The sequence below is a fragment of the Oncorhynchus clarkii genome, chromosome 23 (assembly GCF_045791955.1).
Source record: "Oncorhynchus clarkii lewisi isolate Uvic-CL-2024 chromosome 23, UVic_Ocla_1.0, whole genome shotgun sequence".
NCBI classification, from domain to species: Eukaryota; Metazoa; Chordata; class Actinopteri; order Salmoniformes; family Salmonidae; genus Oncorhynchus; species Oncorhynchus clarkii.
The window spans coordinates 5,417,269-5,478,216 of record NC_092169.1 but is presented as its reverse complement, the minus strand read 5'-3'; the positions used below and the strand labels follow the sequence as shown (position 1 = coordinate 5,478,216).

At 42.9% G+C, this 60,948-nt stretch overlaps 2 protein-coding genes across 2 annotated transcripts; one reads left to right on the top strand and one right to left on the bottom strand.

Annotated features, from left to right (window-relative positions):
• Positions 1-3,463: 3,463 nt before the first annotated feature.
• On the bottom strand, positions 3,464-35,688 carry LOC139381345 (suppressor of cytokine signaling 5-like). Its single transcript, XM_071124800.1, has 2 exons — positions 35,397-35,688; positions 3,464-10,328 (listed from the first exon to the last, which is right to left on the bottom strand). The coding sequence occupies exon 2, from the start codon at positions 10,310-10,312 to the stop codon at positions 8,609-8,611; it is 1,704 nt and encodes a 567-aa protein (XP_070980901.1). The 5' UTR covers positions 10,313-10,328; positions 35,397-35,688; the 3' UTR covers positions 3,464-8,608.
• Positions 35,689-48,172: 12,484 nt separating this feature from the next.
• Positions 48,173-51,141, top strand: LOC139381496 (GTP cyclohydrolase 1-like). Its single transcript, XM_071125093.1, has 6 exons — positions 48,173-48,571; positions 49,159-49,268; positions 49,516-49,571; positions 49,718-49,749; positions 49,875-49,959; positions 50,238-51,141. Exons 1-6 carry the CDS (start codon positions 48,271-48,273, stop codon positions 50,365-50,367), a joined length of 714 nt encoding a protein of 237 aa, XP_070981194.1. The 5' UTR covers positions 48,173-48,270; the 3' UTR covers positions 50,368-51,141.
• The last annotated feature ends 9,807 nt before the right edge of the window (positions 51,142-60,948 follow it).

Sequence of the window (60,948 nt, the reverse complement as noted above, 5' to 3'; positions counted from 1 at the left end):
TGAAATGTGAACATGATGACGTAATATACACTCTCAAAATCCTTCCTGACAGCAGTTTTTTTTTAAAAGAAGAAGAAAAAGAGAAAATGGAACGGCGATATTCGTCTGACCCAAGTTTGGTAAGCCTGTGGTGGTAGCACCAGATTTCAGAGGACTCTTGTGATTGGTCAGAATGAATAAGGCAGTCTGAGAACACAATGGTGCTTTAGAATGACAACCATTAGTCACCATCGCCATGGCACCCACATCCAGACAGCAACCAATGTGCACATACAGCATTAAAGTGACAGAGGATTGCAACCATTGTTACAGTACACTCCATTGCATAATAGGAAGAATGAAAAAGAATAAACTTTAGTCATACATCTTTTTTTTTCTTTTTTTAACCATTTGCATATAGCATTTTTACCCAGCTTTCCTAAAAAATAGGGGGTAAGATGAGACTAAAACTGCATTTTTCCTCTAAGAGCTGAAAGGTTGAGCCGTACCAGGGACATCCAGTACTAGATCCAAGCCAGGGGTCATGACATGGTCAAACAGGGACAGCTGGTGATATGACCTGCCTGTCTCAGATTTATAACAAGACCCAGTGGTTTCTTACCACAAACATTTTATAGTGCAGCTAATAGTGTCTTTCTACCACTGATATAGTTTTTCAAAATAGTAAATTCACGGCATCTTTTTTGAATGATATATATATTTATTTTTTTACATACAGAATATACATGTAAACACCTTTCTTTGTTTTCCCATTTCTGGGGCCACAGACAGGTGGTGCTGGCAAAATGTGGTCCTTCTTTAGACATCCCTGGTATTAGGCAAGTGTGTATTTCAATGTGTGTGTGTGTGTGTGTACATGAAAATTAGTGCATGTGTTCCAGACATTTTATGCACCACAGGTTAAAAAAAAATATCTTCAATTTATTCTTAATTATCCAAGGGTGTTTCTTCTACAGGCCATATGGCAAACACGCTAGTAGTGTAACGGTCACAGATATTTCCCATGGGGAAAACGGGGGTGGAGAATAGATCCTGGAACTAGCCTGACAGCGGGCCTGCCTGAGAATAAGTGGGGAAAGAACCATTGTTCATAGGTGTTCACCCCTCACAGCAGACTCCACATCCTCTCCACCGGAACCCTCTATGTGGCTCTGTCCACACACACACCTGTGAGTCTGCAGGTCAACAGAACAGAAATCTGCATGTCCTCCAACATTGCTTATAATGTATGAACACAAATGAAATACTCCAGGACCACCATCTTCTCCCAGCACACCCACACAACCTCACCACGAACGAATAAACACAAAACGCACACACAATTAAAGTGCCATTACTTCAACAAATCCGTAACCCCCCCCCATTAGCACAGCAGGAAACTGGGCATTCAAATGGTAGGTTGTTTGACTGAGGCGCTACTCTTTTAAATGCCAACTTTAGCCTGGCTCCCAAACAGGGCTGGGGGCTGCAGTAGCATGTGAAAGGGAAGCAGACTGCAACAGGCCCCAAGTCCCCTCCACATTATCCCAGCAGCATTAGCAGGGTGATGTTGAGGATGTGGTCTGAGAAAGAGAGGGGGGGGGGGAGAAAATTGTCTCCCTGACGAAGAGTCACACAGCACCCATTAGGAAACAATGGCCCTTTTAGCACCCGGTACATTTAGATCCCGGCGAGATACATTTAGCGCCCACGGGTGCCAGTAGGCTGTAGCATGGTAGGTGGTAAAGTGTAGGTGTGTGCGAGCGTACGTGGGCAGGACAGTGGGTTAACAGATAGCCCATACAATACATCAGGGTGATCGAGAGACGATGTGGACATAGAACATAAAAGTGCACATGCAAGTGACTTGTATGCCAACGTGTTTCTTTCAAACAGTCCCCCACAGCCCTTAAGTAATGGTCATAGATCTTACAAATGGGCCATAATAACATGCAATCTTCAAGCTTTCTGAAAAAGTGCGGGGTAAATGTTGCTGACTCACTGCAGTAAGTTGTCCGATTTTTTTTAGGAGACCAGGTTTAGAAGACGAGAGCGGGTAGGGATAGACACTGCTCAAAAAAATAAAGGGAACACTTAAACAACACAATGTAACTCCAAGTCAATCACACTTCTGTGAAATCAAACTGTCCACTTAGGAAGCAACACTGATTGACAATAAATTTCACATGCTGTTGTGCAAATGGAATAGACAACAGGTGGAAATTATAGGCAATTAGCAAGACACCCCCAATAAAGGAGTGGTTCTGCAGGTGGTGACCACAGACCACTTCTCAGTTCCTATGCTTCCTGGCTGATGTTTTGGTCACTTTTGAATGCTGGCGGTGCTTTCACTCTAGTGGCAGCATGAGACGGAGTCTACAACCCACAGAAGTGGCTCAGGTAGTGCAGCTCATCCAGGGTGGCACATTAATGCGAGCTGTGGCAAGAAGGTTTGATGTGTCTGTCAGCGTAGTGTCCAGAGCATGGAGGTGCTACCAGGAGACAGGCCAGTACATCAGGAGACGTGGAGGAGGCCGTAGGAGGGCAACAACCCAGCAGCAGGAGCGCTACCTCCGCCTTGCCAGGAGGAGCACTGCCAGAGCCCTGCAAAATGACCTCCAGCAGGCCACAAATGTGCATGTGTCTGCTCAAACAGTCAGAAACAGACTCCATGAGGGTGGTATGAGGGCCCGACATCCACAGGTGGGGGTTGTGCTTACAGCCCAACACCGTGCAGGACGTTTGGCATTTGCCAGAGAACACCAAGATTGGCAAATTCGCCACTGGCGCTCTGTGCTCTTCACAGATGAAAGCAGGTTCACACTGAGAACATGTGACAGAGTCTGAGACGCCGTGGAGAACGTTCTGCTGCCTGCAACATCCTCCAGCATGACCGGTTTGGCGGTGGGTCGGTCATGGTGTGGGGTGGCATTTCCTCCATGTGCTCGCCAGAGGTAGCCTGACTGCCATTAGGTACCGAGATGAGATCCTCATCATGTCTCGCTCCATCCACCAACGTCACGTTGCACCACAGACTGTCCAGGAGTTGGCGGATGCTTTAGTCCAGGTCTGGGAGGAGATCCCTCAGGAGACCATTCGCCACCTCATCAGGAGCATGCCCAGGCGTTGTAGGGAGGTCATACAGGCACGTGGAGGCCACGTTGGATCAGCCTGTAGTGTGGTTTTTCACTTTAATTTTGAGTGTGACTCCAAATCCAGACCTCCATGGGTTGATAAAAATTATCTATGGAAATCAAATGTGTGATTTTGTTGTCAGTACATTCAACTATGTAAAGAAAAAAGTATTCATTCAGATCTAGGATGTGTTTCCTTTATTTTTTTGAGCAGTGTGTGTGTGTGTGTATATATATATATATATATATATATATTTTTATATATATATATATATATATATATATACATACACACACACAGTGGGGCAAAAAAGTATTTAGTCAGCCACCAATTGTGCAAGTTTTCCCACTTAAAAAGATGATAGGCCTGTAATTTTCATCATAGGTACACTTCAACTATGACAGACAAAATGAGAAGAAAAAAAATCCAGAAAATCACATTGTAGTAGCAAATTATTATGGAAAATAAGTATTTGGTCACCTACAAACTAGCAAGATTTCTGGCTCTCACAGACCTTCTTTAAGAGGCTCCTCTGTCCTCCACTCGTTACCTGTATTAATGGCACCTGTTTGAACTTGTTATCAGTATAAAAGAGACCTGTCCACAACCTAAAACAGTCACACTCCAAACTCCACTATGGCCAAGACCAAAGAGCTGTCAAAGGACACGAGAAACAAAATTGTAGACCTGCACCAGGCTGTGAAGACTGAATCTGCAATAGGTAAGCAGCTTGGTTTGAAGAAATCAACTGTGGGAGCAATTATTAGGAAATGGAAGACATACAAGACCACTGATAATCTCCCTCGATCTGGGGCTCCACGCAAGATCTCACCCCGTGGGGTCAAAATGATCACAAGAACGGTGAGCAAAAATCCAAGAACCACACGGGGGGACCTAGTGAATGACCTGCAGAGAGCTGGGACCAAAGTAACAAAGCCTACCATCAGTAACACACTACGCCGCCAGGGACTCAAATCCTGCAGTGCCAGACATGTCCCCCTGCTTAAGCCAGTACATGTCCAGGCCCGTCTGAAGTTTGCTAGAGAGCATTTGGATGATCCAGAAGAAGATTGGGAGAATGTCATATGGTCAGATGAAACCAAAATATAACTTTTTGGTAGGACAAAAGGACAAAGAATGCTGAGTTGCATCCAAAGAACCCCATACCTACTGTGAAGCATGGGGATAGAAACATCATGCTTTGGGGCTGTTTTTCTGCAAAGGGACCAGGACGACTGATCCGTGTAAAGGAAAGAATGAATGGGGCCATGTATCGTGAGATTTTGAGTGAAAACCTCCTTCCATCAGCAAGGGCATTGAAGATGAAACGTGGCTGGGTCTTTCAGCATGACAATGATCCCAAACACACCGCCCGGGCAACGAAGGAGTGGCTTCGTAAGAAGCATTTCAAGGTCCTGGAGTGGCCTAGCCAGTCTCCAGATCTCAACCCCATAGAAAATCTTTGGAGGGAGTTGAAAGTCCGTGTTGCCCAGCAACAGCCCCAAAACATCACTGCTCTAGAGGAGATCTGCATGGAGGAATGGGCCAAAATGCCAGCAACAGTGTGTGAAAACCTTGTGAAGACGTTTGACCTCTGTTATATACCCTTTGTTGGAAATGACAAAGTATTGAGAAACTTTTGTTATTGAACAAATACTTATTTTCCACCATAATTTGCAAATAAATTCATTAAAAATCCTACAATGTGATTTTCTGGATTTTTGTTTCTCATTTTGTCTGTCATAGTTGAAGTGTACCTATGATGAAAATTACAGGCCTCTCTCATCTTTTTAAGTGGGAGAACTTGCACAATTGGTGGCTGACTAAATACTTTTTTGCCCCACTGTGTATATAAAAAAACATTGTTGATTTGATCATTATACTAATCGACCCTTAACAATTAAACACTTTCCTGCCCTTCTGCCTCCAAACCATAACACACACAACACATTACCTTTCATTAGTACACTGTTATTATAGAACAATGAGTTAGTCATTAAAAGCAGTTCCAAGACTGAGGTGTGAGGCGTTGGGGGCTCGTCTCTGTTTCTACCTGGTAACAGCGCATGTCCTGTAGACTTCAGCCAATCAGGCATTATCGGGATATGGGCAATTCCACGGTAACTGAATTATGCTGAGACTCACTTTAAAATGTATGCCAAACAAAAACCATTGATTTAACAAACCATACAACTCAATGCACAATGACTACTTTGAAGAATTGAACACAAGAAAAAAACTATATATATTTACTGGAAAAACTGCAGATAAAGTTAGGTAACATAGTTATGGTATAATCTCCCTCAGTTTTTATTCTGTTACCAAACTTAGCATCTGCGCAGTTCTTCCTACAAAACATTTTCTGTGGAAATTGTTAAAAGTAGTCCTTGTGCAGAGAGTTATATGGTTTACTAAACTTTGAAATCAAAGTTTTCGTTTCGTATAGATTTTAATAGTGAAAAATATTGAGTCTCATCTTAATTCTGTTACCATGGAATTGCTGTATCCATCCCAAGCTTTAATTGGCTGCCATTGAAACGTTTGTTAAGTTTTGAAATACAATTCTGTATTGTCATTTTAAAAAAGAGCCCTAGACAACAATACAGGTTGTGTGCATCACCGTTGAATAACAGTGCTTTGGTCACAGACACAGATGCTCATGAATAAACTAATCCTACGCATTCATTCCACATTTGATCATTCACGGTCCTTCCTCTCTGATAACCCTCCACACACACCTGATTTGTGTCGGGTAGTTAAAACAAACATCTTCCCTGCAAATCAGAGAGAAGGGATTTGAGAGTTGCCTTTCTGACCAGGATAAAAAGGATCACTGATATCGCAACGATAATTTGTTAAGAGCTATATTAGTATACATTGTCAGATAATATTTCCATAAACATGTAAGCTGTAGGCTTCCTAATTTTCATAGATTTGATAGACCCCGTGGCTATGCGCGCCTCTATAGGTGTACAGTTCTAAAGCTTGTTCAGTGTCCAAGTCCTCCGGGACCTGACGCTGCCTTGCCCCACACATCTAGTCACACCTATTAAACCCAATGAGTTTTATAAGTGAAGCCCGCTAATTATTCTAACAGATTGACAAAATGTTCTTGATTAAGTTCAATTGAAAAATATATATATATATATATTTTTTTTAATCAAAAAGTTTACCAATGAACATTAGAGAGCAAGCTCGGAGCTCACGCGTCATCCCCTGTTCTTCATCATTCATTTTTCCTCCTCGCCCTCATTTAAAGGGCTACATGAATGGGAAGTGCTGCTGGAGTATTCCATGCTCCAGGCTCAAGAGTTCAAAGTAGATTAAAAAAAAAGACCCTAAAACGTATGGATTCAAACAGGAGGCTCTAATGAAAGGCATATAGGTTACGCTTTGTTGTATTTGTCCTCCTGATGCCAGTTCTCACAATATGCTGGGTTATTATAGGACATGGCTAGCAGTGACAATGCGAAGCAGGCCCTTTCCTGGCCATTATGCCGCCCTAGATGAGACCAAAAAAAATTGCCGCCCTCCCTTACAATGTTGGCCCGCTACGGAATTTTATGAATGTCCATCCATGTGGTTGGCCTACCGTTTGTAAAACAGGCAGTTGCATTGGCATTATTAGTCCTGATTCCTGTGACTAATCATTTGGGCTATTTAAGCTCTGAATAAGCTACCCCAACATCATCAGGAGTTATCCTCAGCCTATTTACAAGGAGAATCCATGTGTTCACACAGCTGGAAATGCAGAAGTCTTTATTTTCCCGCTATGATGCAGCTTGTGAAAAAAAAAAATGGACGAATACAAACTTGAAAATCGCTGATTATCATGTTAATTTAGCCTAAGGGGTGAAACTCCCTGAACATTAGCTGTGAGTAGCTTGATTTTCCTTTCCAGATAGTCCATTTGACTTTGACTCGTCCCGTTTTTGTAAATGTTGTTTGTTAACACGTCGACGAGCGTTTTTAGGTCTGGCTATTTGATCGGAAAAACCTGCATAAAGTAAAGTGTCCGTCTCACGACATTGACATACATTTTATCTCCAGCATGGAGGCTACAGCAAACACCACTTTCTACGGTAGGCTACATGATTTATGTTGGATCATTTTTTGACTGAACATTGGTGGAGTACTGCACCGGTGAAGCGCGCTGGGCATGGACAATATTTTGCGCCCCCTGCCTTTGATAAACTGGGTAGGCCTACTGCTTATCACTGGGTGGCATCAGCGCATACCTAAATAGCCCATACGCCACTGGGTGAGAGAAATTGTCATTGTTTTTGGGTAGAATTATGTAAGAGTATGTTGTTTGAGTAACGTCTTGGTCAGTTTAGTTAGGTCAAGCTGGGTGTACACTACACGATTTTGGCCACAATTTAGCTGTCCCAGACAGGTTTTTGAGACTGAAGACAAAATCCCCATGCCGTTGCCTACTTGGGCCGCCGACATGTAGTATCCAAATCTAAATACATTTTATACTTGCGATTCTTCAAAGTAGCCACCCTTTGCCTTGATAACATATTTACACACTCTTGGCATTCACTCTACCATTGGGCTCAATCGTTGACCTAACAATGGGCCTGAATTATAACAAGTTAACCCTGAGTATGGCACAGTGTGACACCATGAAGGCAGAACGCAGGACCAGAAACAAACCAGACCAAGTTAAAGTGCCTGCTCTGTTGCCAGTTTGAGCCACTGACAGACGTGAGAAAACAACCAGGACAAATATCGTTAGTATTGTTCCATTATAAGAGCCGCACTTCTGTGGCAACACAGTAGCGATGGGAGACAATGATTCATGCTTAGAGAAATCACAGTGAGGATATCAAAAAGCCCAGGAGTCGCTGTAACCACACCCACTCCTGTGTATGCCCTGCTCCCTATAGGTGTACAGAGGCAGGATGTAGCAGCAGCACCCTTGGACGTGGCCTTGGACCCCCCCCCCCTCCCAGGAGAGCGATGATTACATTACACCTGAGGCCTAACAATGCACGCCAGGCAGTATAGTCACTTGATCAAGAAAATGGAAAAGGAAAGATAGAAAGCACGAGTGAACTGTACAACATTGCTAGCTAACCATGTGGGCCTAGATAGAGACTGGGGGGGGTGAGAGGGCATGCAGGCAGCTCATGCTGTGGGATCAGGCAGACACTTGACAGAATGAAAAAGGTGAGAGGGACACAAAGCATGAAGGCTTGTGCCCTTTCAGAACCTGTTCAACATTAAAAACCATGTGTGCTTGCCAGACAGCATTGTACTGAATATAATGATACATATGTATCCCAAGTGATGTAAATGATAACTAAAACAATAATGAGATTAGAATGAATCTTGGATAGCTCACTTCACCTAACTCCTTGTTTCTCCAGTTACCCCTCCTTGCCTGACTGAGTAGTGCTTTGTTCATTCAGTATGGCCTCTCCTGATTGGCAGGGATTTTTCTGTTTCAACTCCGTCCGCGGCGCACAGGCCGCCAGATACCGCTCCCCTATTTGACCTTGAGTGGCGGCTCCCTCTCCAGCCAGCGCACACGCACTTTCTGTTTGTAGTGATACTCCTTGAGGAAGTCCTGCAGGGCCGGGGGCAGCGGCAGGGCGCCGATGCCGTCGTATGTGGTCCGGCGGCAGATGGCGGCGCGGGCCAGGTGCTGCAAGCCGGAGGTGAAGGTCCGGTGGAGAGGTGCCGTGAGCAGCGGCTCAAAGAACATGCAGGCGCTGGGGTCCTTGTAGTGCTCCAGTAGCCCCGTGACGGTGGATGAGTGGAACACGCAGGGGTCATGGGCGTCGAAGCTGAAGTTGTGGTTCCACTGCTCGATGCGGGCGTGCAGCGATCGGTTGTAGCGACGGAAGCTGACCGAGAACAGGTAATCCTCCTGGGCCGAGTCGCGCAACAGGAAGGTGCCCTCAGGCCGGCCATCCAGCAGAGCCTCTGCCTCGTAGCGGTCCATCACGCCCCAGTAGCAGGGCAGCGCAGTGATCTGAAGCAGGTCCGGCACCAGGCAGTGGATGTAGTCGATCTGGGTGTGCACCTTCCAGGGCCCAGGCTGGTTCCGGCTCAGATGGCCATCCCCGGACGTGTGGCGTAGCTTAGGCCTCAGGGCCTGCAGGCAAAGGGTGGTGGAGTCCTCCTCCGAGTCGCAGTCAGCCAGCTGGGCTGTAGCCCCTCCGAGCACCTGTACCGACGAGCCCGACGACCCAGCCGCCCCTCCTGAGCAGCTGGCCATCGTGCCCTCCCCAGAGGCCTCTGCAATGCCAGGGGCCATCTTTGGTCCCAGTTTGTACAGAGAGGAGCACTGCGCCAAGGCCTCCAGAGTGTGGATCTGGGCGTTGGGTGGGGGGTCCACTCCCTCCTCAATGCTGAGCCTGCGGCGTTCGCGCAGACGTTCCTCCTCGTCCTCGGGGGAGGGGTGGGCCGGGTCAAAGGCGTCTAGCAGAGCCGTGGAGGAATGCGGGCTGACAGGCGCTGTGTGCTGCTTGATCAGGTGCCACTTGTTGGCCAGGTCCGAGCCCTGGGGGAAGGGACAGGTCTCCAGCATCAGCTCTGTCAGGTGGATCTTGCGCTTGGAGATGGTGGGGGTTTGGGGGGAGGAGGAGAGGGAGCGGCGGCGGGGGGGAAGGGGGAGACACAGGCCCACTGTGTCGCTAAGCCGCTGGCGCAGGGAGCGGGTGCTTAGACTACGCCCCCCGTCTCCAGAGTCATCCATCTCCTGGATGGAGTTGACCCCGTAGCGACGCTCCCTTCGCCCAGCGGCACCGCGCGCGCGTCCCGACTGCCTGTCTGTATCCATGGAGCTCTGGGTCTTAGTGGAACATGAGTGTTTTTTCTTGCCCCCCCAAGGTGCATGGCGCGAGTACGAGTCTCTCCGGCCCATAGGGACTCCCCAAGGAGCCCCTCTCGCTTCCTCATTGTCTTTTCTGTCTGTGGTTCTCTCTACCATCTGGGGGATGTCCGACACACAGTTGTGACGTCGCCCTCCAGTAACCCCGGGAAGCGGCAAGAGGCTTCGGGAAAGGCTGGAGGCCCGAGATGCCTGGGCCTCGCCTGAAGTTTCTCCCCGTCCCAGGTCCGCCACACAGTGCATACCGTCCTCTTCCACCACGATGTTCTCTGTACTGGGTCCCGCACCGTCGCTGTGGAAGAGGGTCTGGCATCGGTTCCTCAGGTTGCTCCACATCTTGCCCACTTTTTCCATGGATAGTGACCAAGCCCTGCCAGACATGAACACATATCAGATTAGACGAATCGTAGGGTACAGGAATCTCACACAATACATGACCTACATTACTAAACAATACATGACCTACATTACATGACCTACATCACTAAACAATACATGACCTACATTAACAATTGCATGAAACCCCTTAACATTTTGTTAGGCCTAGACAATGTAGCAATTCTGCAAATTCAAAATGGTGATCCTATTGATCATCGTGCATACTCCTGCAATTCCGTCTGGGGTATGCCAAATAAAAATATTTTCAAACAGTCCATTTATATTTAAAAACAGGGGTATACATTTGGGTGAGGTTTTTTTCTTGCCTGAGTAGGTTAAACCATCTAGTGTTCAGCGAAATAACAACACAATGTCAAATACATGTAGCCTAGTCAAATAACTAACATCCAATCACATTAACCGTTACTCTCTCGCGGGAATTCCACTAACGGTCCATATGTAGCCAAACGTAGCTGCTGCTTATGTTGGCATCTGTACCGATGGTGCAAAAACCATGACAGGGAGACATAGTGGAGTGGTAACACGTGCAAGCAGTTGCTCCCGACAACACTTGGGTACACTGCAGCATTCACCGAGAGGCTCTTGCTGCCGAGGGAATGCCTGACAGCTTGAAAGACGTTTTGGACACTACCTAGAAAATGGTTAACTTTGTTAAAGCAAAGCCCCTGTACTCGTGTATTTTTTGGACTATGCAATGGTATGTAACGCTTTTATAACATACTGGTTATCAAGGGACAAAGTATACCTTTTTTTAAATTGAGAGACGAGCTTAAAGTTCTCTTTACGGACCATACATTTCACTTGTCTGACAGCTTGCATGATGATGAGTTTCTCACAAGACTGGCCTATCTGGGTGATGTTTTTTCTCTCCTGAATGATCTGAATCTAGGATTACAGGGACTCTCAACTATATTCAATGTGCGGGACAAAATTGAGGCTATGATTAAGAAGTTGGAGTTCTTCTCTGTCTGCATTAACAAGGACAACACACAGGTCTTTCCATCATTGTATGATTTTGTGTGCAAATTAACTCAAGCTTACGGACAAGGTCAAATGTGATATAGCGAAGCACTGGAGTGAGTTGGGTGTGCAATTACGCAGGTACTTTCCCGAACCGGATGACACAAACAACTGGATTCCTTATTAAATCAGAAGCCACTGCCAGATTTCTGGATTGGGCTGCGCTCAAGAGTATCCTGCCTTGACAAATCGCATTGTTAAGAAGTTGATGCCTTTGCAACCACGTACCTATGTGAGAGTGGATTCTCAGCCCTCACTAGCATGAAAACTAAATACAGGGCAAACACTGTGTGTGGAAAATGATTTGTTGTCTGCATCCTTTCAAGCACACCCTTCTCATTTACCTGTGATGAGTTATTCACAATTTTCAATGAACAAATAAGGTTTTATATAGAAGATGGTTAAATAATGAGCAAAATGATTGATTATTATTTGTGCCCTGGTCCTATAAGAGCTCTGTCACTTCCTAGGAGCTGGGTTGTGACAAAAACTCACTCATTCTTGTTTAATAAATGTATTGTATCGTGTGTGGCAGGCTTACAATGATGGTAAAAAAACAACATTTGAGAGTGAGCTGACCCTGATGCTAGAGGGGGTACAGCTGACCCTGGTGCTAGAGGGGGTACAGCTGACCCTGATGCTAGAGGGGATACGCCGCTGAAGGTTGAATGTTTGAAGGGGTACGGGAATATAAAACGTTTGGGAACCACTGCTATAGACAAAAGCTGGGGGTGGGGGTGGAAATTGGGTGATTCTTGTGTGAGTGAGAGCGAGTGAGTGATTGGGGGGGGTGTAATTGGAGTGTTACGGTGAGTGAGGAGTTGCCAGGCAGACATGGCCATGGCTATAAATGAACCCAGGGATCTGCCTTCTCCCAGCTGATCTGCTGGTATGTACTGTATTACAGAGCCAGTCTGGACCTGACCAAGAACTTTCCTTGTCACAACAGTGTAGACAGCAGACAGAGAGCCAGCCCACATATGCACACTGATTAATTGGTTTGTGTGTGAGTTATACTAGGTTCTTGAGAGCAGTGACCCTAAACTGCCTTCAAAATAGTTTGCTTCTCCAAGATCATGTTAAGGCTAATATACTCAACTTGTGGCAGGCAGCTCTCTCCCTTCCTTACCAAAGGTAATGGATCTGTTTAACACTGCATTGCCTTCCAACTGAACCCATTGATTGACTACAAACCTCTAGTAATGGGAGATCTCATTTGCTCTCCAAACTGCCATGTTGTAGTCCCTGGCTCCCTCCCACCTGCATTGGCAGAGATAACATAGTTGCCCCAGTTACATAACATAGTTGGCCCAGTTAAATGAGCCAAGCAGAGCAGGCTCTTCAGTCTGTACTAGCATGAATAAATAGGCATTGCTGGCTACAATAGTGATATCCATAGGCAGAGTGGAACCTGTTTCAATAGACAAACAGGGATTTTGCACAGTCAGCTGCAACTGAGTTAAAGGGCAACTATACCACTTTTCAAACTTGTTTTCATTTAATCTCCAGCACAATGCCATTGTCTACATACAGTGGGGAGAACAAGTATTTGATAACCTGCAAAATTGGCAGTGTTTCCTACTTACAAAATATGTAGAGGTCCGTAATTTTTTACACAGATACACTTCAACTGTATGAGACGGAATCTAAAACAAAAATCCAGAAAATCATACAGTCATCAGCAGGGATTTTGGCCCACTCCTCCATACAGACCTTCTCCAGATCCTTCAGGTTTCGGGGCTGTCGCTGGGCAATAAATATTTTCTATTGGGTTCAGGTTTGAAGACTGGCTAGGCCACTCCAGGACCTTGAGATGCTTCTTACGGAGCCACTCCTTAGTTGCCCTGGCTGTGTGTTTTGGGTTGTTGTCATGCTGGAAAACCCAGCCACGACCCATCTTCAATGCTCTTACTGAGGGAAGGAGGTTGTTGGCCAAGATCTCGCGATACATGGCCCCACCCATCCTCCCCTCAATACGGTGCAGTCGTCCTGTCACCTTTGCAGAAAAGCATCCCCAAAGAATGATGTTTCCACCTCCATGCTTCACGGTTGGGATGGTGTTCTTGGGGTTGTACTCATCCTGCCGTGTAGTTCTGGGCTGATCCCTAACCTTCCTCATGACCATTAATGCCCCACGAGGTGAGATCTTGCATGGAGCCCCAGACCGAGGGTGATTGACCGTCATCTTGAACTTCTTCCATTTTCTAATAATTGCGCCAACAGTTGTTGCCTATTGTCCTGTAGCCCATCCCAGCCTTGTGCAGGTCTACAATTTTATCCCTGATATCCTTACACAGCTCTCTGGTCTTGGCCATTGTGGAGAGGTTGGAGTCTGTTTGATTGAGTGTGTGGACAGGTGTCTTTTATTCAGGTAACAAGTTCAAACAGGTGCAGTTCATACAGGTAATGAGTGGGGAACAGGAGGGCTTCTTAAAGAAAAACTAACAGGTCTGTGAGAGCTGGAATTCTTAATGGTTGGTAGGTGATCAAATACTTATGTCATGCAATAAAATGCTAATTACTTAAAAATCATACAATGTGATTTTCTGGATTTTTGTTTTAGATTCCGTCTCTCACAGTTGAAGTGTACCTATGATAAAAATTACAGACATCTACATGCTTTGTAAGTAGGAAAACCTGCAAAATCGGCAGTGTATCAAATGCTTGTTCTCCCCACTGTATGTGAAAACGGCGCATTCCTAAAAAAAAACATTAAAATAGTTCTACCCAATGAAATACACTTTTAAACCTGCTATGAGTTTCTAGCCAAAGGGAGAGTCTTTTCCCACGTCACAGCGAATCTGTGTTTGAAAATCACTGTTTTTCTTTTCTCACTGTTTTTCTTTTAACCCTACCTTGTGATGTCACAGAATGTTTTTTTTTAGGACCTCATCTTTTTAACCTTAAAAACAAAACATTAAGAACACTTGCTCTTTCTATGATCCCTTGATGTCACCTGTTAAATCCACTTCAAATCAGTGTAGATGAAGGGGAGACAGGTTGAGACATCGATTGTGTGTGTGCGCGCCATTCAGAGGGTGTAAAGGCAAGACAAAATATTTAGGTGCCTTTGAACGGGGTATGGTAGTAGGTGCCAGATGCACCAATTTGAGTGTGTCAAGAACTGCAACGCTACTGGGTTTTTCACGCTCAACAGTTTCCCTGTGTGTATCAAGAATGGTCTACCACCCAAAGGACATCCAGCCAACTTGACACAACTGTGGGAAGCATTAGTCAACGTGGGCCAGCATCCCTGTGGAAAGCTTGACACCTTGTAGTCCATCGGCCGATGAACTGACGCTGTTCTGATGGAATAGGGGGGTGCAACTCAATATTAGGAAGGTGTTCCTAATGTTTTGTACACTCAGTGTATGTAGCCACCTGTATTCTGCTGGAGATAATAAATATTAAGATGCCCGACGAATCAGAGCCAGACTCCTCAGCACATGACTGATTACTATGATTAACCAAGGTCTATTCCCTACTGGCCTAGAGCAGCCAATGACTGACTAACACAACTCATGACATTCAGACCAAGCTAGAATCAGAGGAATTCTCTTATCAATTTCTTTAAAATGTTACCTTTATTTAACCAGGCTAGTCATTGAGAACACATTCTCTCTTACAATAACCAACTGACCAAGATGGAACACAACAAGCACCCAAGTCGCGTGGGCATGACAAAATGACTGCATACCGTCACTATTCTAAAGACAGAGGCACGAGACATGACTAATATGTCACGTTTGGTAGAAAATGTAGTGAACATCACTCTCGTGATATATGCACGTGATAGAAGTGGTGGGCACAAATAACGGTATCCTTAATACATTATTAGGATCGCTATATCCCTCTTAATGCCAAAATAATTGTTGCATTCAACAAAACAAAAACATTCAACACACCCACATCCGAGTGGGGAGAGAGCCAACAGTGGACAGTGTGTAATGAGCATAGGCCTAATTCTGCATTTAGACGAGGGACGCAAACACCTTCATACCAGTTGGCATAGCGGGCCAAGAAAGAAAGAAAGATGGCAACGGTAACGACAAAAGCACGACGTATGCGTTGCTATGGTGATTTCAGTAAACAAACAGTGCAAATCGAAATCCGGTTGAACTTCAAAGCTACGGCAGACGGCAAAAGTTGAAATACTTGAACTCTGGCGTCTACCGTCCCGTCTACCGTGGAGGTTGACGGCATTCACCGCCAGCCTCAACAGCATTTACCGTGGTGTGCTCATTGTAAACAATGACACCCGGTTTGCTGTCTTATTTTGTACCATCTAAACCTGTGGTTCCCAAACTGTGGGTCGCGGGACGACATTGCCAACAAAAAAAACATAAACAAACCAAATTGAATGCATGTAGAAAAGATAACAGACCTACACATTTTTCAATAATAGCCAATAATATTTCAGAATTTTAAATCAACAAAATAAAAGCTAGAAAATCAGGCCCCCATTGATTGTTATAAGAATTGAGTATAAGAACACGGCATTAGCCAAATCAAAATGCGTAGAATTGCAGGAAATTTGCTTAAAAACGCCACAATTGTTTTTCAGCTCCTTGGTAGGATGTGTGGAATTGCAGGAGATTAGCTTTGAAAATGGAAAAAATTATTTCCGCTGTCAAGATATTTTTTTTACTTATTCTTTGGTCTATGTTTTTTCCCCGCTCAACCCTTATGCTGGTCACGACTCAGACACCTCAACTGGTGGGTCACGAAGCTAAAAAGTTTGGGAACCCCTGATCTAAACTTAGCATAACTCATAAGGTTGCTCATGGTAGGCTAAAGGCGTCAGCATGCTTCAGTTCGGCTGTCGGCTAGCCTAAGCGATCGAGTGTGCTCGCATGCTCCCTGCTTGTCGAACATCTCAATCCAAAATCATGGGCATTAAAATGGAGATGGTCTCCCCTTTACTGCTGTAACAGCCTTCACTCTTATGGGAAGGCTTTCCACTAGATGTTGGAACATTTATAATAAGAATGTCTTCATATCTCAATCTTTGTCATATGGTTAATCAAAATGCTATCCAAATCTAAATGAAGATAATACAAACCCAAAAAGTAACTTCTATTGCCATTGCAACTATGTAAAAATACCCTACATAAAGCCTACAAATAAAAACATTGCAGCCTGCAGGTAGAAAATATCCTGATAAAAATAAATATCCAATAAATCACTGACTAAGCATGGCATGTCTGCAACGAACTTGAAACATTTTATCAAATATTCTGGTTCCTCAAGAGTTTCCCACCCCAGTGAGCTCTGGACAGACACAGGCTATTTGTGCAAGGGATAAGATGCAGTGCTTGACTTGGGCAGGAGCTCACTGGACCCGAGTACAGACACCTCAAATTGTATAGCGCTTGTACTCCTGTTCCTCTTATAGAATACTAGCTAGCTCAAAAGCATTGTGGACCTATTGCACCTAAATATAAAAACAGTACCAGTACCTAAAATGAGCACCGAAACCTATTTCAATCCAAGTCAAGCACGGGTCAGAAGGTAGGCCTATTTTATGACATTTCCACTGGATCCGAGCATTACATTTTTCCCTTTCACGTTGAGTGGTTATCGAAAGGGAGAGAGCTGTAGTCACTCAATTGATGTAAAAACAGACTGTTTGCTTACTGTGAGGTGAAGAAAACATTATTTTGAAAAGCTCCCACTGCTCATTAGTGTTGGTACATTAAGCCAATCAGAAATACTATCAGATCCCCAAAAGGGGCAAATTTATATGCCTACATTTGCGCGCAGGCCAGGTAGCCTATAGGACTACTAAGTGTAATCAGGTGTGCGGCCTTACTCAACATTGTGTTTTGTTTGGAGTGCTCCTGTCAATGACTAAATTGAATTGACAGAACTAAATCAAATTAAATGAACCAAAAACTTGTTTCTCACAAGTGTTGCATAGGTTATGTGCCATACAAACAATGTGTCCGAAAATGAAAACAGTAAAAGAAAAAAACAACATTGAATTCATTAACAGAAATAACCGTAACCCAAAAAAAACAGATCAGAAATGAAAGGAATTAACAGTAAAATGTTCTACTGGTGATAAACAGTGCCTTCGGAAAATATTCAGACCTCTGGACCTTTTCCACGTTATATTAGTCTTAATCTAAAACGGGCTAAATAAAAATATTTCAGCAGGCAATCTACACACAATACCCATAATGACAAAGTGAAATCCAAATTTCTTGAAATGTATATAATAATACAATTTAAAAAAAATCAAATACCTAAACTAAGTATTCAGACCCTTTGCTATGAGACTCTAAATTGAGTTCAGGTGCATTCTGTTTCCATTGATCATCTTTGAAAAGTTTCCACAACTTCATTGTAGTCCACCTGTCGTAAATTCAATTGATTGGACATGATTTGAAAAGGCACACCTGTTTATATAAAGGTTCTACAGTTGACAGTGCATGTCAGAGAAAAAAAAAAAACTTAGCCTTGAGGTGAAAGGAATTGTCCGTAGAGCTCCGAGACAAGATTGTGTCGAGGCACAGATCCGGGTAAGGGTACCAAAACATTTCTGCAGCATTGAAGGTCCCCAAGAACAAAGTTGCTTCCTTGCTTCAATCATTCTTAAATGGAATGGAACCACCAAGACCCTTCCTACAGCTGTCCGCCCGGCCAAACTGAGCAATCGGGGGAGAAAAGAACCTGATGGTCGCTCTGTCTGAGCTCCTGAGTTCCTCTGTGGAGATGGTTGTCCTTCTGGAAGGTTATCCCATCACCATCATCAACCAGCACTCCACCAATCAGGCCTTTATGGTAGGGGGACCAGACAGAAGCCACTCCTCAGTAAAATGCTCACGACAGCCCACTTGGAGTTTAGGAAAAAGGTACCTAAAAAGACTCCACAGACAATGAGGAAACCAAGATTAAAACTCTTTGGCCTGAATGCCAAGCGTCATGTCGGGAGGAAACTTGGCAACATCCATAGGGTTAAGCATGGTGGTGGCAGCATCATGCTGTGTGGATGTTTTACAGCAGCAGGGACTGGGAGACTACTCAGGATCGAAGCAAAAATGAACGGAGCAAAGTAAAGATCCTTAATGAAAAGTTGCTCCCGAGTGCTCAGGACCTCAGACTGGGTGAAGGTTCACCTACCAACAAGACCGCAACCCTAAGCACACAGCCAAAACAGCGCAGGAGTGACTTTGGGACAAGTCTCAATGTCCTTGAGTGGCCCAGCCAGAGCCCGAACTTGAACCCGATCAAACATCTCTGGAGAGACTTGAAAAGAGCTGTGCATCAATATTCCCCATCCAACCTGACAGAGCTTGAGAGGATCTGCAGAGAAGAATGGGTGAATCTCCCAAAATACAGGCGTGCCAAGCTTGTAGCTTCATAACAAAGACGACTCAAGGCTGTAATCACTAACAGAGGTGCTTCAATAAAGTACCAAGTAAAAGGTCTTCATACTTTTTTTTTGGCAAACATTTTTAATACCCGTTTTTGCATTGTCATTATGGGGTATTGTGTGTGTAGATTGATGAGGGATTTTTTAAATAGTTCACTTAGATGGGCGCAAATATATACAGTATATATTTTTGCCACTGCACAACTAAAAAAAAATCTCATGCTGATGAGTATTTCTGTCTGTAATAAAGCCCTTTGTGGGGGAAAACTCATTCTGATTGGCTGGGCCTGGCTCCCCAGTGGGTGTGCCTATTCCGTCCAAGGCCCACTCATAGAAGCATCCCTGCAGACATGTAATCCATAGATTAGGGCCTAGTGAATTGATTTCCATTGATCGATTTCCTTATATGAACTGTAACTCAGTAAAATCGTAGAAATTCTTAGAAAGTGGCTTTTAAATTTTTGTACAGTATATATATATATATATATATATATATCTGACACCCGTTACCTCTCATTCACAGGTGTCCATCTCAATAAACCTGGCGTACCTGGAACTAACACTACTCTCATTGTCCGAGAGTCAGAGAATGCATTCGGCTTCAAGGATAAGGATTCTAGGACACAAATACTCAGTTCTTCGTATGCACGGTGAACCAGTAGTTTTAACCTTGATAAAAATGAAACCTGATTCTGGGACTTCTCAGCGTGCAGTAATTTAGATTAGATTGAGCTACACCACAAGTAGAAGACACTGTGGCACAGAGCTCTTCTGTACTTTGTCAGCTTCAAATAGAATGCATTGAAACACCTTGTATTGAGAATAAATGCCAACAGAGCTTTTTCCGCACGCAAACCTTTATTCTTGCTTCTGAAAGTAAAACGCAACACGAAATTGTTTGCCGAGAACAGACACGTAAAGAAGTGTATGGAATAAAATATAAGTGTTACAAATATTTCTGACAAACTGTACAACAGTGTCTGCTATGAACAGGCATGTAAAAAACTTTTTTTTAAATTTAAAAAAAGAGAGAGAAAAGAAAAGGTCAAATATCATGTGTAGATACATATTTATAAGGGATGTAGTCCCTTATAAGGGATGTAGTCCCATGACCAATAGTCGAAAAGTGCTCGTCGAAAATCTCATTCCAAAATCATGGGCATTAATATGGAGGTGGTCCCCCTTTGCTACTATAACAGCCCCCACTCTTCTGGGAAGGCTTTCCACTAGATGTTGGAACATTGCTGCGGGGACTTGCTTCCATTCAGCCACGATAATTAGTTTGGTCAGGCGCTGATGTTGGGCGATTAGGCCTGGCTCACAGTCGGCATTCCAATTCATCCCAAATGTGTTCGATGGGGTTGAGGTCAGGGCTCTGTGCAGGCCAGTCAAGTTCTTCCACACCGATCTTGACAAACAATTTCTTTATGGACCTCGCTTTGAGCACGGGAGCATTGTCATGCTGAAACAGGAAAGGAACTGTTGCCACAAAGTTGGAGGCACAGAATCGTTGAGAATGTCATTGTGTGCTGTAGCGTTAAGATTTCCCTTCACTGGAACTAAGGGGCCTAGTCGGAACCATGAAAAACAGCCCCAGACCATTACTCCTCCTCCAAACTTTATAGTTGGCACTACACATTGGGGCAGGTAGCAAGCATTCTCCTGGCATCCGCCAAACCCAGATTTGTCTGTCGGACTGTCAGATGTTGAAGCGCGATTCATCACTCCAGACAACACGTTTCAAGTGCTCCAAAGTCCATGGTGATCTTACTCTTGTGTGCGGGGAATCAGCCATGGAAACCCATTTAATAAAGTTCCCGATGAACAGTTCTTGTGCCGACTGCTTCCAGAGGCAGTTTGGAACATGGTGGTGAGTGTTGCAACCGAGGACAGACAACTTTTACGCGCTATGCGCTTCAGCGGTACCGTTATATGAGCTTCTGTGGCCTACCACTTTGTGGCTGAGCCGTTGCTGCTCCTAGACATTTCCACTTCACAATAACAGCACATTGTTTATTTATTTAACTAGGCAAGTCAGGTAAGAACAAATTCATATTCACAATGACGGCCTACCCCGGCCAAACTAACAACGCTGGGCCAATTGTGTGCCGCTCTGTGTGACTCCCAATCACGGCCGGTTGTGATACAGCCTGGAATCGAACCACGGTCTGTAGTGACACCTCTAGCACTGAGATGCAGTGCCTTAGACCGCTGCAAAACTTGGGAGCTCAGTTAACCGGTACAACTTTGGTAGAGCAGAAATTTGATGAACTGACTTGTTGGAAAGGTGACATCCTATGACAGTGCCAAGTTGAAAGTAGCTGAGCTCTTCATTAAGGACATTCTACTGCCAATGTTTGTCTACAGAGATTGTGTGCCTGATTTTATACACCTGTCAGCAATGGGTGTGACTGAAATAGCTGAATCCACTAATTTGCAGGGGTGTCCACATACATACAAAAGTATGTATATATATTGGAACAATAGTCAAAAAAATTAAAATAATAAAAGAAAGTGTCTTATGAACAGACATGTAAATAACAAAAGGAAATGGAACAAAATGAAAGGGTCTAGTGTCTGACTCCTGAGATGTCTGAACAACAGAACAGGTTGTTAATTTCACTGTGTTCCCAGTCGTTCGGTACATGTCCTCTTCTTGAAGTCATGCACCAACTCATGCAGCTGGTGATCAAATCCGTCCCGGAGTTTTGACAGGAGTTCATCGATGAAATCAGCTAAAGGTGCCAGGACCCTGTGGAGAGGATGAGAAGAGAAGGGAAATCAGGAGTGTCTGGAGATACGTGTGTGTGTGTGTGTGTGGTGCGGAGATGAGGAAAAAGAACAGAACAGCGGAAAGGGGATCGGAGTAAAGTCTGAAATGATTTATTTACCTCTGGGAGAAGCTGGTGGCTCGGTGCATGACGTTCTCCAAATCTTGAAATATGTCTTCAAACATTTGCAATGCCTTTGAGAGTGATGTGTCAAGGACTGCTGCTCTTTTTTCCCTTCTCACACCCCTGCTGCTCTGTGGCATCAGTGAGGAGCAAGCCAGTGGAGTAGGTCTTGGAGGTGGGCCCAGGATAGAGCTTTGCAGGTCCAGCATGGACATTGTTTCTAATTCTGCACAGCAACTCATTGCAGGAGATGAGTTAAGGGCCGATCACCAGTCAGTACTGGGGCGCAGAGAACAAAACCAGGTGCTGTTTTCAATCAATGGTGTTTGCGTCTTGAAAATAAAGTAGAGGGCTATTTAGTACATATATCCAAAACATTAATGAACATCAAAATATCATTAACCGAGACTACAGTAGACTATATAATGTTGCAAACATTTGAGTAGAGAAAGCCTGGCCTAGCTACTCAACTAGCTGGACCTTGCTACCAAACCTTGTGTTACCAATGTGGGAAGCTTATGAATTTCTTTCTATGACAAAATTATGTTTGCTCAAAAGTAGTAAAGATCTTAAGTTAGGTTGGTTGGCTTGTTTTCCCTGCACAAGTATGCTGCAAGTAGCCTAAGCTAACTGGTTAGCTATTGTTAGCAAAATATGGCTGCTCTTTTCAATGGCCTTTGGTGTAGATGCCATGCTGCTTTCAGTCTTCCCATGCCGAACAAGCCAGCAGTGAAATTTGTGGAGTTTCCACCGACATTTCCACTGCGGTCCTTGTTTATTTTCTTTGCCTTGACGAACTTGTCCTGAACCCTAACCCACTTTATCGAACAAGGGTTCGGGTCGGACCCCAGTGTTTCTGCAATCTCCCTCCATGAATTGTCATTTACATGCTGGTCTTTATATAATGTATGGCTAGAATTGTACTGGTGTAGGTACTTTTGTAGCTCCTCGGTCAATCGATGCTCAAAGTTGTCGTTCGCCATGTTGAATCCACACCAAGTTTCAGCTCGAATCGACAAGAAGCAGAAACTCACAACACTCCTACAGTTGACCAATCATCGACGAAGGGGCGTAGACTTTGGCTCCCAAACATCGGCTAGAACACTTAACAATTTTTAAAAAATAATTTAAGTGTACGCCCGAACCGCTGACAAAACCCTAAAGGATCTCCAAAACGTCACAAAATGACAATATATCCACAAACTTTGCCAAACTGTTTCGGTTGTGAATGTAAATGTAAATTGTCAAGAACAGATATTAGCTAGCTAGATGTAAATGTAAATTGTCAAGAACAGATATTAGCTAGCTAGAGCAAACCTAATAGCTAGCTGAAGCATCAGAATGCTTACCTGTTCCACTAGCCCCTCTTCTTCTTCTTCATCTGTCGGAGTGACCTCAGGTGATCCACCGCTGTTTGATGCCATTTTTTGCTAGATACTTCTCTCCTCAGACAGCTGTCATTCACTCACCGTGCTGTATGCACCTCTCACACGGGGGAGGAGCTACACGTCTGGCTACACTTTTCAGTGATTCAAATACATCAATGAAAACAGAGGACAAAGTGTAAATTATACAACAAGTACATTTTATTTAACTTTGCCATCAGTTGGCAGCGTATTGCATTCTGTATTGCATTCTATTTGAAATTCCACAGATTTTCGGCGGAATTCTGCAAGCGCATATTCCGTGCGGGTCTGGTTATAAGGCATTTTCAATTGCATTAACCTATCCATCACAGTTGTCATGAGTCTCATGGGGGAAAAAAACACTATCCCATAAAATGTGTACAGTTAATATAAGGATTTAGGCCAATCCAATTCAAACAGCAAGGTCATTCACGTATAGGTTCTGATATGCACAGAAATTCTCCCAAAATAATTTCAGATTTGGGGTGGCCTTGATTACTTCCATTATAACAGCCCAACGCACAGCGACCAACCAAGGCAAGCTTCATCCCACTCACAGCAAGACTAACTATGAACATACTGTACACGCATGGGTAACCTTTCGTGTGAGCTAATCTATGCAGAGTACTCTGCTTGCACGTATAGTTCAATTCCATACACAGAGACTGACTGGGAACAGTTTTCTGAATTAGGCTTTTCTCACACACACACACACACACTAAGTGGTGGTGAAATAAAGAACTTGAGTCCACTGGACAATGCCGCTTTCAGCAAACGCACTTAATAGGAGAAAAGTGCATGAGAACTAGCATAAAGCTGTTTGCTATTTTCGTTTGTTCACACATTTCCCTCCCGATGGACTGGTTGGTAATCTGAAGCAATATCAAAACCATCTTAAAGGGGGCCATGTTTTTCCATGTGGGTTGGCGGAATTTATCCTGACGAAGGCTAATCACGTCCACGAAAACAAACAAAGAAAAGTTAGTTTACAAGACAAGAAGCAATGGAGGATTTACTTTCCAAAACCAGCTTTAAAATTGTGCCCAAGAATAGCTAAACCATGTGTTGTTTTACACAGAAATAAATATTGTCATTGTGCAACATTAACAGTGGTTATACTGGGCCGGTGACGAAACAGAATTTTGCCGAGTGCCCGCACGCAATGCCTGGCACATAGCCTTTAATTCTCAATCAAATGTAGGCTATGTTTTCCAAAACATCAGAAGGACAATAGCCCATCCACTCATGCAACATATCAGAGGTGTAACATGTAATGTTTCAGTGTTTCAGAATGATAAGGCAGTGGTGGGCACTAGGATATGGGATGTAAGCATAGGCTAAATGCACTGCCCCAATACTGTAATGTGGTCGAATAGTTTTCCAGGTCTAAGAGTAGCGAGGCCCTCATCTACTTACGGCTCCTACACAGGGTAGCCTATAAGATACTGTGGTTAGGCTGTCCATCCTGTGTCCACATCAGCATGGCGGCATTCTGATTAGGCATCAAAAAGACTTGAGTGAGCATTCCAAACGCAGCACCCAAAATAATTAATGCAGATGTGATCTTTCTATACCAGTCTCACTAGCAGACAAGTAGTAGGCCTACAGTGCATTCGGAAAGTATTCAGACCCCTCCACTTCTTGTTACAGCCTTATTCTAAATTGGATTACATTATTTTCCTCTCGATCTACACACACAATACCCAATGACAAAGCAAAAACAGGATTATAGAAGAAAAATACATCAATAATAATAATAATAATAATAATAATAATAAGATAAGAAATATCACATTTACATAAGTAATCAGACCATTTACTCAGTACTTTGCTGAAGCATCTTTGGCAGCGATTACAGCTTTGAGTCGTCTTGGGTATGAAGATACACACTTGGCACACCTGTGTTTGGAGAGATACACCCATTCTTCACTGCAGATCCTCAAAAGCTCTGTCAGGATGGATGGGGAGCGTCGGTGCACAACTATTTTCAAGTCTCTCCAGAGATGTTCAATCAGGTTCAAAGTCCTGCCTCTGGCTGGGCCACTCAAGGACATTGAGACTTGTCCCGAAGCTATTCCTGCGTCGTCTTGGTTGTGTGCTTATAGTCGTTCTCCTGTTGGAAGGTGAACATTCGCCCTAAGTCCTGAGCAATCTGAAGCAGGTTTTCATCAAGGATCTCTGTACTTTGCTCCATCCATTTGTCCCCTCGATCCTGACTAGTCTCCCCGTCCCTGCCGCTGAAAAACATCCCGACAGCATGATGCAACCAACACTGCAACCAACACGCTTCACCGTAGGGATGGAACCAGGTTCTCTCCAGAAGTGATGCTTGGCATTCAGGCCAAAGAGTTCAATCTTGGTTTCATCAGAGCAGAGCATCTTGCTTGATCACAGTCTGAGAATCTTTAGCTGCCTTTTGGCAAACTCCAAGCAGGCTGTCATGTGCCTTTTACTGAGGTGTGGCTTCGGTCTGGCCACTCTACCATAAGGATCTGATTGGTGGAGTGCTGCAGAGATGGTTGTCCTTCTGGAAGGTTCTGCCATCTCCAGAGGAACTCTGGAGCTCTGTCAGAGTGACAACCCTGACCAAGGCCCTTCTCCCCCGATTGCTCCGTTTGGCCAGCTCTAGGAAGAAACTTTGGATCCAAACGTTTTCCCATTTAAGAATGATGGAGGCCACTATGTTCTTGGGCCTTCAATGCCGCAGGAATGTTTTGGTACCCTTCCCAACTCTGTGCCTCGACACAATCCTGTCTCGGAGCGCTACGGACAATCACGGCTTGGTTATGCTCTGACATGCACTGTCAACTGTGGGACCTTACATACAAAGATGTGCCTTTCCAAATCATGTCCAATCAATTGAATTTACCACAGGTGGACTCCAGTCAAGGACCTAAAAGGATGATCAATGGAAGCAGGATGCACCTGATGTCAATTAAGTCTCATTGCAAAGGGTGTGAATACTTATGTAAATAAGTTTCTATTTTTTTTTAAAAATACATTTGCAAAAAAAATCTAAAAACCTGTTTTCACTTTGTCATTATGGGGTATTGTGTGTAAATTGATAAGGGGGAAAAAGTAATTGAATCCATTTTAGAATATGGCTGTAACGTAACAAAATGTGGAAAAAGTCAAGGGGTCTGAATACTTTTTAAATGCACTGTACATGCACTGTATATGTATATGCAAACCTCTGTGCAGCATGCCTGTGCAGCATCTCAGTGCATTCAATGCAAAGCCAATATGACGTAGGCCTAGCCTATGAAAGGGAGGTTGCAGAGATCAACCTATTGAGGCGACGACGACACAACAACGGGCCGCCCCCAGGTGGTGAGGGTAGGCAACAACATCTCCACCCCGCTGATCCTCAACACTGGGACCCCACAAGGGTGCGTTCTGAGCCCTCTCCTGTACTCTCTGTTCAACCACGACTGTGTGGCCACGCATGCCTCCAACTCAATCATCAAGTTTGCGGACGACACAACAGTGGTAGGCTTGATTACCAACAACGACGAGACGGCCTACAGGGAGGAGGTGAGGGCCCTCGGAGTGTGGTGTCAGGAAAATAACCTCACACTCAACGTCAACAAAACTAAGGAGATGATTGTGAACTTCAGGAAACAGCAGAAGGAACACCCCCCTATCCACATCGATGGAACAGTAGTGGAGAGGGTAGTAAGTTTTAAGTTCCTCTGCGTACACATCACAGACAAACTGAATTGGTCCACCCACACAGACAGCATCGTGAAGAAGGCGCAGCAGCGCCTCTTCAACCTCAGGAGGCTGAAGAAATTCGGCTTGTCACCAAAAGCACTCAAACTTCTACAGATGCACAATCGAGAGCATCCTGTCGGGCTGTATCACCGCCTGGTACGGCAACTGCTCCGCCCACAACCGTAAGGCTCTCCAGAGGGTAGTGAGGTCTGCACAACGCATCACCGGGGGCAAACTACCTGCCCTCCAGGACACCTACACCACCCGATGTCACAGGAAGGCCATAAAGATCATCAAGGACAACAACCACCGAGCCACTGCCTGTTCACCCCGCTATCATCCAGAAGGCGAGGTCAGTACAGGTGCATCAAAGCTGGGACCGAGAGACTGAAAACGGCTTCTATCTCAAGGCCATCAGACTGTTAAACAGCCACCACTAACATTGAGTGGCTGTTGCCAACACACTGACTCAACTCCAGCCACTTTAATAATGGGAATTGATGGGAAATGTAAAATATATCACTAGCCACTTTAAACAATGCTACCTAATATAATGTTTACATACCCTACATTATTCATCTCATATGTATACGTATATACTGTACTCTATATCATCTACTGCATCTTTATGTAATACATGTATCACTAGCCACTTTAACTATGCCACTTTGTTTACATACTCATCTCATATGTATATACTGTACTCAATACCATCTACTGTATCTTGCCTATGCCGCTCTGTACCATCACTCATTCATATATCTTTATGTACATATTCTTTATCCCCTTACACTTGTGTCTGTCTATAAGGTAGTAGTTTTGGAATTGTTAGCTAGATTACTTGTTGGTTATTACTCCATTGTCGGAACTAGAAGCACAAGCATTTCGCTACACTCGCATTAACATCTGCTAACCATGTGTATATGTGACAAATAAAATTTGATTTGACACCCTCTTAACACAACTAAAACTGCAGCTATCTTAAATTCCTGCTTTGCTAAATGACACTGAGCAACCCAATATCACATAATACACACCAATAGCCCATATAAGACCATTACGGATGGAACGTATTACTTCAGATATAAACTCAGCAAAAAAAAAAAGAATAGGTCCCTTTTTCGGGACCCTGTCTTTCAAAAGATAATTCGTAAAAAAATCAGATCATTGTAAAGGGTTTAAACACTGTTTCCCATGCTTGTTCAATGAACCATAAACCATTCATGAACATGCACCTGTGGAACGGTCGTTAAGACACTAACAGAAGGTAGGCAATTAAGGTCACAGTCATGAGGACACACACAAAAAAAAGAGGCCTTTCTACAGACTCTGAAAAACACCAAAAGAAAGATGCCCAGGGTCCCTGCTCATCTGTGTGAACGTGACTTAGGCATGCTGCAAGGAGGCATGAGGACTGCAGATGTGGCAAGGGCAATACATTGCAATGTCCGTACTGTGAGACGCCTAAGACAGCGCTACAGGGAGACAGGACGGACAGCTGATCATCCTTGCAGTGGCAGACCACATGTAACAACACCTGCAAAGGATTGGAACATCTGAACATCACACCTGCATAACAGGTACAGGATGGCAACAACTGCCCGATTTACACCAGGAACGCACAATACCTCCATCAATGCTCAGACTGTCCGCAATAGGCTGGACTGAGGGCTTGTAGGCTGTTGTAAAGGCAGGTCCTCACCAGACAAATCACCGGCAACAACGTCACCTATGGGCACAAACCCACCGTCGCAAAAAGTGCTTTTCACTGAAGAGTCGCGGTTGTGTCTCACCAGGGGTGATGGTCGGATTCGCGGTTATCGTCGAAGGAATGAGCATTACACCGAGGCCTGTACTGTACACCGAGGCCTGGAGCAGGATCGATTTGGAGGTGGAGGGTCTGTCATGGGCTGGGGCGGTGTGTCACAGCATCATCGGACTGAGCTTGTTGTCATTGCAGGCAATCAATGCTGTGCGTTACAGGGAAGACATCCTCCTCCCTCATGTGGTACCTTTCCTGCAGGCTCGTCCTGACATGACACTCCAGCATGACAATGCCACCAGCCATACCGCTCGTTCTGTGCGTGATTTCCTGCAAGACAGGAATGTCAGTGTTCTGCCATGGCCAGCAAAGAGCCCGGATCTCAATCCCATTGAGCACGCCTGGGATCTGTTAGATCGGAGGGTGAGGGCTTGGGCCATTCCCCCCAGAAATGTCCGGGAACTAACAGGTGCCTTGGTGGAAGAGTGGGGTAACAGCTCACAGGAAGAACTGGCAAATCTGGTGCAGTCCATGAGGAAGAGATGCACTGCATAATGCTTAAAAACTTTTGATTTTGACCCCCACTTTGTTCAGGGACACATTTAATTTCTGTTAGTCACATCTGTGGAACTTGTTCAGTTTATGTCTCAGTTCTTGAAACTTATGTTCATGTAAATATTTACACATTAAGTTTGCTGAAAATAAACGCAGTTGATAGCGAGAGCATCCAGGACCGGAACAGCCAATTGTTAAATTCTTGGGCCGACTCCATTTCTCTGTATATATCAACGATGTCGACCTTGCTGCTGGTGATTCCCTGATCCACCTTTATGCACACTACACCATTCTGTATACATCTGGCCCTTCTTTGGACACGGTGTTAACAAACCTCCAAATGAGCTTCAATGCCATTACAACACTCCTTCCGTGGCCTCCAACTGCTCTTAAAATGCAAGTAAAACTAAATGCATGCTTTTCAACCGATCGCTGCTCACACCCGCCCACCTAGCAGCACTACTCTGGACAGTTCTGACTTAGAATATGTGGACAACTACAAATACCTAGCTGTCTGGCTAAACTATAAACTCTCCTTCCAGACTCATATTAAACAGCTCCAATCCAAAATTAAATCTAGAATCAGCTTCCTATTTCGCAACAAAGCCTCCTTAACACACGTCGCCAAACATACCATCCTACCGATCCTCGACTTTGGCCATGTCATTTACAAAATAGCCTCCAACACTCTACTCAGCAAACTGGATGCAGTCTATCACAGTGCCATCCGTTTTGTCACCAAAGTCGCATACACTACCCACTATTGCGACCTGTATGCTCTCGTTGGCTGGCCCTCGCCAGACCCACTGGCTCCAGGTCATCTATAAGTTTTTGCTAGATAAAGCTCTGCCTTATCTCAGCTCACTGGTCACGATAACAACACCCACCCGTAGCACGCATTCCTGCAGGTATATCTCACTGGTCATCCCCAAAGCCAACACTTATTTTGGCTGCCTTTCCTTCCAGTTCTCTGCTGCCAATGACTGAAACGAATTGCAAAAATCACTGAAGCTGGAGACATATCTCCCTCACTAACTTCACCTTCACTAGGGGGCACTATTTTCACCTCCGGGTGAAAAGCGTGCCCAAGGTAAACTGCCTGCTACTCAGGCCCAGAAGCTAGGATATGCATATAATTGGTAGATTTGGATAGAAAACTCTAAAGTTTCCAAAACTGTTCAAATAATGTCTGTGTGTCTATAACAGAACTGATTTGGCAGGCGAAAACCTGAGAAAAATCCATTCAGGAAATGGGATTTTTTTTATGTTTGTAGTTTTCTATTGAATGCCATTACAGTATCCATTGACTTAGGACTCAAATTCCACTTCCTATGGCTTCCACTAGATGTCAACCGTCTTTAGAAATGGTTTCAGGCTTGTATTCTGAAAAATGAGAGAGTAAGACCACTCTGAATGAGTGGTCCCTAGTGTCCCAGAGGTTTTTCATGCGCACGACCGAGAGCGAGCTTTTCTTGTTTACCTTTTATATTGAAAACGTTCTTGTCCGGTTGAAATATTATAGATTATTTAGGCTAAAAACAACCTGAGGATTGATTATAAACATCGTTTGACATGTTTCTACAAACTTTACGGATACTATTTGGATTTTTCGTCTGCCTGTTGTGACTGCGTTTGAGCCTGTGGATTACTGAACAAAACGGAGGTTTTGGATATAAAGAGGGACTTTATCGAACAAAACTAACATTTATTGAGTAAATTAATGTATTCTGAGTGCAACCATATGAAGATCATCAAAGGTAAGTGACTGACTTGTGTAACTCCTCTACTTGTCTGGTTACTGTTTGTAATGATTTGTCTGCTGGGCGCTGTTCTCAGATAATCGCATGGTATGCTTTCGCCGTGAAGCCTTTTTGAAATCTTACACAGTGGTTGGATTAACAAGAAGTTCATCTTTAAACCGATGTATAACACTTGTATGTTTTATTAAGTTTTATAATGAGTACTTTGTTTTTGAATTTGGCGCTCTGCAATTTCACTGGATGTTGGCCAGGTGGGACACTAGCGTACCCTAATGAGGTTGAACATCAGCTATCTGAGCAGCTAACCGATCGCTGCAGCTGTACACAGCCCATCTGTAAATAGCCCATCCAATCTACCTACCTCATCCCCATAGTTTTGATTTACTTTTTTTGCACACCAGTATTTCTACTTGCACATCCATCACTCGTGTTAATTTGCTCAATTCTAATTATGTCGCTACCATGGCCTATTTATTGCCTTACCTCCTCACGCCATTTGCACACACTGTATATATACATTTTTTTCCATTTGTGTTATTGACTTATGTTAGTTTTTTCCACGTGTAACTCTGTTGTTGTTTGTGTCGCACTGCTTTGCTTTATCTTGGCCATGTTGCAGTTGTAAATGAGAACTTGTTCTCAACTGGCCTACCTGATTAAACAATGGAGAATTTTTTTTTTAATGAAGAATGTGCCAATAATGTGGCTTTTAGTGAAGTCTGACTCATCTAGCTAGACCTGTGCTACAATTAGTGTAGGTAGGCTATAGAGTGAACATTAATACCAGTCAAAGTGTGTGTAGCAAGAGGGGCCTAATAGATGCTATGGAAGCACAGTGCTGATCTAGTTACTACATGTATCATCAACTAGCCTAGACAGACAATAAGTGCAACTCTAGCCCATAGAAAACTCTGGCTGCGTTAACACAGGACTGGGCTACTTCTGCTTCTCAACAGCCTAACATACCCATTCTCTGGGGATCCTAGTGATCTAAGAGGGAGTTGGAGAGCGGACAAGATTAAGGGAGGAAGCCTTCACTCTACCCAGACCAGAGTAAATTAGATATTTGAAGTTGCGAAGCAAAAAGAAAGGTGTTTGGGATGGCCGAGAGCCATCAGTATGTTCTGTTCAAGACACTCGCATTAAGACCTTTTGATTCTCCATTTCTATCTATTTCTATCAGAGCCTACTTGTTTCGCCAGATGCATCCTATAAGATGCATCTGTAGTGGGCAGTTCAAGTGCTTAATCATGAGGCCTAGGCCATATGGACAAAATATATTTGACAAATTTTGATTTTTTTAATAATTAAAATGTCCCAAATATGCTTTCATGCCCCCAGGGTGGCAACACAAGTGATTTCTTTTTTACCCATTTTTCTCCCCAATTTCGTGGTATCCAATTGTTGTAGTAACTACTATCTTGTCTCATCGCTACAACTCCCGTACGGGCTCGGGAGTGACGAAGGTTGAATGTCATGCGTCCTCCGATACACAACCCAACACAACCCAACCAGCCGCACTGCTTCTTAACACAGAGCGCATCCAACCCGGAAGCCAGCCGCACCAATGTGTCGGAGGCTACACCGTGCACCTGGCAACCTTGGCTAGCGTGCACTGCGCCCGGCGCCACAGGAGAGACAAGGAGATCCCTACCGACCAATCCCTCCCTAACCCGGACGACGCTAGGCCAATTGTGCGTCGCCCCACGGACCTCCCGGTCGCGGCCGGTTACGACAGAGCCTGGGCGCGAACCCAGGGACTCTGATGGCACAGCTGGCGCTGCAGTACAGCGCCCTTAACCACTGCGCCACCCGGGAGGCCAACACAAGTGATTTCAATGGGGCTTTCTCCATTTATACCATTCAATCCAACAACAACAAAAATAATTCAGCATTTTCATAAATTTTAGTATTTCCAGCAAGAACTGACAAATCTGGTGCAGTCCATGAGGAGATGCACTGCAGTACTTAATGCAGCTGGTGGCCACACCAGATACTGACTGACTGTTACTACCTCCCCTTTTTTTTCATGGACACATTATTCAATTTCTGTTAGTCACGTGTCTGTGGAACTTGTTCAGTTTATGTATCAGTTGTTGAATCTTATGTTCATACAAATATTTACACATGTTAAGTTTGCTGAAAATAAACAGTTGACAGTGAGAGGACGTTTATTTTTTTTCCTGAGTATAGTAGTGTTGGAGCAAAGCCTGCACACCCAGTAACTCTCCAGTCTGAGGAGGATTGGTCACCCCTGCATTACACTAATGCATAAGCCTATATGTTTCATACATTTTAATTAAGAAAACAAATTAGCGTTGACTAAGCCAACACACCAAAATCTTATTAATGAACTTCTCCACAGCCTTTAATATAGTGCAACCACACTTTCTACTTAAACAACTTTGTGACCTAAATGTCAACTCGGGCCTGGTGCTGTGGGTCCAAAAGTCCCTGAGGGATCAACCCCAGAGGGTCAGTGTTTAAGGCACCTTAGTCCAGGGCTATTCAGTGCGACCATTTTACTTGCATTTGCACCTAAAAAGAGATGAGTGCAAACTGAAAAAAAATCAAGTATGAGCACATCTGCGAGTTGTGATTTTAATATCCCATTCTCAGCCGATTTAGTCCACTGGTCCCACTCTCACAGAACTACCCTACGCCTTCACCCCTTTCTCCAGATGAAATACTGAAACTAGTGATGTCTGGCCACCCGACCCCACCCCCTACTCCAGACCATCTCTGGAGACCTCCCATTCTAACTTCCCTATCAACTCATCCCTGACCACTGGCTGTGTTCCACTTGACAATTTATTATTTATTTGCCACTCTGGTCATTAAAAAAATATGTGGACGATATGGCACTGGTTGCTTGCCTGTAGGGCAAGTCTAGCTCAAGCTACTCCCAGTTCCTTGACTGTCTTGTGACATGGATTGACAATAGCTTCATTGACCTTAATGTCACCAAGACTAAAGAATTGTGCCTTGGAGGTAAGCTGGGGAGTAGGATGTGGAGAAAGTAACACATTTTAAATACTTGGGAACAATTTTAGACCACGAACAACCTCCAGGAAAACAATTACCTCATTTATTTAAAAAACGCAGTGTCTTCCTACTTAGGCAGCTAAAACGTTAAAGAAAGCAAAACACACACTGACTATGGTTTACAGATCCCTGATCGAGAGTGTTCTCACTTTCAACATCTCCTCCTGCTGGTATGGGAACTTCTCAGTCAGGAAGAGGAGTAAACTTGCACAAGTCGTCAATCAGGTCAGTAAAACAGTCGTCATGAAACAGCCACAATTCCAATAAGTGTACACACAGAACATCGCCAGGAAAGCACTCCAGGTGCTCAACACCACCACCCACCTACTGCAGGCTTCCTTCGCAATGCTGCTGTCAGGTCGGAGACTAAAAAGGTGCCACTCGCAAGGAAGAATGGACAAATAAAATATGTTATCCCCTCTGCAGTGACAATCCTATACAAGACTGATTAACTGACATGTAAATGTTTAATGTTCGTTTTATCGTTTTACTGTAGCCCTGAGAGGCAAAGACATTCCCATTCTGTGCAAACGTAACGGACAATAAAGTTGACTTATCTTAAATAATATGCCAGTATTGCCTTGGGATAGGCTAGCCCTACAATAAATCACGTTTAAGGGTGCTGCATGACAATGGTGGAAGACATACCTGGGACACATAAGGAAACAATTAGCAAAGCCGTTATTCTTGGATTGATTCCATTCATTGTTATTATATAAGGACGAAGTGAAATACTTCATAATAGCAGTAGAGTATGGTGCATGCACAGAACGACATCAGCTATAACGTTACTATAATTTGGAACATCCATTGGTGAGGTAACGTAGCGAACTAGGCTATAATCTAGCTAGCTAACTAACCAACTACCAACATAACTGATGAATATTTAAGACAATATTCATTAGTTAAATTGTGCGATTAGCATTGGACCAGCTAATATTTAGGCAATCAAACGAATAGTTTAGCATTGCATGCGAGATAGAGCCATTTAACAGGGTGTAGTAGTGCAAAATCAAGGCCTATTCTCGGGTCAGACACCACTGGCTAGCTAGCTAACTAAACTAGCTAGTTACTGTAGCTAGCCAACTACTACCACCACTGGACATTGACAACAGTTATCCTTAACGTTACATCATGACATGTAAGGAGCTGTCTAATACGAATTGGTTTTAGACAGGTGGGAGTTGTGATAATATACATCGCTAGATCAATTGTAACGTTACTATACAAAAATAAACTTCACCGAGACCCCCCCAAACAAAATGCTGGATTTCCCAAATAATGGTGGCTAGCTATTTAGCTAGCATGATGCTAACATGAGCTTCAACATCGAGTTGGTCTGCTAGCTAGCGAACGTTAGTTAAATAGTTAGCTAGCATGAACGAATCTGACAAGAAATTACAGACAGACGTATCTAGACAATATTGTTATCATGCGATAGAAACTAGTTAAATAGCTAACACGTATTCCGTAATTCATCGTGGTTATAAGTATTCTCAACTTACCCTTTTGTCTTTTATAACCAGTACTCAGTAGCTCTCTTTGTCTGCAAAAAAATGGCTATAAGTCAGGCACATATCCCCCCTTGAGCTCCACGGTGTCGATGAAACACAAAAATGTATGCGGCCGGTTTTCAATTTCATTCCGAATGGTCTCTCTAATCAAATAATCTAAGACAATGTACATGTTAAAAATGATAAAATGTCTCTTGGCCGACACTTCTTTTCGGCCGTGGTATTCATTCTTGTTAAAGCCGAGCAAAGAAGAGGCGTTCAGTAGATTGCAGACGGGTAGAGAATGGCAACATGGAACTCCAATGAGTAAAGCAGAACCGTGAGCTTCAAGATAGTGGATACGGATAGGGAAAGTCCATGCCAGTGGCCCAGCATGACAGACACTACCTATCGCCAATGATAGCAGAGTAGACGATCAAGTGGCCTGGCAACTACTTGGAAACGTGGAGACTGAAAAGGCTGCTGTGGGCCCTGGGTGCCTCGGTTGATTCGTGTCAATTAGTTCGATTTTGTATAATAATTTAAATAGAAAAAACTATTTCAAGTGTCGGATCCGGCGTCGTTTTGTGGATCTGTTCATAAACAATGTGTCATGGAATCGCTACATCGAAATTCTCTTCCCAACTATTTTGCAATCAACTTAAACCATTATTCATTGTTGACACGTGTAAATTGTTCTGATGAGTAGATTTCAGTGGTAATTTCGTTTTATGATTTGAACCCACCTTAACATGCATTGTTGCGCATAATGCTCATTCCAGTACACTGTAAGCATCTGTCATAATGAGTGGTGCACATTACTTTGATGGTGGGAATTTGTGGTTTCAGAAATATACTTTTCTTTCTTCAAACTTGCATACAATATTGTGTAAAAGTATCATAAAGTCTACAAATGTTAAATTACACACAATCCTCTAAAAACAGTCACCTAACAATTTTAAGTATAACTTCCAAAAACATAACTCTCTATCAGCACAACACAGATAAATCAAGTGTTTTTACTCAAACATGGATGTGTCTGACTACTATTTTGTTTTACGTCTTTACTTAAAATAACAATGAAATCAAGTAAGTACAACTTATTTCAGAAATGTTAGATTGACTTAAAAATATGAAATAATCATAACTTGTAAAAACTCAACAACTTTAGATTAGCAGAACACAGATAAATAAAGTAAAATGTACTCAATAACCCAATACTTGTTTACAGTACTCAAAAACATTAAGTGATAAGAACATTAAGTACTCACTCATTGACATCTGCGTGAGTACTACTTACAGCGCCTTTGGAAAGTATTCAGACCCCTTGACTTTACAGCCTTATTTAAAATGGATTAAATACCATAAAATGCTCAGCAATCTACACACAATATCCCATAATAATGACAAATTGAAAACAGGTTTGTAGAAATGTTCGAAAATGTATTACAAATAAAAAACTGAAATACCTTATTTACGTAAGTATTCAGGCCCTTTGCTATGAGACTCGAAATTGAGCTCAGGTGCATCCTGTTTCCATTGATCGTCCTTGAGATGTTTCTACAACGTGATTGAAGTCCACCTGTGGTAAATTCAACTGATTGGACATGAGTTGGAAAGGCACACTTGTCTATATAAGGTCCCACAGTTGTCAGTGCGTGTCAGAGCAAAAAACCCAAAATATGGTCGAAGGAATTGACCGTAGAGCTTCGAGAGAGGATTATATCATGGTCACAGATCTGATGAAGGGTACCAAAAAATGTCTGCAGCATTGAAGGTCCCGAAGAACACAGTGGCCTCCATCATTCTTAAATGGAAGGAACCACCAAGACTCTTCCTGGAGCTGGCCGCCCAGCCAAACTGAACAATCGGGGGAGATGGGCCTTGGTCAGCAAGGTGACCAAGAACCTGATAGTCACTCTGACAGAGCTCTAGAGTACCTCTGTGGAGATATGATAACCTTCTAGAAGGACAACCATCTCTGCAGCACTCCACCAATCAGATCTTTATGGTAGAGTGGCCAGACGGAAGCCACTCCTCAGTAAAAGGCACATGGACAGCCTGCTTGGATATTGCCAAAAGGCACCTAAAGACTCTCAGACCATGAGAAACAAGATTCTCTGGTCTGATAAAACCAAGATTAAACTCTTTGGCCTGAATGCCAAGCGTCACTTCTGGAGGACACCTGCGGCCATCCCTACAGTATAGCATGGTGGTGGCAGCATCATGCTGTGGGGATGTTTTTCATCGGCAGGGACAGAGACTAATCAGGATCGAGGGAAAGATGAAGGGAGCAAAGTATAGAGAGATCCTTGATGAAAACCTGCTCCAGAGCGCTCAGAATCTCAGACTGGGGCAAAGGTTCACCTTCCAACAGGACAACGACCCAAAGCACACAGCCAAGACAAGCAGGAGTGGCTTCGGGACAAGTTTCAATGTCCTTGAGTGGCCCAGCCAGAGCCAGGACTTGAACCCGATCTCTGGAGAGACCTGAAAATAGCTGTGTATCAACGCTCCCCATCCAACCTGGCAGAGCTTGAGAGGATCTGCAAAGAAGAATGGGAGTAAGTCCCCAAATACAGGTGTGCCAACCTTGTAGTGTCATACCCAAGAAGACTCGATGCTGTAATCTCTGCCAAAGGTGCTTCAAAAAAGTACTGAGTAAGAGGCCTCCCGGGTGGCGCAGTGGTCTGTGCCATCAGAGACTCTGGGTTCGCGCCCAGGCTCTGTCGTAACCGGCCGCAACCGAGAGGTCCGTGGGGCGACGCACAATTGGCCTAGCGTTGTCCGGGTTAGGGAGGGCTTGGCCGGTAGGGATGCCCTTGTCTCATCGCGCACCAGCGACTCCTGTGGCGGGCCGGGCACAGTGCGCGCTAACCAAGGTTGCCAGGTGCACGGTGTTTCCTCCGACACATTGGTGCGTGGCGCTTCCGGATTGGATGCGCGCTGTGTTAAGAAGCAGTGCGGCTTGGTTGGGTTGTGTATCGGAGGACGCATGACTTTCAACCTTCGTCTCTCCCGAGCCCGTACGGGAGTTGTAGCGATGAGACAAGATAGTAGCTACTAAAACAATTGGATACCAAGACATTTGGGAGAAAAAGGGGTAAAAAATGTAACAAATAATACAACTTTTTTTTTTTAAGTACTGAGTAAAGGGTCTGAATACTTATGTAAATGTGATATTTCCCTTTTATTTTTTCTAAATTAGCAAAAATGTCTAAAAACCTGTTTTTTCTTAGTCATTATGGGGTATTGTGTGTAGATTGATAAGGATCCCTTTTAGAATAAAGATGTAACGTAACAAAATGTGAAAAAGTAAAGGGGTCTGAATAGTTTCCGAAGACACTGTATATAATTTGAGTAACCACTACTCAATTGTTTTAATGAATAAGACTAGAGATTAGCAACTTTGATGGGGATGGGGGCCACAGATTTAGAGTTAATTTTGTGCAATTCTACACATTTTGCAATCGGGTAGTGAGAAAATGTTGAATTTTTACAGTAAGTTTTCTGCAATCTACACATTTTGCCATGGGATGGAGAAAAGAGTTTGCAATTGTACAGCTAATTTCATGCAATTCTAATCATTTTGCTATGGGTTGGAGAGGAAAATGTGCTGTTTTACAGCTAATTTCCTGCAATTCTACATGTTTTGCCATAGGGTGGAGACAAATGTTTGCAGTTTTTAATATGATATCTGAGTCAGACTGACTAACAAAATCAATGGGGTCCCCCGGCAGGTAATTCGACCATGAAAACAAGTTTAGATAGCTGTCCGCTAAAATAATTTAACAATCTAAAAATGTTTAGTTGATATAGGCTAAATGTCTGACTATCAGTGACTGACTTAACAGGAGAAACTGCTGATGCACAACCAAATTTCGAAATTGCACCTTGTGTGTTCTACTATTCTAACTCGCAACAGTAAATTGAGACCCTCAACCAACTGCGTTCCTACAAAAAAATGTATCTGAGGACCTTCAAAAGGAGGGCATTGCGAGTTGCCCTACCCAGAGTAAGGCAATTACTTTTTAGTGTATCAGGAAAATCATTATAACTAATTGGTAGGTATACCATTATTTGTTACTTTTGTGAACTTTCACTATCCTCCCTCATGAGGGAGAGAAATTATCAAATATCTTGATATATGGGTTTTTGCTCATGGAATTACAAGGCAATATTTATTACACTTACAGAAGGTAATCATTTTCTCCAAAACTAAATATTAAGTGTTTTTATTACTTGGCAGGTGATATCTTTTAAGACTTTTTCTGGTAGATGTTTTCCAAGACCCCTTTCCCATCTGCATATCCAGAAATCAAAACCATTAATTATGCCTAATTTTAAATATGGAAAATGGTTTAAAATGTATCTATGCCTAATTCCCCCAAAATATAGACTCTTGCTTTCATTTGACACCCAATTTCATATGCTCCTATGAACTTCACATGTTGGTGCTCGTTATTCACAGTTCATTCATGATTATCAGTAATCGTGGTAGCACCCAGATTAATGTAGAAGTGTTCAGAAACATATTCTATTCTTATTTACAATAAACAGACTCCAAAATGACACAATACATTATTTACCATTCATTTCTATTGGGCACAACATAATCCAAAACAAAACCAAAACAAAGTGCAAATATATCCAACAATTTTTTTGTCACAAGCTTGATGTCGTCATTGCATACTATATATGGGCCAAATGGTAAACTTTTGACACAATGTAATACACTACAAGTGAATTTGTCCACATACGTATGACACCTTCAAATATGTCATAAGATACATAATGTGCATTTATTTCTAAATGATAATACAGATAAAAGGTGACATTCTCTACTGTCACCTCATATAAAACATTTTAGTTCAAATCCACATTGCTGAAGTATTGAGCCAAATTAAAAGCTTTAGCTTCACTGTCCAAATAAATACGTAGGGGAGTGTATGTGAAATGGCACGATTCTGTGTTTTGTAGTCAAAAGATAGAGGACGATAAGTGTATCCAATGACATCATCTGGTATGTATCATGTGATTTTAACCATGTCTGCTCATAAATTGTTAAAATCACATTATACACACGATACACACGAGATGATACAAACATGAGACATGTGGGCCGTTCCACGAATAGTGCCTCTATCTTTTATTTGTTTATTCGTAACCACCATTATACATTTTGGCATAAGCTTCTAGGTGATCTGTGAAGCATTTATACTATATAAAGCCTTTATAAGTTGTCGTTCGTTTAAAGTGGGACCACATTATTTCCCTTTGCCACTGGATGGCAGACACACCAAGTACATTGGGGCGGCAGGGTAGCCTAGTGGTTAGAGCGTTGGACTAGTAACCGGAAGGTTGCAAGTTCAAACCCCTGAGCTGACAAGGTACAAATCTGTCGTTCTGCCCCTGAACAGGCAGTTGAAAATAAGAATTGGTTCTTGCCTAGTTAAATAAAGATAAAATAAAATGTGAATCAGCTTTGGAACTCACTTATGCAAAAATTGTTGTGCATGTGAAAATGTGTTGTACATCAGGCTAGCATGTGACATCGAGGATCCTCCTGCAAGTCATTCATATGGTCACACATAAAGAAAGGGTTGAAGATGAGATTGTTTTGTGGATTTAATCTCTAATAGTACTTATACTTTGCGATATATACACTTGGGTTTTTAGACTAGAGCGACCTGATTATATTATTTTCTATTTATTTATTCAACTTTTATTTTATCAGGGATTCCTACTGAGACCATGGTTTCGTTTACAGATAAGCCCCGAATTACATAAATTACACACATACATATACAAAATGAAAACAACTAAATACATTTGTAATCATTTATTTCTCTGAGCCTCCTTTGGCCCTCAGTCTGATTGTGTGGGCCTTTAGGAAACACATTTTAAGATATTTACATACAGAGCCTTGATTGACTGATAGGATCGTCTAGAGCCCACCGCCTCACCCAGATGAACAGTCATTGGTCTACTCTGTTATAATCAGATCACATTGTGACTTCATGATGTTGACCAAAAGTTCCTCCCAGCTGAACAGGCTGAAATTCAAGATTCATTTTTCAAACAGCTCTTACACAAAAAAGGGCATTATCGTAATTTTCACAATTTCAGTGTTATTTCAACCTCATAGTGTAGAAATATCTTCTTCTTTTTTTACTTCACGTTATGCTCTCCAAGGCTGTTAAGTTAACTAAGTTAAATTAATGTATTTGGCCACTACTTTTTGTCCCTATTATTCATTCATTATTCATGAATAAATATGTCACGTCACTATGTCACATCACTTCACTATATTCTTTCTCTTTTTGTGTGAGTCTCACATTGCGTCCAGTGACTTAACTGAGTATGGACACAACTTTGCAGACTGCTCATGTAACGGATGTGAAACAGCTAGCTAGTTAGCGGTGGTGTGCGCTAAATAGCGTTTCAATCGGTGACGTCACTTGCTCTGAGACCTTGAAGTAGTTGTTCCCCTTGCCTTGCAAGGGCCGCGGCTTTTGTGGAGCGATGGGTAACGATGCTTCGTGGGTGACTGTTGTTGATGGGTGCAGAGGGTCCCTGGTTCGTGCACGGGTATGGGCGAGGGGACGGTTTAAAGTTATACTGTTACACTCACAGAGCATCATTTTTTTGCCACAATGCTCACCACACATTGGCTATCACAATGAAGTAGTGAGAAGAAAAGCTTTCTAAAACTTCATCATAAGTAAATAATGATATTTTAAAAAACAGGAAAGATGCAGTAGCATATCATTTGACCTAGCTGTCACAGTGTGCATGTTCCTCTATTGGACACTGGTGAGACATGTGAGACAGACAGCAAATGGGGTGGGGTGGTTCACTGCCTATACTATCAACTTCTGACACTCATGTGACTCACTCAGCGTAGATAAAGCTTTTCATTTGCTGCCCCCCCACCACCACCCTCCACCCCCACAGAGAGGAGACGCCTTTTGAGGAGGGATTTATTAACCTCTGACTCTTAACTCTGAGAATTTGTAAGGAAAAAAGCAAACAGTGATTTGAACCAAGGACTCACATTCAAGTGTGCTGTCTTACCTTTTACAATTTAAAAGTGTACACTTTACATTTAGCAGACGTTCTTATACAGATTGACTTACAGGGCCAACTACGGTTAAGTGTCTTGCTCAAGTGCACATCAACAGATTTTTTACAGAGCCAACTCTTCGATTTGAACCAGCAACCTTTCAGTTACTGGCCCCATGCTCTAAATCACTAGGCTACCTGCCTGTAAGAGTGATTTGGGCAGACAAAGTGGAGAATTAGAAATTCTGTTGAAATAATTAGTCCATACCATTTCAGAACCTTAGACCTATGGAATATTTGGTCTCGTACGTAACTCCTGAACATTGTAGTTCTTTTGGCGTTCCATATTCATTATCAAAGTGCGAGGCGAGACATTCTGATGAAGATCAGTGGTACCAGACCTGACCTGCTTGGCCATTCACTTCCCCTTAAACACGGGACAGTCAGTCAGTCTGATGGTAGTCAAACCTTGTTACCAAACACATGACCGCCAAATTCTACCCCTACACAAAGTCAATCGCACTATAGTTCAACTCCTGATTCAGTTATGTTCCCGTCCTTTACCCAGAAGATAGTGTGTTTTAAAAGGTCATTATGATTGTATCATTATTCCTAACTAGTATAATTTTGACCTTTGTGGAAGGATATTGGTTTCACTAGGTTTACCATCACGACATACTGCTCTGCATGTCCAATCTGGGTTGTGGATCAAAATAAATCAGAATCGTTTTAATTCAATGTTGACAGATAAACTGGTTAATTAGAACATAAAAGTCTGCATGAGGCAGATATGAGGGTAATTCTTGTAAAGCAATTTGCTTGAAAGGATTGATTTAATCTAGTGGTTGTTAAAGCTGTGCCAAATGGATCATGTGTGTATGGTTTCTTTGAATTGTCTTTATTTGAGTTCAATGAATGAACAGAGGCCAAACAACGACGATGAACCTAAAACCATGTTAGGTAACAGCAGATCCGGTCTTAAAGGGGCAATCTGGGATTCAAAAAAACAACAAACAAAATGATCACCAAGGCCACTGTATAGCTTCAAAGCATGGTTAAAGCTATCATTTTGATCTCACGGATAGTCAGCCTTGAGATCAAAATGTTAGCTTCAAATGCATATGGTTAAAGCTATGTTTGTATGTTTACAATTACATTGTATACTAACAATGGAGTAAAATAAGTTTATTTTGAGGGTGTAAAACAGTGAAACTAAGCTTATGAGGCATTTATAAGCTCTTCAAGAATCAATAGCTTTATCATTGATTTAAAAGTCCCAAAATAGAAGTAACAATCCAAGATTGCCCCTTTAATCCGATGGATGAATGTAAACCGAGAACTAATCTCTTCTGGACAGATTCAAGAGACAACTTTCATGAGAATTTTATTTCTGGGTAACCAAGATTGCGTGAGAACTGATTACATCAGATACAGTGACAATATTTTTCTTGGCTTTGCAGCTGTACATATTTTAGTGGTATGAGTGTGGAGTTATACTCACATTTATCCTACCTCCTCTGAGGAGCCCCCACCTGTTCCTGATGGGTTGCCACCATGGCTCGCTCCACTGGGGCCCTGCCAGCCTCCTCCCCAGCCTACCCCTGCCTCCCAGGCCCTAACAGACTTTGTTTGATAATCCCTAATGGGTCCTCAATCACAACCCTTCACAGTACAGTAGTAGGATGTTCTAGGAACTGTGGCACCCAGGACCGGCTCTAGCCTCTTGGGGGCCCCCTTGCAAGATTTGGTTGGGGGCCCCCCCACCTCATGGCAAAACATGTTAGTGGCCTCCCTCTTGATGGTGGAGAGAAATCAACATTTGAAAGTTAATTTACGATAAACCTGCAAGTTGATTTCCTGTCTCTCCCCCCATGGCAAAATGTGTAGAATTGCAGAAAACTTGCTTTAAAACGGCAAAAAGCTAATATCCTGCGAATCTACACATTTTGCAATAACTTATGCCAGGGTTAATATACGAGTGAGAATGACTAACAAAATCAATGGGGGCCCCCAGGAGGTTAAGTTTAGATAGCTGAATAGACTAATTGTTACGGAATCGTGGGTTGCTCCCTTTCAAAAACTACCAATCTAAAAATGATTAGTTGACATGACTAATTTAGTGACTGTCAGTGACTGACATACACAACCAAATTTCAAAATTGCACCTGATGTATTGTACTATTCTTACTCTCAATAGTAAGTTGAAATCTCAACTGAGTTCCTAAAAAAGCATCCGGGGACCCTAAGTGGCGGCTTATGTCGCCTATACCTATCTCCTGGCCTTGTTGTTGAGACCCTTTCTGATCAAAGGGTGCCAGACATCGCACTCTGTCTGGATCCTGGACTTACTGATGGGCCGCCCCCAGACGGTGAAGTTAGGCAACAACACATCTGCCACGCTGACCATGAACACGGGCGCCCCTCAGGGGTGAGTGTCCTTTGTCCCCACCTGTACTCCCTGTTCAACCAAGACTGCGTTGCCGCACACAACTCCAGCATCATCAAGTTTCCCGACGGCATGACGGTGGTAGGACTGATCACCGGCGACGATGAGGCAGCCTAGAGGGAGGAGGTCAGAGACTTGGCAGTCTGGTGCCAGGACAACAACCTCCCCCTTAACGTCAGCAAGACAAAGGAGCTGATCGTGGTCTAAATGAAATGGAGGGGCGATCACAGCCCCATCCACATCGATGGGGCTGTAGTGGAGTGGGTTGAGAGCTTCGAGTTCCTCTGTGTCCACATCACTAAGGAATTAACATGGTCCACACACACCCACACAGTTGTGAGAACGTGCTTCTTCCCCTCAGGAGGCTGAAAATACTTGCCCTCAGGTCCTCCAAAAGTTATATAGATGCACCATTGAGAGCATTTTGCCCGTTCTGCATTACCTCTTGGTATGGCAGCTGTTGAGTACGGCCCAGTACATCAGAGCTCCCTGCCATCCAGGACCTTTATACCAGGCGTGTCAGCAGAAGGCACAACATTTTTTCAAAGTCTCCAGCCACCCAAGCCATAGACTGTTGTCTCAACTACCGCATGGCAAGTGGTACCAGTGCACCAAGTCTGGGACCAACAGGACCCCGAGCAGCTTCTACACACAAGCCATAAGACTGATAAACAAGACTGCTAAATAACTAATCAAATGGCTACCTGCATTGACCCTTCTTTGCATTAACTCTATGCACACACACTGGACTATACCCATACACTTACACATGCATACTGACGCCGTGCACACACTCAGCACATACGCTGCCGCTACTGTCTATTATCTGTCCTGTTGCCTAGTCATTTTACCCCTATATGTACATACAGTAGCTACCTCAATTACCTCGTACCCCTGCACATTGACTCGGCACTGGTACTCCCTGTATATCAGTGGGGGCTTCTGAGGGGAGGACGGCTCACAAGAATTGCTGGAACAGAGTGAATGGAATGGCATCAAATCATGTGTTTGCTGTATTTGATACCATTCCACTAACTCCACTCCAGCCATTACCACGAGCCCGTCCTCCCCAATTAAGGTGCCACCAACCTCCTGTGCTGTATACTTCCTGTATCTAGCCATGTTATTTTTACTCATTATTGTCATTTGTTATTCACTGTGTATTTATTCCTTGCGTCACTATTTCTATTTTTTTATCTTTAACTCTGCATTGTTGGAAAAGGACCCCTAAGTAAGCATTTCACTGTTAGTCTACACCTGTTGTTCACGAAGCATTGATTTGATTTTCTGTCCCAACAGACCTAGTTCAAATAGTATTTGACGTATGTATTTGGCCCAGGTCTGGTCCTAACTACCATTCCCTTGCCAGTCACTGTCCGTTATCATTTACACCTGTCTGTCTTTCCTTCCTGTTTTACATAATAAACTAGACACAAAAAAAACGTCATCTCACTGTCAACTGCGTTTATTTTCAGCAAACTTAACATGTGTACATATTTGTATGAACATAACATGATTCAACAACTGAGACATAAACTGAACAAGTTCCACAGACATGTGACTAGCAGAAATGTAATAATGTGTCCATGAACAAAGGGGGGGTCAAAATCAAAAGTAACAGTCAGTATCTGGTGTGGCCACCAGCTGCATTAAGTACTGCAGTGCATCTCCTCATGGACTGCACCAGATTTGTCTGTTCTTGCTGTGAGATTAACCCCACTCTTCCACCAAGCAACTTGCAAATTCCTGGACATTTCTGGGGGGAATGGCCCTAGCCCTCACCCTCCGTTCCAACTGGTCCCAGATGTGCTCAATGGGATTGAGATCCGGGCTCTTTGCTGGCCATGGCAAAACACTGACATTCCTGTGTTGCAGGAAATCATGCACAGAACTAGCGGTATAGCTGGTGGCATTGTCATGCTGGAGGGTCATGTCAGGATGAGCCTGCAGGAAGGGTACCACATGAGGGAGGAGGATGTCTTCCCTGTAACGCACAGCATTGAGATTGCCTGCAATGACAACAAGCTCAGACCGATGATGCTGTGACACACCGCCCCAGACCATGACGGACCCTCCACCTCCAAATCGATCCCGCTCCAGAGGACAGGCCTCGGTGTAACGCTCATTGCTTTGACGATAAACGCGAATCCGACCATCACTACTGATGAGGCAAAACCGCGACTCGTCAGTGAAGAGCACTTTTTGCCAGTCCTGTCTGGTGGGTTTGTGCCCATGGGTGACGTTGTTGCCGGTGATTTGTCTGGTGAGGGCCTGTCTTACAACAGGCCTACAAGTCCTCAGTCCAGCCTCTCTCAGCCTATTGCGTACAGTCTGAGCATTGATGGAGGGACTGTGCATTCCTGGTGTAACTCGGGCAGTTGTTGTTGCCATCCTGTACCTGTCCCGCAGGTGTGATGTTCGGACGTACTGATCCTGTGGAGGTGTTGTTACATGGTCTGCCACTGCGAGGACGATCAGATGTCCGTCCTGTCTCCCTGTAGCGCTGTCTTAGGCATCTCACAGTACGGACATTGCAATGTATTGCCCTGGCCTAAGGCACGTTCACGCAGATGAGCAGGGACCCTGGGCAACTTTCTTTTGGTGTTTTTCACAGTCAGTAGAAAGGCCTCTTTAGTGTCCTAAGTTTTCATAATTGTGACCTTAATTGCCTACCATCTGTAAGCTGTTAGTGTCTCAACAACCGTTCCACAGGTGCATGTTCATTAATTGTTTATGGTTCTTTAAACAAGCTTGGAAAACAGAGTTTAAACTCTTTACAATGAAGATCTGTGAGGTTATTTGGATTTTTATGAATCATCTTTGAAAGACAGTATCCTCTAAAAGGGAAATTTCTTTTTTTGCTGAGTTTATATTTATTCTGTCCTTTCATAACCATATAGGCCCACAGTGAGTGTATACATTGTACCTTACTATTCATTCAGTGACATGTTGCAGTATCCCACATTTCAGAGAGTAACGCCTGACTACTTGGGACTTCCACTCACGCGGTCTCACACTTTTCTAACACTTATGCTGGATTACAGTTAGTTATAAAACGGTTTATTGTTCTCATGATTTCCACTAAAATCGATTTTTAGCGTAGGTGATAAGATGCCTTCCTCAATTAGTGCAGCGTTATGATCGTGTCTGGTGGTTGCAGACCAAAAAGTCACACTTTCTCCTGAGAAGCCATGTGCCTACTCCGTAACGAATGTTGGAACGGGCATGACAGTTAGAGGCGCACCCATAAATAGGGCCTGGAGTCACCACCCAAGCCACGAGCAATAGTCTAGTGTCACCTCTTACCACAAATTAGTCAACAAGCGGTGACTTTATACACAGGGCATTGAATCAAGTTATTTCAGATTTATTAGAATGGAGTACCAAAAAGCATCAGAGATTAACGGCGTCTGCAATGGAAAAATTGTTACAGAATATCTCAACGGGTTCAGTGAAAAATCCATAGAGGCAAAGAAAGCTGAATTGATGGGCAAGGAGGAGAAGTCCCACAAGGAGTCAGAGGATGTGTGCAAGATATCTGCCATTGAAAGAGCCTACGGCATCGTACTTCGAGAACTGGGAGAAGACGTGGAACGTGAGGGTCTACTGCGTACACCATTACGGGCAGCCAAAGCAATGCAGTTCCTCACCAAAGGTTATCACGAGACAGTAAATGGTGAGAGCATTGACCGTCCTGCATAAATAGTTGTAAATGTGTTTCATTAAATCTAAAATATATGATAGATTATGAGGTAGATTGTGGTGTTCAAACGACAAGGAGAACAATCTGTTCTTTACAGTTTTATTATGCATTTAATGTGTGGTCTTATATATTTACACAAGCCTATTTAAAACTAATTTAGCATTGCTCCTTCCTCAGGCTGCATAGTCTTGATAAACTGTCCACACAGCTACAGTGCAAGTTGATATGTGTGCACGATTAATTTAGCTTTGGAGATATCAGACCTCCATTGTAATTTCAAACATTACTGGAAACAGCCAAAGACACATACATCATTGGAAGCAACAAAGTGTAATTCAGATTTTGACCAGCTGTTCATTTAGAGTTTTCATTTTATTCATCGGGTCATATTCTATTTGCTGCAAAGAGCGTGGTTCATTACTTTACATTTTCCTCATGGCACCCAGTGTCTCTGCAAATTGAGATCGCAAGTAGAGAAAACTCATTATGCATACAAAGCTGCAATCTGGAGTTGGGTAAAACAATTGTTCCACTTGTCTCTCTTACCTCTTCTTCCCCAGACATCCTGAACAATGCCATCTTCGACGAGAACCACAACGAGATGGTGATCGTGAAGGACATTGAAATGTTCTCTCTCTGTGAGCACCATCTCGTGCCCTTCTTTGGCAAGGTGAAAACCCATGATGTATAATGAAGCCATGAAGCAATACGTGCGTATCATTTGGACTTACACAGCAGCAGTTGGGATCATTTGATACGTATAATGCATTCTGACACTCAGAACATCCCTTGTTTCCTTTGTTGTTGTTGAAATCCTGCTAATGTCAATGGTACATGGTTTACAAATCTAATAGTTCAGACGTTCTCTGAGTTTATCATTGAATTTGCGACTATGTGCTTTTGTTTCGACACCAAAGGTTCACATTGGATATCTTCCGAACAATAAAGTGGTTGGTCTGAGCAAGCTGGCAAGGTCAGTGATCATATTCAGTTGCTATCATCTTCCCAAAGATATGCATGCAGGCATGTACGCGCACACACACACAAGTGGACACATGAACGCACACACACACACGTTCTGCACTAACTTCCCCCTTTTTATTGCTTCATTCATTTCAGGATTGTTGAAATCTTCAGCAGGAGGCTTCAAGGCGAGTATCCGTTGGTCATTTCGGTTATCACTATCACCGAGCAGCTTGCTGAGGGAAGCCTGTGGGTTTGAGTGCAATCTAGAGTATTAACCTCTGACCCTTTATGTTTGTTGTTCCCTCTACAGTGCAGGAACGCCTGACCAAGCAGATCGCTACAGCAATCTCAGAGGCATTAGAGCCTGCAGGCGTAGCAGTCGTCATTGAGGCAGCGTGAGTGTCTTTTTACGATGTACTCCATGTCTTGTATTACATGTGAACTACATTGTAGTGCTCCATCTATTTCTATGCCCGAATGAATTGCAAACCTATGCTACACAAACTGTGCCCGGAATTATGTCGTGGCTGACAGGTGGTTGTTAAGACCGCCTATGTTTTATGTGTTTTGGATCAATTCATTCAGTGAATCAGAGAGTTGTTCTCAGGAGTGCACCGGTTGATCTGTTTTCATTATAACAACTGAGTTTGGACCATTGTATTGTGTGTTTCAGTCATATGTGCATGGTGATGAGGGGTGTGCAGAAGATGAACAGCAAGACCGTGACAAGCGCCATGCTGGGACTCTTCCAAGAGGATCCCAAGACGCGGGAGGAGTTCTTGGCTCTGATCAGAAACAACTGACCCACTTGGGCCGTTGTTACCTCACCCTGTCTTCCCAAGCAAATACAGCAATCTCTCCAGCTACCACCAAACAATGCAAGATTGTTTTCTTCTTTCTTTTCTCTTCTGCATCTCATTCTTTCATTGATCTTAGCTAAGTATGTTCTGTCAGGTAGGGGGGTTGGGGTTGAAATACTATTTGAAATCTTTCAAATATTTTGAGCGCTTTTCTCTGGTGCACCTGGAGTAAAGAGCCGGGGTTTGCAGTTTCGCTAAAACTGATATATCAGGGAGTCATGATCAGGGATTAAAAACTATAAGGAACTTGATATACGTTTTATAAGTTATGTGTAGTTGTGTAGTCCTTGGATCGTTTCATATTAAGTGCTGCTGCCAAAGGCCCCTCTGTACCCACCTTCAGAGGAAACGCCTTACCGTTACTGTATCGCAAGTGCTTACATTGTTTAGATTTTTTCTTAGTATTTTGGCTGTATATTATGGACATGGTATTCCTAGAAACTTGAAGCTGAAATATGACCCTCATAACATTGACATTTGTTCTGTTTGGACTTAACTCTTGTGCTAGTAAGGGGTGTCAATATCTAGTTGTGCAATGGCTCAAGGTAATAATGATATAGGAGCATAACAATAACAATGGAAATGTTCTGTAAAATGCCTCTAACCCAAATGTTGTATCACATGAGCATGACGATGCTAGTTAATGTTAAAAATGTCGATTTGTCAATCTTATGAGTTTGAACATTACATTTAGAAATAAATCAATATTTAACCTGCTTTAAAGTTGCTTTCTTGGTTTTGTAATTAAGATATTTGCTTTAGGAAAAGAGTTGCCTCTATTTCCCGGATTCTATAAGCTGAATTAGTGCGGAGTGTGTTCATAGTCATTAAATGCACATTTATATGTATTAAATACTAACTTGGATGAACAGGTATTTTTTGTTGAATAAGATACAGGTAACTGTCAAAATAAAGGAAATCCTTGAGAAAATAAGGGATACAAAGTACTGGACACTGAAGGGAGGCACTTCCATACAGGTGTGATTCCTTAGTTAATTAAGCATCCCATCATGCTTTGTAAAATAAGGAGGTTAAAATGATGTCACACAAGCAATTAACCAAAGTTGTATGGAGATGTATGCTCAATACAAAAGTGTAACCCATTCATTGCAAAACTCTGTCACAAAAAATGGAAGAGGCAATTACACAAAAGAGAAAGGAATGAATTGGTTTGTCTGCCACCAATGAAAAACCAAGCATGCCTTAATGGGATGACTAGTAAAAATAGTATAAGATATCACTTTCACTTAAATTTTTAAGAGTTGACAACTGTGCCACACAAAATTCAAGATAGTTGGGAACAGATTTGACCATGGCATCAGGTTTATGAAACGATATTCAAAACAACAATTAAGGCAACAATCTGTTCTTTTCAATTTAAACTATTATATAGAATTATATCCACAAAATGAATGCTCAATATATGGGGCATTGAACAGTCAGCCCTGTGCAGATTCTGTCACTAGGAAACAGAATCAACAAATCATCTATTTTGGTACTGTCCTTGAGTGGCTGGCTCTTTCGGAGTCAGGTCCAGGAATGGTTGGTAACCCCCTAAGGTCGATGTCTACACCCCTCGCGGAAATCAAATGCGCATAATACAAACATCCCCATCAAAATCTGTCAGTTTAAGCTAGATGTCTGTTTCTTTTTGCTTTGGATGTGTCTAGGGCTGTGGTGGTCATGCCATTTTGTCAGCCAATGATTGTCCAGTTTATAACTACCGATCTCCCAGTAATTGACTATTAATAAACATACATGTAGCATCTCCTGGCTTCCACACAGCCTACAAGCCACTGATGCAGACCTTCGGAACATCTACATTTTTAAAAGTTGAATAAATATTTCAGAAGAACAGAATAGCATACTCTGAGTTGTCCTTATGTAAGGGAATACCCCCCTGAATTGGACAAAAATGAATGGCAAGATATTGGCATTGGACAAACCATATACACGATGTCCAATACCACCCAAAGCGGCGTTGATTCGTGCAAAGTATATGGCAAATGCCATATGGCAATTGCCAATTGTAACACTTCAAAAATCCAACAGGGGGCGAGTGCGCTCCACCTGGGTTTTTCATATTGGAAATGCAACCCAAGTCAACATCCAAAAGCAAAATTTTGAAAAAAGGATTTTTTTTCCAAAAACTTTTCACCCCTTAAAAAAGTGCTTTCTGGGCCTTTTTTCGAAATTCTTTCGATTTTTTTGTCAATTACACATGTGTAAGAACTGTATGAATATACTTTTGTCCAATTTTGTTATCATATTTTTTTTTTTTAATTACATGCGCATAAGGCATATGTTTTCTCCATTTGGAATAGTCAAAAGTCAAAAGTCAAAAATGTCAAAATTTTATAAAAAACTTCACACACCCTTAAAAAAGTGCTTTCTGGACCGTTTTTCAAAATTCTTTTGAATTTTGTGTCAATTACACACGTATAAGAACTGTATCAACATACTTTATTCGTATTTTATTATCATAATTTTTTTTTATTTTTTTTTACTTGTGCATAAGGAATATGATTTGTTCATTTGCAATATGATTTAATAGGATGTCAAAAGTCGAAAATTTGATTTTTTTTAAAAACTTTAAAAACTAAAAAAAAGTGCTTTCTGGACCGTTTTTCGAAATTGTTTCGATTTTAAGACAATTAATCATGTGTAAGAAGTGTATGAATATACTTTTGTAAAATGTTATTATCATAATTTATTTTTTTTACTTGTGCATAAGGAATATGATTTGTCCATTTGCAATATGATTTCATAGGAAGTCAAAAGTCAAAGTCAAAAGTCAATTTTTTTGGGGCCAAAATTGACTGAACTGATGAACTCGGGACAGCCAGGCAGTGATAGTTGTTAATTTCCATCACTCGTTGTGTTGATTTCATCATGTCCATTTGGTGATGTTTTTTCACACCAAAAATAAAAAAAATGTTGATTTCATTATGTCCATTTGTTTATGTTTCCTTACTTTTTCAAAGTCACTGTGCATTTGCAATATGTTTTAATGGGCAGGTACCATCACGAATTGGTCATGCTATAAAAATCCTGCAGGAATGTGAAATTGACTGGCCCGATGAACTCGGGATGGCTTTGCAGTGATTCTGGGTCATCTCAATCGCTCGTTTGGGTTGATTTCAGAATGTCGCTTTTGGTGATGTTTTTTCACTATAGAATCATATTGCAAATGCACGTGCAACTGGTCACCCAAAAATAAAAAAAATGTTGATTTCATTATGTCCATTTGTTTATGTTTCCTTACTTTTTCAAAGTCACTGTGCATTTGCAATATGTTTTAATGGGCAGGTACCATCACGAATTGGTCATGCTATAAAAATCCTGCAGGAATGTGAAATTGACTGGCCCGATGAACTCGGAATGGCTTTGCAGTGATTCTGGTTCATCTCAATCGCTCGTTAGGGTAGATTTCAGCATGTCGCTTTTGGTGATGGTACCTCACTGTTTAAACATATTGCAAATGTACAAGAGTCAAGTGGACAAGAGTCCATCAGTCAATTAGATATCATTCTGACACCAAACTGATACAAACTGACACCAAACCCACTTTTTCCAACTCGTTTAGTAGCCAACTATTACATACTTCAGAGCTGGCCCAAAATTCACAACGCCTTCGGTTCAAACCATAAAAAAAACATAAAACACGTAGTTACGTTCTAGCTGCGGGTCCATTTCTTATGTTATGTGTTGGCCTAGCTGAGGCGACCCCGAATCCCAAGTTTCGGCTCGATAGGTCATTTGGTGTCCGAGAAAAACCCTAATTGGTGCTGAAAATCCACTATTTTCCATGACTTGCTACGGGGTCCTTGAACGAGCTATCGGACAGAAACGTTGGGGTCCGTCTCTATGGGCCGAGCCGGTTTCAATGCACCTAGCCTTGCGTCTCTGAGACTTTTCTAAACGTCGTCATTTTCGTAATGGTCAAAATGAATTGAAGGTATTGCAAATGTACGAGGCTGTTTCTCGGTCCGAGAACCGTCTAGAGCCACGTAACTCACCACGCACCATCGACCGGAGGTCTAGAACAGGTTTCTAAAGTTTCGGAACTCTAAGTCTGACGGTTCTTTTTTAGCTCGAACAAAGCTAACTATTGCAGCCACTGTCTGTCTCTACGCACCCCAATACGTCCCTCCATCCAAGTTGTGTTTTAGTGTGATTTTTTTTTCCTTTGAATTTTTTGGGGAAAAATGACTGATTTACAGTTCATGGGGTTGCCTAATCACATATATGAAGTTTTGGACAGATCTGACTTTTTTAACCCTTCGAAACAGCCCCTGAGACACCATTTAAGGCACTTCCGGTTGGCACAGGAAGCTATAAATAAACTCATATCCTGATTGGGGTATGCCTTTACATAATCCTGAGTTTTAAGTCTTTACGTTAAGAACGGAGTTATTTACGGAGGGTTTAGTATGTGTGTGTTATTTCAGAAAATCATAGAAAATCACAGAAATCTCGCAGAGCTCCGCAGCACACTTTAAAAAGATTCGTATGAGCACCCTGCAACTGGATCTGTAACCGTTGAAAAAAAAAACGCCTATTTGTGAACATCACCAAGTTGTCATTGTTCCGTTTCTCTTAAATGAGGATAGATAAATGGCTGGTTCTTTTTTTATTGACACCGGAGGCTCCTTGACTTTGACCTGAAGTGGAAAAATAATTTCTCTATTTCCATTTAGGACCTTTAATCCCAGAAAAATGGCCATAACTCAAAAACCGTCGAGGCCTAGACGCCATCTTGTTCGGGGCCAACTGCCCATTATGCCAAACCTACGCTCACCAAGTTTCGGCTTCGAAATATTTTCCGTTTTCGAGATAAGGCCCCGTCGTGATTCGTGATGTTTTGCCAAATTGCCATATGATTCCGTATGCCCTCTTGTGGGAATTTCCGGGATAGCGGAAAAACGGTCAAAAACTTGTTTATTTTATAAAACGGAAACCGAATGTCCGACAAAGTTCATTTGATGACTTCCCGGTAGGTCCGGCCCTACCGCACGGCCCGACGCCGACCGCAAATTTTACAAACGATTTCGGACGTCTAGTAAGGGACCGTACATTTGCAATATGAACTTTTTCACTAATCATACACTGACTATGCCATATGGCTGTGGGCTACTCTAGTTAATTTAGCAAACAAGATTTGCTTAGAATTCCGGGGCATTATTTTATATAGTTTTATAACATGAAGAACACAATTGAGCATAGCTGAATAAAAGTGTGCACTATTCTGTGTTGAGCAGTTAACGAACAAATAGGTACTCCTATAGGATTCATTTAGACTTATTAATGTAACTTTGGTTGTTCTACAAACATTGGGCTATGTGTTTTGATATTTAAAACATTGTAAGGCTGCATGATGCGACTCTAATGATGATTAGAAAAAAGTTGCATAAAAGGCATGAGCTCTGCTTTGTTTTTTGCACGGGCTGTACACACTTCATCCGTCTCTCATTCACAGTTTGACAAGCACTTGATAATGCCTCATTTTATAATAAAAATAATGCCTCATTTTCTAGCAGCATCCCCTTTGTGTGGCTGTAATTAACCCTAACAAAATCCATGCCATTTGCAGCCAGTGGCTGTTGTGACCTAAATATAATAATTATAATTTCCTTCTCTGTGCTCCTAAGCACCTCTCACTAACATGGCTCTCCATCACAATATCTGGTCTTTCTCACAGGCTACAAGTGAAGACAGACACATCGGGGACACAAAGGCGCATATTGAAGATATTGGAAAAACTGTCTCAGGTGTGACTTATTATTTCATTATTGTGTCCCTGTTTTCTGTGGTCCTTTGCAGAAGATTAAATTGTTTACCGTGTGCGTTCGTTTCCTGATTGAGTTTGAGACTTAGTGTTTGTTATTTTTCATGTGTTCACTGTGATCCTGATGCTACCGTATCAGTAAAGTATTATGTTATCCTTAACCACCGATTCCTTGTCTGATCTCTTCTCTGCACCTATGGCCAACCTTACCACGTCACAGCAAGCTTCTGCCACAACATGGACCCAACAGAGATCCCCCAGATCTGGAATGTGATAGCCCACCAAGGATCACTGTTAGGACGTCAGCAAGAACAGCTCTCCCAAATCTCTGGGACCCTTCGGTCACTTGCAGAGTCCCTCCAACCACGACACGCCCCCAACCCAGGAGGAGCAAATGTCCAGGTCTCATCACCCAGTGCTACAGACGTCGTTGTGGTTCCTCCAGGGAACCTGCACCGGGAACCCAAAATCCCAGCCCTGAGCACTATGACAGCCACCCGGGAGGATGCAAGGGGTTCCTCACTCAGAGTTCTCTGCTGTTCGAGGTACAGTCCTCCTCGTTCCACACCGATCGGGCCATGATCGCCTACATTCCTCTCTACTCTCGGGCAAGGTATTGGCGTGGAAAACGGCGGTGTGGGAACAGCAGCCACCATCTTGCAGATCCATAGTAGCCTTCACTGCCAAGCTGTGAGGAGTCTTCGACCACCCAGTCGGCGGACGAGAAGCGGCCAGCCAACGGTTCAACCTCCGCCAATGGGCCAGACCAGTGGTTGACTTCGCCATAGAGTTCCGCACCCTCGCCGCCGAGAGAGGGTGGAATACAGAGGCATTGGTAACCTTTTTTTTTTTAAGCCATCGGGCCAACTTTTATTATCCAACGATTTAAGACTGGGTGTAGTAGGCTACTGTCCCGATAACCTTGACCTGTCCAAAACCTTACAAATAAATATTTAGAGAATTTCTCCCATCCCTAAATAAAGTCACCACACAAATGAGCTGAGTATCTGGACGTGTGTACAAAATATAAGTAATGCACAGTACAAATAAAAATGACACAAGACCTAACGCACACAGTAAAAACAGAAACCGGTTAAGTAACAGAGTAGGCTACAAAGGCTATGTTTACACAGGCAGCCCAATTCAGATTTTTTTTTCTCCACTAAGTTGGTCTTTTGACCAATCACATCAGATCTTTTCTAATCAGTTATTATCCAAACAGGTCTGGACAGGGTTGATCTTCAGATATGTTGTCTTAATATTATTGCAATATCGTATTGTAAATAACCTTTAGTATACCACTACCAAAGGGGGAAACAAGTGACATGCTGGGAGAACAACCATGGTTTAGTTTCCTCCAAATGATGAATCAGTCATAACGGAACCTTTAACATGATCACCTATTGCAAGACGCGTGGTCAAATTATGAAAATGTAGAAAAGCGGCAATCGATTAAAAAAAAAGTGCAAAGGATCACACATGTTAAGCAAATACTATGGCTTTATAAAGGAATAAAGTGTCAATCAAAAAGTAGCCTAAAGAGTGCTTCGTATTGTAGCCTACATTATATTGGACAGTGGCCTTGCTCATGCTTACAGAAGCTATGTGCCTTTCTGCATCAGTTTGGACATCTTCTGCACTTTGATGAGTGGAAAATGATTGAAGATTCACAGAACATGATACAATTTAAAAAGACTGCATTATAATACCACTGTATTCTTTTTTATATCTGATACAGCAACTGAAATCGACAACTCACCCACTGCCCACCGTTCATTCTGGCTAGATCTGAAAAGGTACAGGGGGAACATTAGGCCTACACATTATACCTGGCCATACACTTGTCATGCACCGCAGCCTTATACTGCGACTCAATCATTGTCTGTCCCATGTATCCCCAATACATTTGTAGTTCAGTTAAAATCCTGCTATTACAGTCTGTGGCCTTTCTGTAGCCTACAATGTTATCGAATATTTGATTTTGCGCTGGCATTTGACAGGAGAACCCTTTGTCCTCATTCTAGATGATAACTCTTCATAAATATCTTTATTTCTAGTTGCCCATTTTATTCAGAGCTAGACGCGGTATTGGACTGTGGCATCCGACCACAGTGCCAATAGGCACTTGGTTTCTAATGAAGACCATGATCTTAATTCTGGAGGAATTGTAGAAGTATTGTTGTCTATAATTACTTACTACCTCAATTGGTCAGTGTGATTTGTTTTTGAGAGTCCAGGACAAGCATAATGTCGGCCAAATGTATATGCTTTCGTTGTCAGTATTCTTACGAGATGCACCTTTGACTACCTCCAGAGGTGGTCAGGAAGCTCTAATCACAATCAGATCACAATTAGCATTGATTGTCTACACATGTGGGCACAATCTGAATGTGGACAAGAACACAAGTATAAACGGGGCAAAAAAACGCCTGTGAAATGGTAAGTCACCAGCAGTGAATTCATAGAAATAAACACTTCAACACTTCACTGTTTTAAATGGAAGTGAGGAAGTGAAAGGAGAAAAGTAAGTGAGAAAACAGATATAGGATAGGAAATAAGAAAAAGGGAGTTGGATAGGAAAATAAAATATGAAATGAAATTAAGCGAGAAAAGACAGTCAAAGATGAAAGGGATAGATGGATAGATAGATATTCTCTGGCTGGTGACCGACAGGTGACGGTGGGTGACCGGCAGGTGACGGTGGGTGACCTGCAGGTGACAGTGGGTGACCTGCAGGTGAGTGGCAGATGCGCCAGGTGATCGGCAGATGACTGGCAAATGCGGCATGTGACCGACCGGCAACACCAATACCATAAGGAGATCAGGATGTCTTTCCCCTATGGGAACAAACTGAAGAACCCTATATGGTTATACATACACTCTTACAAAAAAAGTGTATGCTGAACAAAAATGTAAAAGCGCAACAATTTCAAAGACTTTACTGAGTTACAGTTCATAAGGAAATCAGTCAATTTAAATCAATTAATTAGGCCTTAATCTATTGATTTCCCATGACATGGAAATACAGATATGCATCCGATGGTCACAGATACCTTAAAAAAAAGGCAGGGAGTGGATCAGAAAACCCGTCTGTATCTGGTGTGATCACCATTGGCCTCATGCAGCGCAACACATCTCCTTCACATAGAGTTATCAGGCTGTTGATTGTGGCCTGTGGAATGTTGTCCCACTCCTCTTCAATGGCTGTGCGAAGTTGCTGGATATTGAAACACGCTGTCGTACACGTCGATCCATGATATCCCAAACAAGCTCAATGAGGGACATGTCTGGTAAGTATGCAGGCCATAGAAGAACTGGGACATTTTCAGCTTCCAAGAATTGTTGCACAGATCCTTGCGACATGCTGAGATCATGCTGAAACATGAGGTGCTGGCAGCAGATGAATGGCACAACAATGGGCCTCAGGATCTCGTCCCTTTATCTCTGTGCATTCAAATTGGCATCGAAAAAAATGCAATTGTGTTCGTTGTCCATAGCTTATGCCTGCCCATACTATAACCCCACCACCACCATGCGGCACTCTGTTCACAACGTTGACATCAGCAAACCGCTCGCCCACACAACGCCATACATGTTGGCTGTGGTTGTGAGGGCGGTTGGACATACTGCCAAATTCTCTAAAACGACATTGGAGGTGACTTATGGTATAGAAATTAACATTCAATTCTCTGGCAACAGCTCTGGTGGACATTGCCAATTATTGCAGGCTCCCTCAAAACTTGAGAAATCTGTGGCACTGTCTTCTGTGACAAAACGGCACATTTTTGACTGGCCTTTTATTGTCCCCAGCACAAGATGCACCTGTGTAATGATCATGTTGTTTAATCAACTTCTTGACATGCCACACCTGTCAGGTGGATGGATCATCTCGGCAAAGGAAAAATGCCCACTAACAGGAATGTAAAAACATTAGTGCACAAAATTAGACAGAAATAAGCTTTTTGTACATATGGAACATTTCTGGGATCTTTTATTTCAGTTCGTGAAACATGGGACCAACACTTATATTTTTGTTCAGAATAAATTGGGAGTCATTTTACAGCTTGCATTGATGGTAGTTCCTATAACTAAACAGATTACAAAATTTAAAAAATGACTACCTGATAGAAGTTTGTCGGACGGCGAACTCTCTCGAGCTGTCACCAGCTGTGTTGAGGACCTTAGATGCGGAGAATGTGATTGGCAGATGTGATCAGCAGAAACTGTCCCTGGATGCGAAAGTGGGATGGGCAGGGGCAACGTCATGAATATTCATGAGTCTTGATATAGAACCCGCCGTGTGATTGGTTGAGCCTTCTTGAGGGTGACGTAACACCGATGCCCTACAGAGACGTCTGTTTAGCTAGATCGTGCCGCTAGCATGAGCAGTTAGCACCGAACAAACGACTTGGAAAACTCAGCTTCAGCTTGATCACTAAATAAATTAAAGCATCACCATCTAGCAACAATCTATTTCTGTTTATATGTCTGATAATTTTTTTTAAATGCCCACAAATGGTTATTTGTTTACTTTTCCACAAACGGTCTGGTATGCGTTGCTTGATATGAGCAAGTTAATGCGTCCACGATTAACGTTAGTTGGTGGCTACTTCCTGGCCAATGATCTAGCTAGCTATTTTTCAGTAATTAGCTATCATCCTAAACGTGGTGGTCAGCGGATAAACTATTATTTGTCTGAAAACGAACTAGTCACCAGATATTCTTGCCCGTGGTGT

What these genes read in the sequence shown, in the direction of transcription:
- LOC139381345 (XM_071124800.1), bottom strand. Translation starts at nt 10,312, where the DNA reads ATGGAAAAAGTGGGCAAGATGTGGAGCAACCTGAGGAACCGATGCCAG.
- LOC139381496 (XM_071125093.1), top strand. Translation starts at nt 48,271, where the DNA reads ATGGAGTACCAAAAAGCATCAGAGATTAACGGCGTCTGCAATGGAAAA. An exon ending in CTTCAGCAGGAGGCTTCAAG is followed by an intron (nt 49,750 to 49,874) that starts GCGAGTATCCGT and finishes TTCCCTCTACAG; the next exon opens with TGCAGGAACGCCTGACCAAG. An exon ending in GCAGTCGTCATTGAGGCAGC is followed by an intron (nt 49,960 to 50,237) that starts GTGAGTGTCTTT and finishes TGTGTGTTTCAG; the next exon opens with TCATATGTGCATGGTGATGA.